The 63,448-nt window shown below is 44.1% G+C and overlaps 3 protein-coding genes across 5 annotated transcripts in view; 2 read left to right on the forward strand and 1 right to left on the reverse strand.

The window, feature by feature from the left end:
* igl (IQ calmodulin-binding domain containing protein igloo) overlaps positions 1-1,571 on the forward strand; it is a 190,448-nt gene extending 188,877 nt beyond the window's left edge. The window contains exon 5 of one of the 2 annotated variants that reach the window (XM_089549836.1): positions 1,097-1,571. The gene's annotated coding sequence lies outside the window, so the exon portion shown is untranslated. The remainder of the gene's footprint in view (positions 1-1,096) is intronic. The other variant, XM_089549837.1, reaches the window with a different exon arrangement.
* Positions 1,572-8,982: 7,411 nt separating this feature from the next.
* On the reverse strand, positions 8,983-31,066 carry LOC149340911 (uncharacterized). Of its 2 annotated transcripts, XM_089549838.1 has the most exons (10): positions 30,830-31,066; positions 30,641-30,720; positions 30,379-30,522; positions 28,477-28,671; positions 26,746-26,810; positions 19,786-20,011; positions 17,569-17,666; positions 13,730-15,377; positions 11,051-11,144; positions 8,983-9,229 (listed from the first exon to the last, which is right to left on the reverse strand). In XM_089549838.1, exons 1-10 carry the CDS (start codon positions 30,951-30,953, stop codon positions 9,066-9,068), a joined length of 2,838 nt encoding a protein of 945 aa, XP_089405964.1. In that variant the 5' UTR covers positions 30,954-31,066; the 3' UTR covers positions 8,983-9,065. The 2 variants fall into 2 exon arrangements, with proteins under 2 accessions (XP_089405964.1, XP_089405965.1); XM_089549839.1 differs by lacking the exon at positions 11,051-11,144.
* Positions 31,067-31,295: 229 nt separating this feature from the next.
* Positions 31,296-59,674, forward strand: LOC149340912 (uncharacterized). Its single transcript, XM_089549840.1, has 12 exons — positions 31,296-31,518; positions 31,841-31,883; positions 35,079-35,237; positions 37,561-37,667; positions 39,578-39,701; positions 42,467-42,581; positions 44,667-44,884; positions 45,985-46,080; positions 48,202-48,440; positions 51,821-51,931; positions 55,396-55,650; positions 58,452-59,674. Exons 1-11 carry the CDS (start codon positions 31,375-31,377, stop codon positions 55,621-55,623), a joined length of 1,584 nt encoding a protein of 527 aa, XP_089405966.1. The 5' UTR covers positions 31,296-31,374; the 3' UTR covers positions 55,624-55,650; positions 58,452-59,674.
* Positions 59,675-63,448: the final 3,774 nt, after the last annotated feature.

The raw sequence follows: 63,448 nt of genomic DNA on the forward strand, positions 1-63,448 counted from the left end.
CTCCGCGCACAGAATTCCTCCACGACGAAAAAGTAGACTACCGCTTAAACGTTTCTTGTCACCTATAAACAAGAAGCTTGTCACAAGAACCAAGTTACGAACGCTAGAATTTTGATACGAGGATTGTTTGATATAGACAGATATTAAAAGGCTGATTTATCTTGCTGTTGCGATTGGCCATCGGAGTAATACAGGACGCCGCTGACCACGGCCCAGCGTTAGCAAGCGTGTGTTTTTTTTTAAGTTGTATCCTACTATAGCTGTCTGCGCGACAGTTCGAACAGGTGACAACGGCAGCATCGTCAGATGCACATGTTTAAAAAAAATTTCACAGGGGCCCTTAATTACACTACGTGTTGGCATTGCGATATCATTGGAATATGTTGATGCCTTTCCCGGAAGTGACCTAACTTCCCTCGCCCCAATGGAGGTTATCCGGCCTGGTGATGTCACCTCCTTCCTGCTAATGGGCGAATTTTATGACCGATGGCACATTTTTTCTCAGGGAGGCTTTTAATGCTGTGGTAACGGAATCAGGGCCAGTGGGAGAGGCCAGCTGATTTTTTTTTCTTTTTTCAACAATTGTCCATGGACGTTTCGCGATGGTGTACCAAATTATTGCATCCTTCTTACCATTTTATCACTCTTCTCTCTTCTAGAATACAAAACAAAAAGAAAAAAGAATGATGCCCTGTCACACCTGTCTCTCTCCCTAGTTCCGTAAAAAACCACTTGGACCGGGTGGCAATGAAGGCAACTCCTCGGTTCTACAATTTTCTCACTCCCTTGCAGATCCCCACATAGGCAAAATGAAAAAGTTCCGTGTGACAAAAATGAATCAGGCGATTATATATATATATATATATATATATATATATATATATATATATAAACCCCCAACTGTTTCTGTATTTAAGAACTTCCGCCACAGCTCGCCCCTATTCTTTTCAATTCCAGTGGTTTCTACGCAGGAAAACCGCATGGCCAGTCTCAGTTTTCGTTCTCCTTCAGGAGCAATTTATAAACTTCAGGACCCGTTGCATATAGTGGCGCCTCTTATTTCTTCCTTCTTTTGCCTTCTTCCATTTCTTCCTAGGATGAAGACCATCATCGAGACTTCACGGGAGCCTGCCCATATATAAATATTTATGACATAGCATGCGACTCTAAACAATGTTCAACTTCATCTAACTCCGATGCACGCAACAAGTAAGGAGGGTGCGGACGAAGGCGAAGAAAACAAGACAAAAAGAAAATCCAACATTTTCCTCAACCAGTGTCTGCATAGCACTGCATACATTCTTCCCTCCATCCAGGAATACGTACTGCTTTGTGTTCACGCACTTGTCTGCGGGGCTCCCATTAACCTTGCGAATCATTCGGACGAAACAAATACGTATACACCAGACGTTTCAGCGAAGGTGAACCAAATTCTTAAAAATAGGCTTTTTGTGGCATGAAAGCGGCTTCTGCGGCACAATAACACCTCCGTTGTAGAATGCCAAAGAAACAGATGAATAATGTTATCTAGTTAGCCGCTTAACTAATTTCTGATAATTAACTTTTTAATCATTGGAGTTAAGACTCCTGGTTGCAAATAGGGATTTGTGGCCGGTCATTAGTAATCGCATATCAGTTTTTTAAAATTTCGAAAATGTGATTGCCCTTGGTGGTGTAGCTCAACAAAATTTGGGTATTTCAACTAGTTACGCGTACGGGAAGGATTGTTTTGCCCCCATGCTTCTCGAAAGCGCGTATATTTTGGTGTGATATAGCCAAAATTTGTTGGACAACAGCGCCAAGGGTAATCGCATTTCCAAAATTCTAAAACTGATATGGGCATTACTAACGACCGGCTGCAAATCTCATTGCAACCAAGTGTCTAACTGTAATAGTTGAAAAGTAAATTACCAGAAATTAGTTAACCAGATAATTAGTTAGCTTTATTAATTTGTTTTCTGATGTGCACCAACACAGGTATTATTGTGCCACAGAAGCCGCCTTCATATACCTGACAAAGCCTTTTCTTTAAATTCCAGTTCACTTTTGCTGAAACAACTGGTATATCGCAGGAGACAGAGCCCAGCGCTACTGCAGCAATGTTTCTTGCACAGCGAGAGCACTCCCTATCCCCACTGTCGCAGCCTATCTTGAAGACACAAACAGTTATTTGCTTATTTGTTTCATCGCGTAATGCAAGCACAAGCTTAGCTATCTTCCCTTGTTTGTTTATTTACTGATTTATCCTAGCGGAGCACTAATAAATGCATATGACCAAGAGCTTAAACAGAAAAAAAAATCAACTGAAGAATACATTAAAAGCGCGCACATGGCTTAATGAGAAAGAAAAAAGTTACACAAAACAAAAAATTCACTAAAAAAAGCAAGTAAGGAGCCACTGAAGGTGAGAAAACCCATGAATGCAGCTACAACTGCAGAGTTGCTGGAGAATTAACGAGTCACGTGTGGTGTGGTTGTCTAGACAACCCGCGCACGCCCACTGCTCCAGCCTGATACGACAAGAATGAGAAGCAAATTTTAAAAGAAAGTGGTGCGGGCAAATACTGAAGAAAGTTTAATAAGCAGTTAATGTGAGCGCTAACACGGTGGTTTGTACCATTATATTTCCCTGCAGGCAGAGGCAAGGCTCTAAAACACATGAATGCTGGACATACATCTAACTGAGACAAGTAAATTTCCGCTACTCGAAGCTGTGACCCTGTTTAGTGTGGGGTGAAATGTCCCTGTACTCTGTACGACACACACGCGCGCACGCACATAAATCATGGCGACGATCTAGACTCTGCAGTTAGCGGCAGGAAAAATATAAAAGTACCAAAGGGCCGAACAAGTCGTGATTAGCTCACACGAGAGCGCAGAGTACGATATCCAAGGCTACGGCCAATTGCGGACTCTTCTAACATGCGAACGAGGTGGAAGTTTACTCTCCGAAGTGTCCTACAGATCGTTGGTTACGTAGTAGAACCACATAACTGATCAAAGAGTTGCAAAAGTTGCTCATAATCAATACAATTATTAGTAAAATGGCAATTAACAGAATACTGATAGGGAACAGTAAATATTTATCACAGCCGAGTATGCTAAAAATTATTGCATCGCGCAGTGCACTAAATACATTTTACAAACATTATACATGCAGCGCACCCCGTAAAAACCAGAACACTTCGAGAGAACATCGCCATTGGTTTGTTGATCCAAGCTGCAGTAACATCGCGTTCTGTTGGCACAGGCTATAATATAATATCGGTGAGTTTTCAAACGCGTGGAAGTGTACGGAGGCTTCCAGCTGTGCGCTGAAACCAGCTAAAAGTTATCGCGACGGGTAAGAACCCCTAGTCTTCATGCTCTCTCCTTAAAGTGAATGAAAACAGCTTACGTATTCCCGCCATGGATCAGGTGACTCAAATGCAAGGTGGACAGAATTACTTGGTCGCCGTTTTCATCCTTTGAACCATATCATGCGAGCTTTTTGAAACGTAATTGAGCGTGTCGATTTCCCTACCGGTATTAGAAACCTTGCCTCAGAGACGAGATGGCAAACTAATATAAACCAATCTCTTTTTTTAAGCAGGCGTCTACCAAGTATACAACCGGACATTTTACGTCTAGGCCAGCGGTCACAAGGACGACCACGTGGGCGTCCCGTGCCTGTTTTTCGTATATGCTACACATCATGCCGAATTCCCGTGCACTCAATATCGCAGCCATATGCCCACATCCTTCACAAGCCTGCCGTGTCAAATGCGTAACACATTACGTTGCGTCGTGCTGATCACTTTTGGTGCTGAGAAGGCCAGATATGGAAAAGTGCTGAGTCGTGACTTGTAGAAGAGTATTCCTTGTCTCGAGCTTTCGAGTAGAGTAAAAACGCAATTCATGTCACTTATCATAGCACAAGAAGAAGATTGAGCGTTATAAGCCTTACTATTTCGTCAATTTGCTTTCTATCTTCAAAAATGCTTCCTTAATGCTAGCCCTGTCTCAAGATAGTTAGCACTGGAGAAAAAAAAAAGACAAATAACCTAAAAAAGAAAGAGTCGTAATCTCAGCTGATTCAATACAAATGTTTGTTACCAAGTTTAACAAGTTGTGGGCTATGTCTGAGCGTTGGCATAATATGATTGTAATTTGGACTGTAATATATAGTAAAAATAAAACTCGGATGGGCAAATTTCAAATTTGGAAAGCAGAATAAAAAATATCTGTTTCAGAGAGGTCAAATACTCGCTTGTTTAACTGTCATTTTGAAAGAGCATTAGAATTTTTTAGCTACCATTTTCGCGTTTATGTGTTGGCGCTTGAAATTTCCCGTTCAAATTTTATTTTACCTTGATAGCACAAGACAGTCAAGGTAAAGGCTTACTTGCTACATTTTCACATTTCGCGAACACTACAAAAATTGTCCCCCACAAGTTTACCAGACGGAATTAAGGTTTACAAACGACGAAGAGGAAAGAGAAATTGACGCGCACTTCAGTTTCATTGCGAGTTCGCTGTGCAGGATAAATACAAACTCAATGTCAGTCTTATGACGTCAGGTACGTCTCCGGCTTTGTAAACAAAGCGCATTCTAGCAGTGTGCAAATAATAAATGTAAGCTAAAAAACTCTACGTAGTATATGGAGCCAAAGCATGCAGTCGGCTCTTCAACTTTACTGCCTTGGCTTTCAGGTTAGCGGCTGGGAATTTGAGAAACGTTTATTTACTGCTTTTTGTCATGCTTGTTTGCACTCTTAGGAGATTCTGTAAGATTTCATCGCGGTGTTTCCAAAGAAAAACAAACAGAAAAAAAAAGAGACGCATATTAGATGAACGGGAGGACATGCAGGGTGTTGTTGACTGGATGGTTGTAGCTTTGCTGGTGAGAAGGCCTATGGCCCCAGATATTTGTTTGTTGTTTCTTCGAGTCTCGCCTTCACATATGGTTCTATCAAGTCAGCGTTGTGAAAGGACAAGCAGAGGTGACACTTGTACTACTACAAGGAACGTGAATATATGAAGATGTGCGTGGCCTATAATGAAAGAAAAAGAATATGATATATATATATATGGTACATATAATAAAGAAAAAGAACATCTTCGTTCTCTAATAAAAGTATTATTACCGACTATACCCAGAGTTGAGTTTCTTACTCCCAACGCCTGCGCCAAGTGTTCGTGCAACTTGCCACCGAAAATACACAGAAGTTCTTGGAAGATTGTTCATTGTCGCCACGAAATTCATCCCTATTAGACGAGGTAAGTCATCTGCAGGGCGGAGACGTACCGCTCCTGGTGACCTTTAGCGCCATCCACAGTCACCATGTCCCAGGAAACTTCCTAACCTAGTCATTTCGCCCCAGCCTGTGTTCACTCCAGAGGTTCCCGTTTCCAACTGGTATTCACACAGCTGCCATGGTAAAAGACGACCAGCTGTCCCACATGTCCTGTCCTTTTTCGTACCTTATTAATTTGAGATAGGGTGTCATTAATCAACATCTGGCACTTTGTAGTATGGTCTTGTAGCAGGCAAAATCTCATTATAGAGTAGCAAGTGATCATTTTGGAGCAGGTGCTAACTGCTTATCATGCTAAGTAAAATTAGAAATAAAAGTGCTTCTGTATAAAGATTCTGGTGGTAGGTTACGTGTACTCCTCAGGCATGGTGCACAATCAGAAATAAAAAGAAAACAACATATAACAGTTTAAGGAAAACCGAAGAAAAACAATAATCTATTTGAGCTTGACTGGTAGCCAGTCTCTAGAGGACACTACACTCATACCTTCACTCTAAGCAGATCTGAATGTGATCTTGCTCCTTTAGAGTCTTTTTAAACCATTACTACCTGGATCAGCGCAGCTGATGACTGTTATAAAATGTTAAGTCGGGGTCCAAAGGTCTCTGACCCCCCTCCGAGTTCCGAACTGTGTTGCACTGTATGATGGCGCTGCCTGGCGATGCAGGTGTCGAGAGCAGTGCAGCGCGCCGGCCAGTGAGGGGGGGGGGGGGGGGGTCGGTCATCGACTTTTGACCTCGACTGTCTAAAATACTTCTTCTTAAGGTCCTTCCTGACAACAAGTGAAGACAGTCTCCATTTTCATTAACGGAGTTGAGTTCTTGAACTTCAAATTTCCCTTTTTTTTGCTGCTCTAGAAAAGAGGACCCCATTATTAGAGGTTAGAGCTCCCGGTTTTTATTTTTTTTTTTAATTTGGCGGACTTTTCTCACTTTTTTGCGAATATTTTCCCACAGCAGAATTATTGGCCTTTTTCTGTGATAAATGTGGCACCCCTGTGCGCTCAAAAGACCAGTAGAACTTATCTTGGCTTGTTGGTTAGAAAGAGTTTATATGACAGTATTTAATGCATAAACAGCCGTGCTTAGAGCAGTAGTTGAAATATGCAATGCTATAAAAAAAAAGCTAAAGCAACTTACACAAGAGCAACACACACAAACTTGCCTCACTTATGCAAGTGAAACAAGGCTTTCATGTCCAGTCTCCTTCATGTTGAAGTAAGCTTATTTGCTTGTGATAAATGCAACCGCATCTTTCTTTGCAAGACATTGCTGCCTCCTCCACTCACAGAAGAAACTGAAAACAGCAAAGGCTTCACAAATACATAGTTTCGGATTCAAAATAACAAAAAAGTGACACAGCCAGAATCCAGGAGAAGTCAGCTGGGCCTTCTATCATATAGACTGCATATGATGGCGGCAGTGATGGAAGTGCCGTTAAAACGTTGCGGGAGCCAGAACAAGGGTTTGAGTTGATAGTGGCTTGCTACGGTTACAAACGTTGTCAGTGTCCTTGCATGCAATCAGACGACTGCTTAACCAAGCAACGGCTCTGATAAGGAAATGATAGTTTTGAGAACAGAAGGCGCTATGCTTGTAGACGAAGCAATGGAGTGTCTCGATTCACATTCGGCATTCGTCTAAAGTAGAGCATCAATGCCACAAAACGTACATCGTCACTGCTTAATCCAACGAACTGGCTGTCTCAGCACACTCCTGGCTTCTGCAGTTCATTATAACCATCTTGTGACAGATTGTGACGCGTACTCAATAGCCAGAAGTCTGGCGTTTATCTAAAAAATATTGACCTTTTTCGGCCAAAACTGAGTTTCAAAAATTGAATTCAGTGCATGTTTAACATTTATTTACAGATTAAGCTGAAAAACAGACAGCCAACTGCCTACTCTCCACAATGTAATCTTGTGTAAAAGTCAAGATGTCAGGAGCTAAGAAAAATAAAATATGGGAAAAAAACTGTTTTCACAAGCATCCATCAAGACTGCAGCTTATTACCTTATACTCAAAAGTATACAGCGTGTTGGGCTACATGTTGGCTACACTTGCAAGATGTATGGTGTATTGCTGAGTGTAAGTCGAGCTTTCATTATAAAAATGACCATATGAAAATGGGTGGTCAACCCATCTGCAGTGTTTCAAGTAGTTTCAGTCGCGCCGCGCATAGTATGCTCCCTTTGACGGGACCTGATCCTGCTGGGATGCATGGCGATCCACGTGTTAAAAAAAAAATTCATATTCAAATCAGTTCCCGTAAAAATTTGAACTGCGCGCAGCCGTAGCCGTTTACGCGAATCACTTGCGCTGACTGTCGCCTTCCCAGTTAAGCTGGAAATAACGCGAGATCAAGCTTCCTGTAACCTCGGGAGCGTGCGTTGTGCCAGAATCATAAACTACCAGGTCGCTGGCAGTTTGGCACTTATCAGGATAACCAGTCGGCATGCACGCAACTATGGAACACTTGGAACACATGACACCGTAACAGGTTGCAGTTCCATTAATGACTGGCCGCAAGAGGTTGCTCGGGAAGTGCAACCTCGGTCTCACAAGCCCCAACGATGGCAGCACCTGCTATCCAAGGGCACAGAGGCGCATCGCTTAACCGCTGCACCAGGAGTGATATGAGGACACCCAGTGATCTATGTACAAATCCAATTCAACAAATAACCAAGTTAAATTAAGGACAACAACTGTAGTGCTAGCGCACCTATGTCGCATTTCACCCGACCAAGTTAAATCGTCTGTTTTTTTGTTGTTTTTTTTTGTGGCAAGCGAGGGCTGCGAGATGGGAGTGGAGTTCGATTTACAGTATTTACCCGATTCTAACGCGCCCTCAAGTGTAACGCGCACCCCTTTTTTCACGGTCTGAAAAAAAAAAAAAAACGCAATGTCTTCGAATGTAACACACACCAGATTTTTATGCTTCCCACGCAAAGAGCGAGCGACACGCGACAAGCGCGCAGTTTCCGAACTGGAAGAGCCACACGAATGGAAGCGAGAGAAACTCACGACATTGGTGATCGCATCAAGGTCAGTATGTTTCCTTTGTTTAACTTCTCGAGTATAGTTTCTGTTTCAGTCTTTCTGGCACAATAAGCGTGCACTACTGGTGATGGCGCTACTTGATTTGTTTTTCTCCCACTTCTAGCTTACGAGGTCAATTCTTGGGGCCTTAGGCTAGGGTGGCTTAGGCTGTTTAAACAACTGGTGTCCAGGTTCGGTCATTGCTAGTAGGTGCAAAACATGCAGGAAGAGGAATCGTGAATGGTGCCGGTTAACCCATACTTGGCGTAATTACATGCATCCTGCAAGCCATTTTGCCCAACGGTTCCTCTTTGATGAGAACATCTCAGAACAGGCATCACTTAGGTTAGGGGATAACAGGGCCCAGCAAAAGACCCACAAGACCAGTATGGCTAGAACGAAGCATAGCATCAAATGTGTCATGAATTGCTCTCAGGGCACATGAGGAGAGCTTGCTCTAAGCAAAATTTCAAGAATGACGGTGGAAGCTGAATTCCCATTTACCAGGGGACAACAGAAGGGTGTAAGCTTCCCAGAACAACACAGCCATACAAGACCCTTCAGGCTCAAGTGTACTAATCTTCATAAGCCACCTAATGATGATAAAAAGAACTGAAACTATTAAAAAAGAAGAAAGGCAAGGGCAATTACACAATGCATTGATTTTATTCAATGCTTAGAACAACATGACATATCATGGTAATTAACTGAGCACTTGAATTTCAATACCTCAAAAGAAATCAGATGCCCTAGAACGCTTTTTGGAAAATGAACTTGCAGGCGTGCTTGACGAAAGCGACAGTCGTGCCTTGAGAACACCCTGAGCTGGCTTCTTAGAAGCATCGAATGGTATCTCAGGGCTGTTCTTCAATGTTTCGAAATACTCCCTAGGATCTGGAAAAAATGAATAGGTTGCAATGTCAGCTCAAGTTCAGGATTTCATCTGAATGATAAAGCAAACCAGACCGAAATCTCCTCTGGAAGTGTTTAACCAAAGTCAGGCCAAGCTTTAAACAGTACTCTGCACATATTCAGGATCGCATGGCAACTATTTAGCTGAGACTGGTTCTACCTGACTACTGGTGACTGAATTCTGGACCCTTGAGTTAAAAATGCATTCTGGCATTCTGTGTTGGTGTAAAGAAGGCTGAAGGAAAGAGCAAAAAGCTAGATTCACTTGAACAAGAATAATAAACGAACACAAGGGCAAACATGACCTAAAGCACTGCAAAACTATGTGCAACAATTAAGACATACACATGAAAAGTATGAAATTACTAGTAGTACAGTCGACCACTAACTCAAGTGCAAAGCACTAAGCTTAAACAAAGATGCTGAAAACCCAGACTCCTCTGATCAGATTAAAAAGCCAAGAATCATTCACTCATGAAATGCTATAAAGCCACTACCCCGAGACCAAAAAAAGAAACAGATTCCATGATGACTTCTTCAAGGGACCGTGTTAAGGTTAGTTCGAAAAATAAAACTGCAGCCCTTGTTGAACTATCAGGAAAAAAAAAGAAAGAAAGAATCGTGTTGACAGTGTGATGCTGGACATTAAAGGTGCACTGAAGAGGAATCTGAACTCGTCTTTTTGCCGCGGGAACTCAATCTACACGTTCCGAGCATTCTTAGAAACTGCGATTTATTGCCCTGTGTGGCCGATTTCCCTAATTAAATCGAATTACCGCCCGGCTCCCGCCTTTTTTTTTTAATTCTCCCTCGTACGGTGGGCGGAGTCAACCAACGCGTGGAGTGCCTTTCACCCAGTCCCATGGCGGCTTGCCGCTCTGCCATCGGCGGAGTAATACGTAGTAGTCCGTAGAAGCAAATAGTCGGCGCATATTTTTATTTCTGCGGGCTTATTTTACAGTTATATTATCTGCCAATGAAACTATTTATTCACGGAAACCTAAAACACAAAATGAACCGAAAGCAAAGCCTCCACGGAGCTGGCTGAAGGGCACTCCACGCGTTGGTCGACTCCGCCCACCGTACGAGGGAGAATTAAAAAAAAAAGGCGGGAGCCTGACATTAATTCGATTTAATTAGGGAAATCGGCCACACAGGGCAATAAGTTGAAGTTTCTAAGAATGCTAGGAACGTGTAGATCAAGTTCCCGCGGCAAAAAGACGAGTTCAGATTCCTCTTCAGTGCACCTTTAAGAACCCCAGGTAGTCGAAATTTCTGGAGCCCTTCCCTATGGCGTCTGTTATAGCCTGAGTCGCTTTGGGATGTTAAACCCCATAAACAAAACTCAAACCATTATAGCATCCCAGCTTTGTGCCACGGTGGATAAGTGGTTACGGTGCTCCCCTGCTGACCCAAAAGGCGCAGGTTCGATCTCTGTCGTGGTGGTTGCATTTCCACAAAGGTGAAATGCTCGAGGTCCATGTACTGTGCGATGTCAGTGCACGATAAGAACCCGAGGTGGTCGAAATTATTCCCGAGCCCTTCATTAAAGCGTCCCTCATAGCCCGAGCCATTTTGGGACGTTAAAAGCCATAAACAATAAACCAATAGCTTTCTGGAGTGAAACTAATCACCACCTATGCAGCAGTGCACAATAAGGTAGCAGGCAGTCGCAAGCCCAGAGCTGCCTACCAATGTTGCTAACACATCCTGGATTGCAGAGACACGCGATCTATGAAAGCGTGGAAAAGGCACAGCATAGCGACTGTTCTAAGTGCAGCTTGTAATTTAGGAGGCACTCACCCTGTGCTTTGTTTTTGGACAGTGCAAAGATGACTCTTTTTTCTTCCTGGGAAGATGGTGATGGCTTTACAGGTGGTGATGATAATTTTGGGGACTGAAAAATATATTTAGATATACTAAAGTACACACTACAGCGAGCATGCAGCAGAATTACATAATGTATACAGCAACAAACACTGTGCTTCAAAAGACAAGCAGGCACCATATATTAGCAGCGTGAAGGAGTAAGATGTGGAAATACAAGAATAACAGAAAAAATGCACCTGAAGCTCCCAAGGCAGAAGCTGATCTGCACAATTAGTAGTTATGGGACTGAGGAATACTCGTTTCACCATAAAAGAAGGAAATTTACTTGGTGGAAAGCAAATTTTGCATCTCCGACATTTTGTAATGAACTAATGCTGTATTCCCCTGCACCCTATGAGTAAAATAAATTCTGCCTAATTTGGTGTCATTCTATGAGACAGGTATAAATGCTTATTCTGATTAAAACCCTAACTTGCTTGAGCCCAAATTTCACAAGAACGTGACATAAGGTTAGTTGGGTTTGGTTCAATACCCTTAGTTTGATAACTCCTATTTTTTCCCTCCCAAATTAAGGTACGAGTCGCCTGCAGCATGCTGAAACAAAGCAACAGAATTTCATAATGGTGGAACACTGGCATAGAGTTTGATTCCAACTGAAAACCAAAGCTCTGCGTGAATATGGCGTCGTCATCTGCAGCCTCAACGTCGCTAAAGCCACCCACACAGTGCCATCGTTTCCCCATGCTTTGTACTGACGTGCATGCTGCGAACATTTGCCCTTTTCTTCCCTTTAACTACTCTTCACTGCACTTTACGGGCTTTCCTTTCTCAGCAACCCGCACCACTCTTTTTCTATGTTCATAGCCAGCTCTATTATTTTTTCCGTGCGTGCTTTGCCTCAAGATCCCAAGGTCTTCAAAAGTTTGATTCTCCTCGTAGCTTTTAAGCATAGTGGCGAAGCTATCTCAAAGAGCGACATTTCATCGTATTTGCACCCGAAAGTTGGAATCGCGATCCTAGACTTCGCATGTGCCACCATGTCATCATCTCGCTGAGAGTACATCATCACGACCAAATGCTCTTTACTATAGCCGCTTCTTAAAAAAAAAAAAAAAACAGAAAACAAAATGTTCAGCCATCTCCAAAAGGTGAAATGGGACCGCAATTTCACTTTACTAAATCTGAGTTTACTACAGCTGGGCTCTAATGTATGCAAAAAAAAAAGTCCCCTGTGTGCTGTGCGAGGTCAGTGTATGATTGAGAATCCCAGGTGGTCGGAATTAATCCTGGGCCCACCACTAAGGTCTCTTTCTCTCTTCCTTCTTTCACTCCCGCTTTCATCCCTTCCCAATGGCACTGGTGAGGTGTCCACCGAGAGTTAGACAGTTACTACACTTTTCCTTTTCCCGTAACCAATTTATTATTAAATTTAGAAAATGGCCATGAATGTAGTTCTGACAAATCTGTAATGACGTATCCATTATGCAAGCACTTACAGCACATAGAAAAAATTTATCCCCACTGCACAGCGATGTGCCACCAGCCCAAAAGGTTCAGTGTTTCCCAAGGTAGCCACAACTTTAAAAATGAACTACATGGTGTTTCATCCAAGCTGCCTACATCCACCCCAGTATTTCTCTCATGGCTTGCAGAGACCAGTGAACCAGCAGCAGATGTCTACTGCTACACAAATGCATCTTGTCTTTTTCATTTGTGCAAGCTGAATGTACAGAGATGCTCTGAATAAGACTAAACCAATACAACCTTCTCATATTCGCAAAACTTAAAATAAATGTGCCATTCTCTAGCAAGTCTAGTGCAAGAAGCAAATTGTCTTTCTACTTGTGAAAATGAGGCAGAGGACAACAACAAAACCAAATAAAATTCCAGGAGTGCTACAAAAACGAAGCATAAGTAGGCAAGTACAGTAGACTCCCGTTAAGACGAACTCGCTTAAGATGAACCCTTGGTTAAGATGAACAGTGGTGGTCATTTGTTTGGTTTCCCATAGAGTCAATGCAAAAAAAATCTGCTTAAGATGTACACTGCACACGTGCTAATTGGTTAAGATGAACTTTCATGACCAGCCACGCCCAAGCCATGCGGCTTTACTCGACCATTCGAGCAGTATTTCAGCGGAAGGAAAGAAAAAAAAGCTAAAAAATTAAAAGCTTTTTTGCACCGCCGACGATCCATGCGACGCGGGGAGGCACAGAGACCTAACCACGTCTCCGTTGAAAGGGCGATTCTGTGAAAGCAGAACTGTCGCTGCTCCTCCTCTGTGAGGGCACTGAAGGATTTCTTGGAAGGTTAAGAGTGATATGCCTACGCTTGTAGCAAGCAGACGATTTTCTCGACAGACACAAAAAAATATAACAGACTGGGCAACACTCAACAGTGCCTGATGCACTGCACTAGTAGTGCAATAAATGCTTATGTTGCAATTATTTTTTTCCTAAAAGACTATTTCATGGCTTTGTTCACATATACGAAGTATTTGGACACACACTGCATGCTCGAACATCATTTTAAGAAGCACTCCTAATTAGATGAACTCCTGATAAGATGAACAGTCTTCATGGTCACTTGGAGTTCGTCTTAAAGGGAATCTACTGTATAGCATAAAAAGGAGAGAGTGACAATGTAGAATACCTTGGATAGCTCTCCCTTTGTCGCAGAAACACACTTGCGGAGAAATGTCGCTGCTGGTTGCTTTGCCTTGGGAGTGCATGCCAACTTCACAGGTAGTGTTTTGACATTCTGTTCTCCATTTGCATGCACGGTATCTCGCAGTGGTGACTGAGGTAATTTTACACCAGCAACTTCTACAGCTTTCATCCCCTCACTCTCTTTTTTTACAGCTCCCATTTTTGGTGACCTTGCATCTCCAATCGACAGGCGCTTTTTCAGAGGTGGTGATCCTGGCTTGTTTACTGGAGAAAGCTGTAAGCCAGGAGCCTTTTCTGTCCCCTTCATAGATTCACCAGCGCAACCCACTCCACTGGCAGGTGTGGCTGGCATAGACCTTTGCTTAGTTTCTCCCAAGCCTGGCTCCAGTGGTGTGACCTGCCACCCTTTGGTCCCAGCAGAGAGTCTCCTCTGCTTCTTTTCCTTTCTTGCCTGCTTTCTCCTGAGTAACTTTTCAATCTTCCTTTGCTGTTTCTGTTCCAAGGAAACCGAAGCCTGGCCATTGGTTGGCGACTGTCTGTTTTCAGAGACTGTCTTTTTGGTGACTGGCCGTTTTTGGACAGATTTTGGGGACTGCTGCTGCACCAGGCTGCCTGTGCTGTTCTTCCGTTTCTTCTCTTCCAAGGATGTGTGGGCTTGGCCATCAATTGGTGACTTTTGGCTCCCAACTGGTTTCAGAGACTGCTGCTGCACAGGGGTGCTTGGGCTTGTCATGTTCCTTTTCACATTAAGCGACTTTTTGCGTGGTGCTTTTCCAAGTACCAGCCGGTCAGCCTTCTTGGCAAGAAAGACTGTTTTTGTCGCTTCTTTCAGGGGTGAGACTGCTTCAAGAGGACTGGCCATTTTCTGAGATCCACATTCACTGAGGCCTGTGCTTTTCTTCAATTCACTGACCTGCTTTCCACAGTTTTTCAACTTTTGCTCCGCCAGGCTCTTGGCTTCATCAACTGAGCTACTCTGAGCGGTTTTACGCTTTCGTTTTCGGGCTTTCTTTTGGGGAGGAGGCGCACATGACTCTGCAACCTCCTGAAGGGCATTATCATTGTTTTTCACTTTTTCGTCATCTTGTGCGGAAGATTTTCGCTTGCGTCTCCTGTTTGCACTCTTAGCATCAAGCATTTTGCCATCATCTTCCACACTTTTTTTATTCCACGCTTGTAGTGCAGATGAGCTTTTCTTACGATTCTTCCTTACACTTTTTACCTGAAGTATTCCTTCATCCTCTTCAGAATCTTCATCGTCTTCAGAACTACCAAATTCACTACCTGTTTCAGTCTCCTCTTGATCAGAATCCAATTCTTCCAATTGCTTTTTCAGATGCTTTTTCCTGTTATCTGCCTCGTCAGCCGATTTTTGGTCACCATCACTGTCGTCCCCATTGAAGATGAACTCGTATGCCCCACTGGTGCTATCAAAACCAAAGCTGGGCTTTGTCTTTTCCCGCTCTTTCCTAAGCCTAACCACTTCTTCCCTGTCCTCTTCAAGCTCCTCCTCAAGTTCTTCCTCGAGCTTGTTGGCAGCAGCTTCAATGTCATCTTCAGTTATGGCATCCCCAACATCAACTTCCTCCACACGGGGCCTGACCAAGCCCTCTTTGATAACAGCACGGAACCTGAGGAAACAACACAACATGTTCAGGAATGCACACCGCAGCACAATCAACATCCATCTACAGACACAAGTAAATAGAAGCACTTGACTGGCTCTAAGCTTTTCTACTTTGACAAATAAGGTGCTACTAGCGGAACAAAAGCTCGCCTGGTGCAAGTGCATGTAGGCCTGAAACCATGTGACAATGCACAGGCTCCTTTCAAGGTAGCCATTGTGAAGCCGTTTGTCTGATAAGCTGCACATTTCAGAGATCTCCATTCAGTTCACACAGATGCAATGTTAAAACAAAAGAGAAAAGGCTGGTGAACATGAACCATCAAACCTGTATACACTGGTTAATACAAAAATTATCATAGCTACTGTATTTACACAACTGTAAATTGATTTGAATTTAAGATGACCCCCCCCCCCCCCCCCAAAAAAAAAAACCGGGTGTGCCCGTGGGCACATTCCACAACAATAATGTATTAGTCATTGGACTACTTGGCCACCCCTGCGCTATCGTCCTTATTAGTGCTGCCATCGTCATCTTAAATGTAGCAGTGAACGAGCACAGAACGTTTACTGGACCCAGAGTACTAGACAGACAGACGAGTGACGAGGCAAGACAGTAAGAACTGGTAAAATGTAGCCGGCAGTCAAGTCAAATGTGTCAAACAGATCCAAACAGAAACTGCGCGTGAGCAGCGTGGCCTTTTTCCATCAGCTACTGACATTCCCCGGGAGCGCTGTCGTTCTAAGTGGAGATGCCGCAGCAATTGGAACAGCGGCCCTTCCATCAACTGTCGACACTCCCAAGATAGCCGAGTGTGCAGTTAAAAGTAAAAAAAAAAAGCTTTCGAACAAGCACGCAGAATAGCCGAATGATATTGGGTAGAACAATACAGCAAACAGGAAATTGCAACCATGCTGTAGCGTTCCTGATATCTCGTTCGCCGCACCTTTATTGATGGTGCCATAGTTTGGTTTAGATTGTAAGTCGACCCCCCAACTTCGGATTTTCAAATTTCAAAAAATAGGTCGACTTACAACCGTGTGAATACGGTTATTATACACACTAGCATTCCAGACCAACGAGTGGGCAAATGACTTTCCTGACTGTTTTACTGAGTAAAGACAATGTGGCAAAGAGAAAAAAAAACCAAACTGCACACATGCAGTGATTCATGTGTGCAAGCTTTCGAGCCTGGCAAGAGTAATGGTAAAGTATAGACTCAAAAGAAAACATTCGACAGAAGTCTGTCTGGTTGGGAAATTTAATGTTAGGAGAAGGTAAGTGACGCCAACCAAGTAAAATACAGGAAAAACACGACGTTTCGGGACCGGCTCGGCCCCTTCTTCACGGTGTGACTACGGGCGAGCGCAGCTTGGCTTTTTAAGCCCCTGTGTGGAGGACCTGCGGGTCAATGGCCGCAGCCCATGGACGTAGGATGAGGGGAGAGTCCCCAGGGAACGATTAACATTCTCTCGTGTTTGCTGTATGTGCCACGACTCGAGTAGAAGCCTCCTGCGTGGGTTAGCTTCCGTTTCTGCGCTTAGCTTCCGTTTAGCTTCCGTGCCAAGCTGCGCTCGCCCGTAGTCACACCGTGAAGAAGGGGCCGAGCCGGTCCCGAAACGTCGTGTTTTTCCTGTATTTTACTTGGTTGGCGTCACTTACCTTCTCCTAACATGGTAAAGTATGTACTGCATGCAATTTTCAATTACACACACAGTGCTCTTGGCAACATGGTAGCAGTTTTCATGTGAAAATGAGGTTATTAAGCATCTTCATGTAACATAAGACAAATTTTCCCCCGAAATGGCAGCCATTCCAGAAAAGGGCAAAACCTACAATTGAATGATGAGCTGCACATAATGTGCATGACTTCTGAAATTTCCTTTTGGAATGCTCAATAAATGCTTCCTAGCAAACTCTTCTTCATTTATGCTTGCTTCACTGCCAGCGTACTCTTGCTGCCAGTGTTCTCCTGTTCTAATTGACATTTCGGCCACTTCTTTTCAGCTGTATAGACTCACTAGGTCCCGCAAGGGGTTTACAGTATCAGTACATTGCATGGTTAAATCCAAGCTAGGCCAAAAAAAATTATTACCCTAAAGGCTGTTCCGAGCAACCTACAGGCAGACAGAACAAGTTAGCAAAACTAATGCTGCTAGGAATGTGACAAAACTACAAAAACTAAAAATGTACTCACTTCTTTACCATTCGGGTGATTACAGCGCGGTTGAGTGGCTTCAACGTGCTTGCCTTGAGTGTGTCGAAAAGCTTGTCAGAGATCATGCTGTAGTCAAACTGTAAATCAACAAAACCTACATTAGTCAGACCTTCAGTAGAAACTAATAAATCTTCTGTGGAGAAAAAAAACAATGAATGACGCATCTGATCTGCAAAGCTGGGACATTGTTTTTAACTTCACAGCCCTTCACTGCCAAGTGAATGCAGAGATGAGCTCATGCTATACAACTGCAAGCCAAAAATTTGGACTCCCAATTTTTTCGACATGCTTGATTACTCCAACTTCTTCATGACTTTGGCAACAGCCCCACAGAGTTAACTTATAACAGCAACTGAAATCGTGAATACACTATAACTGACTGCTTGTTTTTTTTTTCCAGGCCCCACCGCATCCACTGCAGGACCGCTACCAACATCTAAACTACTGTTAACCTTATTTACTCAAATGTAACGAGATTTTTTAAAGATTTTTCTCTCTTAAAGTCTACCCTCACATCATAATCGAATATCGTAATTTGACAGCCCTAACACAGTGCGGCGGTTGCCCACTTTGAAGCAAACTCTGCTGCAGCTTATGCAGTTTTGCTGTGTTATGTGTGCAACGAGAGTACCATGGAAGCCAATTCCCAATACATCCAAAGTCAGAATGTTGTTTTTGTATTCGTTGCGATCCTGTGCCTGTCGTGTGATGGTGTTGTTTGCGGTGTATTTGTTTCAACAGTCGACGCTTGCTGCAGTCCAGGGATAACATATGTGCTGCAGCCACTGGACATCTGTCTGAATAAACCGTTTAAGGACAGGGTGTGGAAAATGTACACGAAATGGATCTGGAAGGATCAGGATCCGACACCTTCGGGAAGATAGTACACCATGTTCCCATATGCTAGAAATCATGGGCTGCATCACAAGGTCTAGGTGGTGGTGTTTCTTGTGCTGGACTGCTGATGCCAGAAATCATGAAGGCGTTAGATATTGTGGGGACGCCTTCATCCCCTGCGTTCACTTTCCCACATTGCACCCCCTACTGTGGTTAGCTCCCCCACAAAGTACTCCCTTTAGTTGGGTTAACTAACAGGGGAGGGCGCTCGCGTCGCAGCAACACCAGCGCCATGGATGGCGTGTTTTGCCGCTCGCGCGCGGGTGAAGACTGGCTCTCTTCTCCTCGGGACCGGGAAGCGTGTTGGACGTTCACGCGCAAAGCTCCGCTCTTCGCCGCGGGCGACCTTGTGTGGAAACATGTTCCCCTCGGCTCGTCCCGTCTGGCCTCGGAGCTTCCCTCTTGCCCTACCGAGGGCGAACGGTCGCTCGTAACCGTGCTGGTGAGTCGGACATCCTCGATTCCTCAGTGTATTTTGTTGCTAGCTGGCGTTATTGTTGTTATAGCAATAAATGCCTTGTTTCTGTCAGCCAGTGTATCGTTCCTTTGTTCCCGCAGAGCAAGGCCCACTGTGGTCGGCGAGCGCTCGGTAGCGTACGCGACCACGGGGTGGGGTTCGAGCGGCTTTGAACTGTGTCAGCCGCGGTTAAGCGGGGAGAACGTGTTTATCTCCCCCATTTTCAAACCCCACAATATTAAGAGGACCAAAAATAAATCTTGCACCAGCATTCTCTTCACCCCACTAGCGGTAGGAAAAACCTTCTGAAAAAGCTACAAAATCACTCCAGTATCAAAATTAGCGTGCTTTTGTTTACTGCTTGAAAATCAGCACTTACTCAGTGCAAGAAAAAAATAAACTTGAAATTGTTATTCCCCCCATCCGCATCAGATTTGTTGTTTCACTCTGTACTGTCCAGTTTCTTGTTTCTTTAGTACATTAGCATCAGAGTGTGGTCACATGTGAAGCTTCAGGGAGAGGAGGAAAAGTGGAGAGGGAAGGAAAGAGGGCGAGTCAATGGGTGGCAAGAGCGAAACCGCAGTCACTAATCTTCAGTAAAACGGTGAGTTGAGCGAGTTGGTACACCTTGAGGAAAACAGCGCAGGAACAGGGACAAGAGAATGGTAAGGAAGTCTGGTGAGTGGTGGTGGATTGTTGTCGTGCAATGACTGATGAACTGCACCACTAAACACATCGCCATTAAGGGGAACATCAAAAGAAAATGAAGTCGTCCAATGAGTGTGATGCACCTGCAATTACCCTGTCCTTTAAACCGAAAGCAAGAACCAAACGCAACTCACAGGAACGGCAGGAAGATCCTGGGAAGACTCTCCTTTCTCAAGCACCCTCCCGTGCTCATCGTACATGTCTTCGTCCTCTTCTTCTTCCTCAGAACCATCACTGTCTGCCTCGCGGCAACCTTTGAGTTTCACAGTGCTGGGATCCACGCCCAGCTCGGCAGCCTCTCGATCCAAGTCCAGCAAGAGGAAGAACACATTCTTGCACACCGCATCCACAAGTGTCTGCCTGTGCAAGCAAAGCCTCTGATCAGATATTTCTGTGTGCACGGTGAGAACATTAAAAAACAAAGGGGACATATTGAGGTTAGCCTGTAGTATTGATAGATAACTGCGTTCTAAAGACAATGATTCTACTTTCACTAAAAATGGAGCTTTTATAAGCTAGAGAAGGTACAAAATGAAGTACAGGTGTCACCACCACCAGCCAATTTCGAAAGGAAACTGCGCGTCGACAAAGTTGTTTGGCTGCAGATCCCAAAGGCTAGGCTAAACGACCATTCACTAATGGTGATCAAAGTAATTTTTGGTGCAGATCCCCCAAATTTGAATCGAGTCACGGGGAAATATTGAAAAGCAATTTTCTCAACAATGTGTGTGTCCTTTAGGCCGGAAAAATATTAACACACCCAGAGCCACGGAATCGAATTTTACTAAAAACAAAGAAGTAAGTGGAGCTGTCATCAGTGTCCTTTTAAATGAATGGGAATACCGTATTTACTCGCATAATAGGCGCACTTTTTTTCCAGAAAATCCGGCTCAAAGTTCGGGGTGCGCCTATTACGCGGGGTAAAATTTCCGGAAATTTTTCGACTCGCAAAATTGAACACACCGCGTAAACGCACTCGTGTACGGGCCGCACCCCATTTTCGCGAAGAAAATGTTAAAAAAAAAAAAGTCCGTGTAAGGGCCGCACCGAAACTTTCGGAATGCACGCGCCGAGGCCTCCGCGATCGGCTCCGGCTGCGCGCAACGTGCGCTTGATCGCGGAGTCCACACACGCGCACAGGAGCTTTCAGACGCCGCCCAAGGCCAAGCTCATCATCATCATCATCGTTTTCCTCCAACGCGAGCTTTCGCTATCTATATCGCCATCAGCATCTCCAGCTCGTTTTTTTTTTTGTTGTTGTTGTTGCTGTCAAGTGCCGGGATTTGCGGTAGCGCGATAGTTATCGTGGTTTATGGCTTTGCCGCGGAGCGTTGATGTTTTAGCTCGACGGGCAAGCACCTTAACAGCTACACGGCTGGGAGTTTGCTCTCGAACGTGGCAAGCGTGCGGCAGGTCGGAAAATACGACGTGGCCGAGAAGTGCGGCAGTTGCGACTGCGGCGTCCTTAAATTTTCGTACGCGACTCCAAGGTTTTCGCGGGCCTAAGTCGGGAACATGGAGGAAAAAAAACTAAGGAGGGAGCGTGACGTCACGCGGCCAGCGTTCGCAAGCCGAGTTGTTTTGAAGTCGTTTTCTCCCTCAGTTTTTCGCTCTCCGAGGCAGTCCTTTATGTTTTGATTCTGGTATGTTTTAGTGCGCGCGTATGCGCGACCCGCGGCGCAGGCGTCTACCATAGTAAGAAACTCTATGGCGTCTACAGCAAGGAAGTTGATCTACAGTTAGTCTGCCGCGCAAATCGGCGCATGCGCGCGCTCAGCGGGGCTAGACTTTACCGCACGCTATCACGTGGTGTGATCACGGGGGGGGGGGGGGGGGGGGACACTGACACACTCTCTTTTTTTTGCTATATCTTTACTTGTTTAGACTAGGCTTCAAGGCTGTCGCCGGACGCTCCCTCCTTAGATTTTTTTCCTCCATGGTCGGGAACGTTTCCGGCTGGAGATGAAGCTTTCCAAACAGACGTTTAAAGTGAGCATCCCTGAAAACTGTGTGCGGCTGTTCTACGCGATGTCGTTGTACGTGCTGTGGGTCCGCAGCAGCTGCGACGGCAGCAGCACTAGTAGGGACTAGTAGTCAGTTCAGCAAAAACTTTGTTAAAATAAAGATTGGGAAGCGGGGGGGGGGGGGGGGGGGTGGCGAGGCGTCGGCTTGCAATCGTGTAAATACAGTATTGATCACAGTGCCAAGTTCGGGGTGCGCCTATTATGCGCGGAAATAAAAAAAATCTGATTTTTCGCGCCCTAACTAGGGGTGCGCCTATTATGCGAGTGCGCCTATTACGCGAGTAAATACGTACAAAGTTTTGAGTTCTGGTTTGGTTTGGTTTATGGGGTTTAACGTCCCAAAGCGACTGAGGCTATGAGAGACGCCGTAGGGAAGGGCTCCGGAAATTTCGACCACCTGGGGTTCTTTAACGTGCACTGACATCGCACAGTACACGGGCCTCTAGAATTTCTCCTCCAAAGAAATTCCAGCCGCCGCGGCCGGGATCGAACCCGCGTCTTTTGGGACAGCAGCCGAGCACCATAGCCACTGAGCCACCGCGGCGGCTGTTTTGAGTTCTGTTCTCTTTTGTTTTTTTCTCCTGTTACCTGTGCATAGGGCATTAACAATTCAAGGATTGTAGAAGATATGATACTGTGCACTTCAAATACAGTAGCACCTTGGTGACATGATGACAGCTGATACAAATCTCGGAATGATACGAATGTGCAAAATTCCCTGCTCAGAATGCATCATGTACAATGCGCAAAATTTCAGATGTTCCAAACATTCACATACCACTATGGATGCTACACCGCAACCTCCGGCACAGTGCAACACAGTAGCTACAGAGCCCGCTCACTCAAGCACCACTTGCACGGAGGCTTCACCCACGCACATGGATCAGACGCGTGGCCGTGCTTTGCTGTACTAACACCTAATGGCATGGGAAAAGCGTGCGGTCTCGGTGCAATGGAAGAACCGCACGAATGGAAGTGAAGAAAAGGTGCAGCAGCGCCATTCGATGTCCGAAACGGCACGCAGCTGGGTTTGGTTCTTGGTTGACTGGCTGACGTGTGGCTGACAGCTATCGTCGCCAAGAACTGGCATGAAGCTCAGGAAGGCAAAACCGAAACTACGCGGCTGGACATTTCTTGGAGACAGGGCAGTCCACGAAAAATTGCAAATTTAAGCATTCTTCGTGGAATTGAGAGTTAGTAGCCACACTTTCTTTATTGATATCATCATCGTTACACAATCATTATAGAATTATAGTATGATGGAAAAATGACTCATTTATCTTATCTGCACAACTACAATGTGAGGGGAAGTTTGAAAACTCACCAGAACTTTAAAATAAATATTACTACGACTGTAAAGCAATCTCAAGCTGTTCAGGCCAATCACAGCTGAGCACCCTCCCAGACAGCAGACGGCACACTAAAATACGGAAGCAGAGGATATGTCAACGTTATTTAAGAGACAATGCTTCAGACGTGCGTGCCATAATCGACCGAAGCCAAGCCTCCAATACTTTGATGCACGCAGACTCCCACACAGGACAAACCGCCATTACCGGGGTGCTGCTACTACTCGATGCTTCTAGCTCCCCAGTCCGAAAAAAATAAATTAGAGCTGGTCAATGGCCGTGCTGATGGATGGAGCCACAGGACTTATGTTCTAGGATTCACTCTCGTTGCGTAATGGACGGCAACTCACGCAGCGCTTTTGACTCGCTTATCAAGTACCACCAGGAATGCGCGTGCACCTCTCAGGCTGCAGGGCAGAACTTCTTTGCTGACGCGATAGCTTTGCCCTCCACTGGACCATGAAGATGCCATTGTTGATGCATGTACTGTTCCAACAGCAGCACAGCATGTAGCACTAGGGGCCCAGTGAACTGAAAGTTTCGCCAGTTTGTCCAGGTCCACTTCCGTGTTCTTCCTCAGTCTTGCGCTGCGGTCACCCACAGCGTGCCGACCATGGGAGCTAAAGCACTTCATGCTTAAAGGGACACTGAGGAGAAATTGAAGTTGACTTGCATCGACAGAATACCAGCTCCTGATTACAAAAACGCCACTCATACTGACAACAAAGCTCTTGTAACATAGAAAAGAGAAAGAACCAAAATACAGGTATCGCCGCCACAGGCCAAACTCGCAAGTACAAGCGTAATGACGTCATAGGACAAAACAGTGTTGCTAGAACCAATAGTTCTAGCAACACTAGGACACGAGAAGGCACGAATCACTGAAGTGCAGCAAATCCATGCGCAAATCTCCTTGACGCCGCCAGATGGCGCCACGTACCCGACAGCTACGCGTGCTCCTGCAGCATCAGGACCAATCAGCGCCTGCTTGCAGCGGTAGGCGAGCTCCCGGTATTCCGCTAACGGTAACAAGGTACACGGTATGCTAAAGGTGTCTATTTGCAAGAACTTCGTTGATGACTTCAAGAACGGGATCCATTGTAACGCTGGCAAAACGCCGGTGCAAACGTAAACGAAGCGACGGCCGCAACAGCCGATAGATGCCTTCAACGTGCGGCCGGCGGTAGCTTTCTTTTCGGCTGCTGCTGGGCCGCACTGCTGGCCGCTAGAAATCACGGAGTCTGCGATACGTCATGTGCACGTCATGTTTCACGTCACTAAGTCCTGTGTCGTCATAGGAGAATCCCAAGTTTGAATCAGAGCGGCGGGAAAAACTTTTTCAACTTCGAATCCAAGTTTCTTAAAAACAAATGCATCTTTCGCTGCCGGCCAAGTGGCAACAAAGCCATGAAAGGCCGAACTATCGGATTTTGCTATAAAAAAATATTAATAGAGCTCTCCTCAGTGTCCCTTTAATATGACGCGTTAACTCATGCGCGTCTGCTCTGCTGCTTCAACTAAAGCAGTGAAGACAATAAACAATGACATCGTCAATTTTGCTAGCAGATATGCCTCGCCCAAATGGACGGCTTCAGTGTTTTGCAGCGCCTGTCAAAATGGCCGTATAAAGTAAAAGTCCGACTGAACTTTCTGCATCCACACAAGCACACACATGCCTGTTCGTTGCATCTCCATGACTGCCTAGAATTGACAACATCTGATAAACCGCAAAAACTACCCGCTGCCAATGCGGCACTTATTTTTCGCTAAATCTGGCGTGACTGAAAACTTTGGCGGCTAGTCAGGGCATTTTGGAGCAGTGTTGTGCAATTCTAACTAACATCATGCTTTTGGCGCAGCTTGGAGCAGAAATACGGAATTGTATTAAGGGGGGACGAGGGTCTTAAAACAGACCTTTTTATTTGTGGCTAGAATGTCATGAAATTTTGCACACAAATGCGTTTTTCTCTTCTGATTTCAAAAATGTAGTCATAATTGAGCTTGTGGTCTTAGATCAAAAGTTATCTTAAATTCTAGGGTGTGATTAGGTAATTTCTTATGCAACTTTAATGAACTTTCTCAATGCATTTTGTTGCTTTTAATTACATGAATTGATAGCCAGCAAATTCCAATACCCGATGACATTCTTACATTTTTTGTTTAGGCCACGTATAAATAGCAATTTACAATTAGCTTAACGAGTTGCCGTGTAATATAGTGTGACCTCTTACTCTCGACATAGTATGTCAGGATGACATGCCTTTAGAGAAAAACGAAGAATGTCATCGGGTATGGAAACTCTCTGGCTATCAATTCATGTAAATAAAAGCAACAAATTGCAATGAGAAAGTTCATTAAAGCTGCGTAAGAAATTACCTAATTACATTCTGGACTTCGTAAGATCTAAGACCACCAGCTCAATTATGATTGCATATTTGGAATCAGAAGAGAAAAACGCATCTGTGTGCAAAATTTCATGAGATTCTAGCCATAAATAAAAAAGTTAGTTTTAAGACCCTCGGCCCCCCTTAAAGTGGCGCAACAAGTGACGCTGTTGCACGCCTGGTATATTCATACCTTGGTTCTGGATATAACACAAAAGTGCACTCAGAAGCATTATTCGATCTCCCCTGGGAAATTTCACAGAGCCTTCAGGTCTCTTCGATTTGGCTACAGTGCAGCGTGCGCCTGCTGCACTTCCTTCTTCCTTCTGCAAGAGTGCCAGCCTTAGTGCAGCCCTAGTTCTCGGCTGGCTTGCACTCTCGGAATTGGAAGTGCAGCTGTAGGGCAGCAACATGGCGGCCTCCATGAGTAGGTCGGAGTAGATTTGGCCGTAGTTTAAAAGAAATGATGACTGCTCATTCTTGAAAGGAGGTGGCAACTTCATGGTGTCAGAATTGCAAACCTAAGTGGTCAAGTCGAGTACCATGAACAGCATATTTCAGCGCATATTCATAAATCATCTGTGAATATTACATGCAATGACTTTTTTTGAGTAAAACGATTTTTTTCTGGGGCTGGTTCATGGCAACACTCATTGCACTTTCCAGCTTGAAAATTCCTTGTGTGGTTCGAGATTTTGGCGGCCGTTGATGTCAACAGCACGCAGCTGGCTGTTATTTGATGGCGACAACAACGCCAGCAGACGACTGCTATTCGTTTTGGAAGTATCCAGTAGCAAACTACACTTGAGCTGACACTGCATGCCGGCGGCACCACCGTGAAACCTGATGGGACTAGTGCAGACAATGCAGCCAAATCAAAAAGACTTTCACGGTTTGCAGAATTGAAAATTTTCTACCGGAGGAAGTTAGGGGCCTTAGCAATAACCTTCAGACTGGTTCCCCGTGTGTGCACCACTGTTGCTTTTCTTGGCACTGATTCTGGGCAGCGAGTCTGTGGTGCCCCTGACATGCACAGCTTCACATCACCCAGGCCATCAATAGGGCAAACATCAAACACAGTGCATGGACACACAATGTACTGTAGGCAACTTTGGTCTGGTGCCTACATACGCCTGCCATGATGCAATTTTTCCACCACCCATGTGCTCTGATTAGCTCCTGGAGCACCTGTGAGTAAAAAGCCATGCAGGATTTATGGCCAGTGCTTGAGCATGAAGATGATAGACACCCAAGAAAGAACCAGAATTTTTCTGCAGCAGCCACTGTACTAACAGCTGCATGCAATAAGGAAAACGAGCTTGTCAGCCTTGACTTACTCATTTGACTGTGTCAAAATCTCAAAGAAAGGCTGCAGAAAAAGCATGGCTTGCTCTGGTGTCAACTGGAACGAGAAAATATGAAAGCAGGCATTGCAAAAAGTAACCAGATCAGAACAACCAGTGATGGTCTACACAGCTGCATGTGGGCTACGAGGGACGCCGCAGTGAAGAGGGCTTCGCATTAATTTCAGCCACCGGGGGTTTTGACACTGCACTGACATTGCAAAGCACGTACGCATTTTTGAATTGTCAAGCTACGCTTTGTGAAAGGAGGGCATTGAGGTCAAAAAGCATTTTTAACAAAACTGGCAATTTCATGGAGGTTTCTGCCAGTTTTTTGCTGTCTATGGTCACAAAAACATTTTCTGAAAGTCCTTTCTGGGCTGCTTATGGGGGGAAAACATTTTGGGATATAATTAAAAAGGCCTTATAGATAAGAAAGCTAGTATTTTCTAGAATTAAAATTTTTAAAAAGATTTTCGCGATTTCAAAGCCACGTCCCCCTTAGCCCTTTCTACGACAGCGGGACATGTGTCCTACTTGCTTCAGGTGTCAGCAAACAGAAAATGGCGCATCCAGATGAAATATTTTCATGTGCTGAATACTACCGAACTATCAAACAAACCATTCAGTGCATTTTCATCTTTCGCTAAAAGCCCTCCTTGGTGTTCTGTATGTTCTTCAAAGCACGGGTGCACAGCTCGAAGAGACCCATCTTGGCGGAAAAAGAAATATTTTGAAAAAGTGTTCAACTTTTGAAAAAGCCTTTCCCATCAGTCAACTGCCCCGTAATATTTCTTGATGTAATTTTCAATTCCAATCCACGATGTCTTCTATGTCTAAAAGAGTGAGGTACAGATACGTACCAAATCTTAAAAAGGACTATAGACACCAAATTTTTGCTTGCGTGTTTTCTTCATCGGTATACAGTGAGCACCTGGTGGTATTCGTCTGCGACCAGCAAATAATTTATATTTGAATTCCTTTTCGACGTTGTTTCGGTTTTGGTTTCAACTGCAGAACAATGGCTGTGAGGTGTAGTTGATGTTTAGGTCATGTGAGGAATGAAAAATCAGCTCTATAATTGATGATGGGGCATTTTTTTGTCACTCCAGGTCTTGAAAGAGGCTGGCTTAAGCTTTGCAGTGATTTAAAACTATGTATCAGCAACTATATTGGAGTTTTTCTAGTGCATCGCGTGACCTAAACACCAACTACACATCACAGCTATCATTCAGTTGATGAAACCGAAACTGAAACAGCACGAGAAAAGAAACTCAATTATAAATTATTTAGCAATCATAGGCGAATACCACACAGTCATCCATGTATTCTAATGCCTAACCCATCCTTTCAAAGAGGAAAACACACAATAAAATTAGGTGTCTACAGACCTTTAAGGTATTTTTACAAAGTCATTGATGCAACTGTGTATCACCTTTTTCTACAAAACTTGTGGTTAGAACAGCTTGAAAGTGATGCCATTCAATTCTCACAGACATCCTGAGTGCAATTTTACCACTTGTATGCATGTGATACATGCACAGAGCTTGTGCCTCATAGAGGGATTAGAACGCATATATTGTGCTGCAGTGTCGTATACAAAAGTTGCAGCAGTTCCAACTAAACCGACAGGTTTATTATTTTTTTTTCTATTAATTCAGCGCTACTTTTTTCACACAAGAACATAGTCAGACATAACAGGACAGGCGCCGTTTCATTCCTCACCTTTCCACCATGTGCTCTGGCAAGCTCTTGAAGAAAGATGTCCACCACATGCAATCTAAGACCAAGGGGAATTTCCTGACTGTTTGGGCACAAAGCCATCGTCTTCAGAGTGTTGCAGAAATTAGTGATGTTTTCGTCTTTCCATCCGCCACTGTAAGCAAGGACGACACCTTGCCGGAAGCAACGTCGTACCAGCTGGAAACAAAAACAGGAAGGCATATGAAAGGTTGCCTCCTTCCAGAGAAGACAGAAGAAAGATAAATAGTGCTGTAACAATGACGAAAATCAATGTTTTGAAGAACACACGAGCCGCACACCCCGATACCCATTCATCACCCACTTTCCGTGAATGTGGACTCGCCTGCGTTCTTTTATACAAGCTGCGTCTCACTGTTGCGAGCCTGCCACTTGCTGTATAGGTTTTCGTGCACCACAGTAAAGCTTGTGTTCATGGGCAGAGCATGCGGGCCAGTCCCTTCCAGTTGCTACAGTGAATGTAAATTTACTGCAAAGACATGCATTATTTTTCCATGCATGCCAGAGTCCTGTGCCATGAGAACTTGCAAGCAATGTCTGCCAAAAAGGAAAAGTTTCAGGACGACAGATCATTAAGCTCCAGACTTTTTATATTACAAGGTATACAGCAGTCTTTCAGAACGTTTTTGAAAAGCACGTCATTATGAAGCCTAAATGAAGCTGAAAACCACAAGGCACAGACCAAGCTCTCAGACCTTTTCAAGAAGTATGTACTCAAGCTACACTAGCTGCGATTTTGGCGAACATGGAGCACTGCAGAAGGCCATGAGCACGTTTAATCGACTTATCATCACCTGCACCGCTGAAGCTGCGTGCTCTGTGTCACAAAGGCAGCCTCTCAATTCAGTCACGTGGGAAAGGAATTTAATTTAAATTAAAGAACGCCAAACAAAAAATTAAAAAAACACGCTTGGAACCTACTCAGCTGTGATAACGACACATCAGGGAGTTGCAGCTTGCCTTTTTAAGCCCCTGTTTAGTCAGCTGGATTTGAGAGGGGGAATTGCTCCTAGGGAGCTGTTAACATTCCCCTGTGTGCTGAATATGCCATGACTCAAGTTGGAGTCACCTGCTCACTCAATCTTGTGGTCACATGCCTTGCAGTAGCTCTGCTTACATGAACAGAATAACTATCAACTTTCTAGCCATAATGTGCTTGAGGGGTGTAGATCAAGACAGGCAAGTCGACTTCCGTGGTAAATGGAAACAGGTTTGGAGGTGCCCCTCCCCCCCTGTGATAACTATACATAGTTTTCACTGACGTCACAGCAGCCGCCATCTCTGGATCCCGAAAGCACACCGAAAGCCTCGGCAATTTGTTAACCCGCCCATCAACAACTGGTTCCCGGGTACACAGTGGAACCTAGCCACGGTACCCAAAGATGGTACCTGTGACGTCACGTGAGAACTATCTATACAATACCCGCTCAGCCTTACAACAAAGCAGACTGCAATGTTCGACGCTCAGCACTTCAAGCAGGGGATTTTGTGTACCGCACCTTACGCCTTGATCACCTGGGGTGGGGGGAGGCGTCCGCTGGTGTAAATGGATTTGTGTGCCGTTTTGTACCCTTTCCTTTTCGAGAATACAGGCAATGGTTTCACCGACGCCTTTCACATAAGTAATCCAAACGCCCTGTTACTGAACCCACTACTGAAGCACAACCTGCCACACAAGTAACGGTCGACTATTCAAGACTATTTCAACGGCAGTACGATACACATTCTTGACGCCAATTAAACAAAAACTGCAAGACGGATGAAGCAACGGTCTTTCTATGCAGCAGTGGATGACTGCAAGCCCAAAAAAATACTGACGGCAAACACACGCTTGCGCACACAAACGCCAATAGTACCCCGGCTTACCATCATAAACTTCTCGAGACGAAACCTATCGATGGCGAACCATTCGTGAGCCATGGTCTTGAAGAACGTGTCCAGGAAGAGCAGCGCCTGATCCTGATGGGCGAAGCAATGTACCAGGCCAGCAATGCTGTTCGCTAGTTCTTGCTGTGAATGTAGGGAAGTGAGCACAGTAAGGAAGCTATACGGGTTTACAGAGCTTTGACGAGACATCTCTATGAAACAATTAACCCAAGCAGCAGCTCGAACAAACGGATTACAACACCTGAACAAACGGCTTGTCGGACATCCACATACAGAAAAAAAGTCCTTTCCAAAGCTTCATAAGCGACTCTTCGGTGAACACTGAAAATAGCGAAAACAGGATTCTGTCACATCATGCAAAGACCGTTAATGTAGCGACCAATAAAAAAAGCAACGACAATTCAAAGAATTCACGACTGCGACCGCTTACCCGTGTCTTGACGGCCAGACTTCGCGCGTATCCATCTTGTTAGTTTTCTAAGAGCTCGATCTCTGGTAACTTTCTCGTTTGCTGCTAAATGATGAGCGAAATGAACTTCTTGAGATACTGGCATTTTAATCTACCACATTGAACACGTGCACGTCAAAACAGCGAGTCGCGGTTTCTGCGCGCTACCATGTGCGTAAAACTACCTGACCACGGGAGGAGGAAGGAAAGGAGCATGGAAAGGAGAGAGGTAATCAAATACCAAAGCACGAAAAAAGCTATCAGTAGTTTTTGTCGATGTCGCTCTGACAATTCCCGAAACTTCTTTGTACACGTATAAATAGCATTAAACTTGTCTCCAGTCTGTGACTCTTCATACGAAACTCATTAACGCTTGTCTCCAGTCTGTGACTCTTCATACGAAACTCGCAAATCGAATCCAATCCAACAGAATCCATTTTGCTTTTGTCTTTAATTTTTGTGTTTTGTGAATGCCTCGCTTTATGTCAACAGCAGCAAATGGGAAGTGATGGTATCTAAAGCCAAAGATGTTCAGCGTTTGGGGCTGGCCGTTCGCAAGCCTACTGACCCTGATTTTGTGCTGGCACCTTAATGTTGGCCATTGTGACCCTGTTAACCAGTCGTTCTGCGACAAGAGCATAGTTTCACTTGAAACCGATTGCTCGTTTATGGTAAGCATCAGCGAACTTGGCTCCTGATCTGTATTGATGCGCCGTTATGCAATCAAAGAAAGCAGCGTAAAGTCGCTAAGTTCTTTCTCATAGTCCTTCTCAACGTTCTCCGCACATTGCTCGAAACCATATTGGTCGCGCGTCTTCCGTACACAACCGTTACTACGCTTTTCGTGCTTACTGCTTATAGTCTTGGGCTAACTGCGTCAGCATCCTGTGTTCTTGTTTACTGCCGTCTTTTTTTCTATTTTCCATCAGCGTAAGGTTTGTAGATCGTTCATCATGCTTCATCCCCCCCCCCCCCCCCCCTTTTTTTTTTCAGCAACACGAGCCACCTGGGTCATGCATCATTCACCACACCAACAGTGAGTAACCTATTTCCTCAGCACGCCTTCATGACTGCTGTCTCTGCTTGTAGACGCGTTAATGAAGACGCACCTCTATAAAGCCTAGATTGACGATGTACGTACATACCAAAAGGCCGGCTCGTAAGTATTTCGCGCGGTATTTCACGCTAAGTAAAGTTTGGGAAATATTGGTAAAAAGTTCCGAAAACCGCTGTGCCGATACCAGAAAAGTGCGCCCATGCGACCAAGCACTGGCATGTAGTCCAGTCTGCATGCGTTCTGTACGAGCTGATTGCGCATTAAGCAAATGAAATGGTTTTCATGACTTTGTGGGAGTGTTGGAAATTACCAAGGCACTTTTCTCTCGCAAGCAAGAATCGGCTGTCATTGCAGGCTTTGTGTGCCACTTCCTGGTTCGTGCAGGATTGCTGATCAGCGCACACCTTTTAAATGGCACTATAGTGAATTTCCCTAGTATTTAACTTGTTTCTGCATGTTTTAAAATAACTGAGAGCTTGGTTGAACAGACACTTATTGACCGTTCACCCAAGCTCCAGAGTATTTACAGCTTAGAAATAGGGGAGAAATTTTTCAACGCTTACAGCCCAATTTGGACGTCATCTGAACTGGTCCCATGACTTGTAATGTCTTTCATGCCGTTGTTTGGTTTTTCGCTCATTGTGCCTGGCATAAGAATAGGCACATTTTGCAGTATTTTGTGCGTAAACTTTGTTGTCATACTATTTTTGCCGATATCTTGCGCCAGAAAGTTTTTATTTTTTTTGCAAGTAGTTTCAGTTTTGCATTTTGGCAAGAAGTGAAACTGTGGTGTCACAGTTGACATCAACTGCTGCTTAACGAGTATGAGAAATGTAAACGGGAGACCAGAAAACGCTTCACATCTTCGGTACTGCAATATGGTCAGTAATCTGGTCATACTTTTTGTCGGGATACAAAAGGAGCTGTCATGCTGCAGCAGAGGACTAGCGCTCACCTTCGTTAGAGGTATTTGGGCCCACGAGATGCATATTTCATTCTTGCCTGAACATCTCCAAGATCAGGGCTTTCTGATTAAATTTCTTCATGAACTCAAGGAACGTTACAGGCTGTCTTTGCTCCTTTTTTTGGGCTGGTTAAAATTCTCTTTGTTAGAGATTGGAAATGCTGCTTTTGTCTGTAGCTATGTTTTCATGGTTTGGCTTACTGGTATAAAAATGAAAATAGTAGCTGATTTTAAAGTGATCCTAGCTACAACTGGGTTAGGAATTAGTGCAGTGTTATATAAGCAAGGCAACCAACTCCTACCAATCATAAGTACGAGAAGGGCAAATGTTCGTGGTCCTGTTTAAAAGTAAAATGTTTGAAAATTGCTGCTCAAACTACCGTGTTTTCCGGTGTGTAAGACGCGGGTTTTTTTCAAAAGTCTTGCTGGTGCGTCCTATACAAAGGTGTGTCTTATATGCGAATTCTCCGTTTGTTTTTTTTTTGAGAGAGTTCAGAAATTACTCAGGTTCATGTTCAAGCTTTTTTCACCGAAAAAATATTACTACCAATAACACGGTTGGTTGTAACACACTTAATACTTCACTACGGGGACCGCCGTGCGCAACTTTTTTAGGTGAACTTTATCATGAAACGGTGGGGTTGACGACTTCCGGAATCTTAAACACGCGGACGTTTCGGAGGCCCCAAGCAAAAGCAATATGAAATGTCAAAAGATGGCGACAGTTGCGCTTCTCGCCAATGTCAAGACAAGCTAAAAGAAGCCAACGTTTTTTTTAGTCACCTTTTGCAGCTTTGTTTGCTCTGTATACGCAGTACGTACATAGTGCAAAGAGAATGCTTCAGCCGCGTTGCCTTTTCGATAGCGCATCCGAAGATGAAGACTTCGAAGGTTTTCTGTAAAAATAAAATGTTATGGACATAAGGAGAGTTCCTTCGCTTTTTTTTCTTTCGTGCTAAAATGTGGGCGGGTATGGCTTGCGTGTTGCCTTTTTCGATCACTTAGCGTTGCTTAAGAACTTCACACACGTACGGTGCATTTCGCGATGGTTGCATAAGCATGTTTAATTAAGCCTCACTAGCCTAACTTGGTAAATTGGGGTGCGTCTTATACACGGGTGCATCTTATATACCAACTTTTTCAATGACAGCTTGCATATATGGCAGGTGCGTCTTATACAAGGGTGCGTCTTATACACCGGAAAATACGGTAGTTGTGCACTCATTTGGTTGAGCATATCTCTCACTATCCTTGTCAGTTTCACATGGTACAAGTTAAAGCTCCAGGTTTTAAGCTGTGCAGATTTCAGATAAAGGGGCACAGTTGTCGGTAAATTTACTAAGCTTAGGTAGTACCCTTTCATCGTGCTGTTTGAAAGATTGTTCTGATTTGCACTGAAAAGGTATGTTAGTAAATTGATTTTAATGACGCTGTTGCATTCAGTTTATGACTGTCACCTTTCGGCCATGGCAATTGGTTCCTTATTACCACTTTACAGTAAAGATTGAGCAGTGAAATACGTACGCTCTTTCCTTGCCATGACTACTAGTGTGCAGGGATCATTTTCAAACAGGAGCACTCCTTGTCATTGCTGAAAGTGGTGGAAACACCTCTGATTTTCATTTTGTAAAGGGGGAAGAGAGAATTGATCCTCAAAACATTATTAAAAAATGACTACCACATGGAATTTGCCTGTGGCTAGTAAATGATAGTATTGATCAGCCACAGGCAAATTCCACACGGTAACTGAATTTGTTCTCTTCTGTAGCTTCAGCTTTGATTCAGGTGACAGCGAAGTCACAAGTAGCATTGTTATATGTGAGGTGTACGAAAACTGCAATATATTCACAGCTTCGCTCCAACTATTATGCTAGCCTGCCCCATGAGTGGCAATGACAGCGAGTGAGCGTAAAGCTTATTTATGGCAGTTTTTGTACGCCTCACACAATCTCAATCATACTTGTGGTGTCTCAGCCACCTTTCATCTGCTGAAAACGAACTTGAGAGTATGTGTCATAAGAAGTTCAGTTGTAAATTATTAACTGAGCGTTGGTGAGCTCCAACATAGTGATCCATGTCAGTATTTTATAAGTCGTTCTAAAAAAAAAAACAAAAAACATGCGACAAAAGTTATATGTCACTATCTCTTTAACACTTCGGTGCGTCCTACCCGTTTCCAACAATTTGTAATTTTGGCATTGGTTTTTTAGGTTGTCGTACATACGACCTGTCCTCCTGGAGCATGGAAGATGGCATGAAGCAGGAGCAGGTTGTCACTTCTCTGGAAGATTTGGATTACAATGTCTTCCTTTCAACTTACAAAAACGGCAAACTTGCATTAAATGTTTCTTTCAACAGCACTTCTGAAGGTATGCTGAATTTTTGCCACTCAGAGTCTCTGTCTTTCAGCTCTTGCTGCAGAGGATCAGTTCTGAAGAGTTGGCTACTGAAACATTGAAATGATAAAATTATAATTTTCTTGCAAGATCAGTACCCTAGGTGTAGTTGTACTGTAGCCATTGAAGCTGGTTGGTTGGTTACCGTGGTTTAGCATCCCAAAGCAACTTAGGCTATGAGAGATACCATAGCGGAGGGCTCCGGATAATTTTGACCACCTGGATTTCTTTAATGTGCACTGACATCGCATAGTACGCGGGCCTGTAGCATTTTGAATACTTCGAGATTTCGAATAGCAAACATTTGAATTCGATCGGATCGGATCGAATATCAAATGCTTTACTATCCGACCAAATATTCGAAATTATCAGATATTTGCACATGGTTATGCACAAGACACCAGTAAATAACTTGCCTTGTGGAATTGACCTGTGCTGGCAAGTAATTAATAATTAAATTTCTTCTCCTGCTGTTTGTTTCGATTTCAGCGCCCGAATGATGGCTGAGATGTGTTAAATTAAATTGAGCTCGCATGAGGCATAAAAAAAAATTGATGTTATTAATACTTTTTTATTCATTCTTATTCTGGCTTTTAGGGTTGGCTGGCATAAGTGTAAGAGTTGGAGTGAACTAAAGTGAAGAAGCAGGAATTATATCACAGTGTTCTTATGCCTCATTTGGTCTGAAGTCTACTGATGTGTCGTAGTGAACAGATACTGTTTGACTGCTCAAATCCAAGCCAGAACAGTTGGAGAGAAAAAATCTATTAAGAATCATTTAGCCTTGCGGAAATGTGTCGCTCATGTCAGCAGTGAGGATTGCAATCCACATTTGATAATGTGCTTTGGCCCAAATGGGAGTGGATGGGAAGAAGGAATAACTGAAGGGGAAGTAAAATGCTCTTGGGGAAAACGGTGAAATGTATGGAGTTTCTTTTTCTTTGTAGAACTCTACGCCAAGAGCCCTAAGGACAAACTCATTTTCTTTAGCTTCACCATGAAACTTGTTGCGCTTTCAGTAAATCCTCTTTGAAGCCTGTGAAATAAGGCATAATCTAGAAAAGCAAAGCTGGCAATGAAATTTGAATTAAAAGGCATTGAAACACAAGCCCGTAGATGGGCTTAAAGGAAGAGCCTACTGTAAGAGACTAGTATAAAATATTGACATGTTCCAATATCACCACATTGTGTCAGTAACGCGTGCAGAACTCTTAGTTTTGGCAGAAATTTGTTTTAAATTGGTGAGGAAAGTCAGGTGTGAGCAGATGGTAGCATCACGCTATATTCTCTTGTTACAGCTAACATGGCAGTCACCTGGAGTGAATGTACTGTATTTCATTACTATGTCCCAGCGCCTTACGGACAGTTATTTTGTTCATATCAGCTTAATCCAGCCCAGTTTTCGCTCTTTCAGTAAATTACAGCTGCTCTTATTGTTCAACCTTCCTTGATTCCTTTAAAAATTTTTAGAAGAGGAATCGAACAACCAACACCACTATACTTGCAGCAGCACCAGCGTCGGCAGGGCTGTTGATAGCAAAAACGGTTGCTGGTGTCTGTGATAGATATCGGCAGTTTTATTTTATTGATAAGTTTTTTTAAAACCATCTTAGCATTCTTATTTGTACTTTTAAAAAAAAAGCTGTGCATCGTGGTTAATGTTGGCTCATTACTGCCACTGCACTTCACCTAGATGGCACAGTAGTTGTGTCTATATAGTTGCATTGAGTTATTGTGCCGACTGTATATCGTGTTCTCGATGTCAGGGTTTACAGACGCCGTCTGCCATTAAGAAAGTGAGAATACCAAATAGAAGAATTAGGTTTGTTCTGCTGAGTCTCGGCTGGGTATTCATTTATTTGAGCAAATAGCTTTCGATTTGTGCTAAAAAAAATTTCGTCTGTAAAGCTGGTAGACTGCCTCTTATGGAGAGGTCAAGGAGCAAAAACATTTGCATAAATGACACCATTTGGTACCCGCCTTGTTCTTCCTAAAGCCTGCTTCCGAGCTAGTATGTATTTTAGAACACGCCTTTTGCAAGGATTGCTGGCAGACATGACACAGAGGAGCCATTAGCCAGGCTATGAGTGTGGCTTTCTGATCGAGCAAGATCAGGAGAAAATGGTGGGACTTGTCACTGCTTCACGACAACCATGATGGTGTGACAGCGGTCATAGTTTGGGTGATGTTGCACAAATTACTATGTTGGCTGCATTAAGACCTCCCTGAATTTTCTGCATATTCTGAATATGTGGCTGTGTTCTCATCTCTGACGCTTAAAATGTTGGTATTACAGCTGTGCGTGGCTTTTACTTTAATCTTTTTGAGCACAACTATCCTGGTGCAAGTGAGAAGTACAATACTTGCCGCTTGTTTGACCTCAGGAAGTCTAAGGTCGAGTTGGTAAGTGTGCCTTTACAGTTTCTTCTGAAGCTCTTGGAGAGGGTGTTTACATTTAAACTTTGTTATGGCGATTACGAATATTACGAGTTATTGGCTGTGTCGAACTTTTCCTGGCAATATGTCCAAGTGGCTGTTGTTGGTCCTGCTATTTTTGTCACCTCTGATGGTGTCAGGTGCACCATTTTTAGCCTAGAAATCAAAACTGCTTGAATGACCTCTGAAAGCTATGCACATCAATTTGGTTTTTGATAGTGTCAGGGCAGCTTCGCCAAAGAGGGTCGTGGCTAATAAGGTTGGGTATTTCCGAAGTGTATCACACCAAAGAAACTGAGCATCAGGCCAGGCGAAAGCTTGTAGCTATTCGAAAACCCATTGGTACCTGGCAACACAGGGGATCAAACCCTGCACCTCCCATATAAGCAGCGGATGATCAAACTACTGCTGAGACGCTGAAAAGCTAAAACCTGGCGGTTTTATATTTGTCTCATCGCATTGTATCAGTGTGTGTCAATTTTGTTTTCTTCAACTGTGTGCACGAAAATAAACAAGCAGTTTTTGTTGCAAGCAGTCATGCTTTTCGCCAAGCGTGCGTCCCACATCACTCTTACACACTTATTGCAAAGGTCTCGTTTATGTAATATATTTAACTATAATAGCAAATGCCCTCATAGAATAAATACATCCCCATGTTAATATAAAATTTAGAAATAATTTATTGTGTAAAATAATTTAATATATTGTAAGTAATTTAATTGAATGCAGGGTAAATTTTTCAGTGTAAATATGCCCTGCAAAGTAGCACCGTAACTTCGTAGTGCAATTAACGCTTTCTAGTGCACTTAGTGCAAGTAACGTAATGACCACAAAAAAGCGTGGTCATTATGCGAGTAACTGTGGTACATTCTGTTTTCTCACGTATTCAATTCTTTAGAAAGCATATCAATAAATGCAGAGCCATTCTCACATCCTTTATCCCTTACAAGCGCCCACTGCTGGCTGGCAGCAGCCACGGCCTCTAGCTCTTTGCGCACTGGCACCTAGTGCTTTCAGCAGCCTGCATGTATTCACCGTGTTGCGAGGTAACAAAGCTGTTGTAGTGCATATGCTTTGGATAGTGAGTACCTATATGTCCATTGTGCGTGTAGGTTCTCAACCAGTGCTCTGTGCTTGGCATTCAACACGTTTCAATGGGTGAGGGCCAGGTTTTGTTGTTGGCTGCAGCACTGGTATTGCTCTACAGATGTACTGTCATGTAGTTCTTGAGAACATGATCAGGCCTTTTCACAAGGCTGCGCTCTGCACGTACATGCCTGTCCTACTCTCCCGACTTTCATTGATCGTAAACAAACAGTCAGCTAGTACTGTGCAGCAGGTGCAGGCAACATCTGACGCCTGCACCTAAGCCTCCACATGCGCAGGTAAATCTGTTGCAGCAGATAATACCCTATTGCAAGACATTTTCAAAGCTCCGGCTGTGAAGAAGTAGATGTATGGACAGATTGTGCCCGCAACACCTGTATACTTTTCTTTAAATCAGTTTTCTGTGTAGCAGACGAATTTTTGTGCACTCCCCAGAGGGCACTGTATGTTGTAAAAAAAAAAAAACTCCTAGTCAATTCACCGAGAAGAGGTTATAGATACCGGCCATTGCTGTTTCTTTATCCAAGCTTTTATCATCCAGAAGTCTTCCAGGTTTTAAATGCAAAAGCACCGTTTGAGACCCCTCCCCTTGCTTTCATCATTTTTTTTTTCATCATCGTTTGTGCAGTGCAGTTTGCGAATGCACAAGTAGTTGGTTTTTTTATGTGGTTTGAATAGGGTCCAGGAAATATTTCGCGGCCTGCTTTGCTGAACAGGTCGCACAAGGGCATTATTATTTTTGTTCTATTTTTTCATTGAACACTTTTCAGGTGAATGTCTTTTATGACTGCTACTTCAATATCAAAGGAGACAATGCCGACACCAAATATTTTTTGATGACATCACGGGGGCTGCCTACAAACCGCGTGGCAAAGTTCTTTGTAGGACTTGGGAGTGAGTGTTCTGATTACACTGTCTTTTGTCAACATGTCATTTGGACTTGCATGCTCTTGACCCACGTAGTGGAGTCTGTTGTCATTTTATGCCTTTTAAAGTAGTACTATTAATGACATTTGTAGTAGTACTATAAATAGCATTTAAAAGTTAGTAGTAGTAGTAGTAGTAGTACGTGCGTCATGGTGCATGGTCTGTCCAGATGTCGTTCGTACACTATGCTGTCTGCTATCGGTGGCTGTGAAAAGGTTCACACGAACAGTTCTTTGTTTCCCAGACATGGGTGCAGCAAATTGTATGCTTCATGACCTTGTCACGGAATTCTCTCCTCCTTGTGCAAAGTATCAAACAAATTTGCTTGCCGAGTTTGGTTATTACTTTGCTTGCTTTTTTTTTTCCGCCTTCTGAGCTCTACCTATAATGTGCTCTCTGTAATTGCTGCTCTCCTGTCCTTCTCTCTCTCTGCAACTCTTCTTGATACAAATCCCAATTATAGGACATTGGTGGCCTGGGATCTTCTCGTAACCGTCACTGTCTGTGAGTTTGCTTCTTCTATGCTTCACGTCTTTTCTTTGCATACCTTCCTTTCGTGCTATATGTGCCATGTATACAAGTGCACTATATATGGATGTCTGTACTAAATCTGCAGAATGCTTATAATCTGTCTTGCTCACTTTTGTGCTAGTGGCAGCTGCTGATGCCAGAGCAGTTTATATCTTGTACATAGCTGACAATTTTGTTGTATAAATAAATATGGAGCAATGCCTTCTGTGCATAGTATTATTTTTGAAAGTCCCTTGAATGTGCACATTTATTATGGAATTTTGTCCTCCTTTGTGATCTGAGCTGCAGCAAAGATGGCAGCTGCCATCATCACATGATCAACGCCACTGCATGCTTTTTGTAGGCCCCGCTTTTTTGTTTGCTGTGCCATTAGACAGGACTCCTTCAATCATGATTAAATGCTAGATTTGTGTAGTGGAGTTTCCATCCCAGAATAAATCTAGAGAGAAGGCTTAAATTTTTACTGTGCATAATCAGTGTTTCTGTAAAATTTTCAGTAGTTTGCTTAACTTGAACTTCCGTCTATTGCAGAACTTAGTTCTGGTTTTGCTAGTTTGAGTTAACCTTGGTTTTAAGTATGTGAGAAACAACTGAATCACTCATTGAATCGGAATAGTAATAGACGGACAGCCAGTCACCACTTTAGACTAATTATTAAACATTCCGTTTCTGCCAGCAGTTAATACGTAAGCTCTAGAAAGTTTCAGATGGTGGTGGTGTGTGAAATGTCTTATATCAAGGGCAAATTATGTGTCAAAACTAGAATGTAGCTGCATGTGTGTGTGTGAAACAAAGGGCAAACATGACAGTTATAAATGCGGCTGTTCTAGGCCTTTCTTTGAAGTGCTGTTGATGTCAATCAAGGCATTCATTGATTGTAGATAAGGGCTTCCCATCACGTCAAAAGAAGTTATATTCCTTTGCCAGCAGCCCTTTCCTCAAGTTTCAGCTTGCAATAGTACTTACCAAGGCACCATTCGTAACTCGTCTTTGTCAATGCCTGTCACTGCAAGCCACGGCAAGCTTCCACCAGTAGGCTGTTGTGGGCAGCAGAGCCTATTGTAAATTTACCTGCCACCACGCTTTCGGTGACACTTGACAGCAGCAAGGCTAGTAAACTTAAGCCTACACCAAGTTATCTTTAGCAAATGCATTAGGTGATGCATTGGGAAACGCTCAAGAATAGCATTTAACTCCTGCGAGGCACTGTGTGCCACCGTTATATGGCCACCATGGAATGAACTACCCTCAAGGCCGCAACGGTTCATGCAATGAGCCCTTACCGCAAGTACTGATCGAAGTCAATATTTTTAGTAGGCCTTCATAGCAGTAGTCATGCAGAATCGGCTCAAACTGCCAGTGTGGCCCTTTAAAATAAGACACTTTGAGTCACCATTATGGTCTCTCCCTAGGCCCCAAGGTAATGCAGTGCGTTATTTGTTCAGACTGGCCTCAGACTGGCTTTCTTTGATGGACTGGGACATATGGTGACACCACGTTCTACTGTCTTAGAAGAAGGACACTAGTGCCCAGACAAGGGCACAGGAGGTTGTTGGTTCCTCACAGTTATTCACAATGGCCGCCTCGATTCCATGACTGGAAACACAGCGCTGCCTGAGCGGAGGTCTGTCTGCGACGGCTTTTGTGAAACGTGCCCACGCGTTACCAGCATGCTGCCTCCTGTGACCCCCTGATTAGCGAGGCAGTCGAGCCACGCTCCACTTTGTTTGCCGCATCTGCTGTGAGATGCGCCGCACGAGACAGAACGTCAGCTCCAGCCATGCTACTCGCAGCATTCCCTACCTAATATATCAACCGTCTACCTATCTAATCACAATAAAAAACAGTCTCCTGAGAGACGCTATCGGTGGAAGTGCTTCATGCTAAATCAGCTGCCCGAGCAAAGAAGCGACCATTTGTGGGTTGAGTGGCACCCCTCGCCGCCACCGTAGCTGTGCTCAAATTTCACAATGGGGAGTACTGTAATCATCTGTGAATTCTTTAGCTGCATTTAAATGTGGACGCAGTGTAAATATGCTACATTGCACCTCTTCCACTCCACTATCCCCCCCCCTGCTATAACGCCTTTGGGCCATGCGAGGTAACTCTTGAATAAAGAATAGAGACAACCCTTGGGCTGGCACTTTTTGTAAGGCTAACATCCTACCCTCCCTCCTCTTTCCCCACATTTGTATGTGCAGAAGGAGAGACTGTGTGTGACTGGGAGAGCACAGTCATGGTCCTGGAACCAGCTCTGTCCAAGAAGTCTGTGATTGCTCAGTTTAGTCTCGCCAGCAGCGCACTTAACATCAGCAGGTGAGTACCTCTTTTCCTTAGAAACTGCCTCCCTCCTTTTCACTTGTTGCAGTATTTAACCAAGAATCGTATCTAAATTTATTATGCGATATATTTTACCTGCCTTTATAGTCTGTTATTTTGGTGCGCGCAGTGACCAGCCATAGGCTTAATGGCACACGACTTTTAACTAGTTCTCTTAATCCTTCAAAAGATATGCACACAAGTGTACTCATAACAAACTTGCAGCGCTTGCTGCACACTGCTGTAATTTCTCTGTTTTAGACTAATTCAGCACCTTTGTTATTGGAGCTGAAGTTTTTTTTATTGTTAGGGCAGGTAGTAAATACCACATTTACTGGCATAATTTGCGCACCCCCATCTTTTTACCCGGATTTAAAAAAAAATTACTTGCATATTTCGCACTCCCAGCTGTGCAAGCACACCAGCATGCTTCCGGTAAGAAAGAGTCGCAACCTGGCTCTCTCATGCCGGTGGTCGCTTTCCCGCACGACCGGCGTAAGCTCCAAAGCATGCGTCGCACCGGGATCCGAAACTGCCGAATCGTTGTCTATTCCGTCTGCCACTATTCAGCTAGGCCACATGCGAGGGCACCAGTTGATCGCCTTGTATCTCCGTTTGCCTCTGACTGCCGGCTTTGCGATTGTATCATTCCGCGTTTATTGCTTTGAGCTACGCACGTGCGAGTTTTGGGGTCGACTTATTATCTGCCACTGTACCTATATGCATTGCGCGTTATGACATTTGTAGTTTTTTAGGACATGCTTGCAAAATCTCCACATAATTTGCGCACCACCTTTTTGAAGTCTTAATTTTGGAAAAAAAGTGCGCGAATTACGCTAGTAATATGGTAGTATTTTTCAAACGCATACTTGAATATATTCGCGTGGCCAAATTTATCGCATTATTTTATTCCAAGTTTCTCGTGTTGTCTGCTGCCAGGAACAAACTTAGGTGATTACATGATGCCCTAAATGCCTTTCTTTTTTTTCTTTTTGACTCTTCAGAGGAATGTTGCAAATTCTGCAGCTATAATGAAGCTTTTTTACACAGATCTGTGGACCTCTGAAACATTAATACTTGGAATTTCACGTTTCCAGCTAATGTAACTGGTGTTCTTTGGACTTGCACACTTGCAACTTGCACACTTGCAACTTGCACACTTGCAACTTGCACAAAAAACTTTTTGAACAGAAGTGGTGAGCAGTGTTTGATAAGCTTAATCCCCGCTTCGTCACGCATCAGTGCAGTAAGGTTACATCTTGTTTTGTTAAATTCTGACACTTTTGTTTTCAACTATTGTTTTGTATATCAGGCTGGCTGATAGAATCACTTATTCTGGGTACTAAGATGCCGTGAAATTCTATATCGTTTAGCACTGGACAATAGCTGTTGCCAAATGCTTTCAGCCGATGTCTTTTATTTATTATTATTACTAGTACATACTGCGGACCATGGTTAGGTCCAGGCAAGAAAAGTATATAAATGCAATGTAAAATCACAGCAACAAAAATTACATTATTTGCGAAAAATAACATAGCGGGAAAATATATCAATACATTAATACATGAGCAACATAATATACTAACATGGAACATGGTTAACGTACAAAGGTTAGTTTTCCAAGGGTTGATGAGGTTTGATTAATGAGTTCCGGTCATTTGTGGCACTCAGAATGAAGGAAAACTTAAAGAAATTGGTCCGTGAAAAATACGGAGATAGTAAATCTTTGTGGTAGTGTCGTGTGCTTCTTGTTGGCATTGGGGAAAGAAAGGGTGAAGAGGCAGCAGCAGAGGTAAGGAGGTAACCGGAATGTGGCAGGTGGAATTCTTGAAGGTTTTTGCGTTTTCCTCCTTTTTTTCTTCTTCTTCTTGTTGGGGTTTTGACTGTTCAAAGCATTTAATGCCTACGCTGACTCTTTCAGGCATGAGGAGAGCCAAAAAGCGAAAGAGAGCATTTTTCAAACGTCGTCGTTGCTAATTTATTGTCAGGAGCTTCACTGTGCAGAGCATTTCATGGGTCACACCACCTCTGGGCTCCAAGGTCATGTGTCGTTGGTCTTTGCTTGTTCCCACACTCAACCAGATACAACGTCACGCTTGTAAAGGAAGGGTCCACAATGGTGGAAAACAGCGTGGCTGATAAGCAGACCATTGAGACCAAGCCTGGCGAGAGCCCAGCGGCCACTGTGTCCTTCAAGAATGTGTCCCCCGGCAGGTATTACCTTCTCATCCACCCCGATCACCTGGAGTGGATTCCCAATTGCTCTGTGACCAGGACAGACACTTTCGCGATTCCACCAAGTGAGTGCACCCTGCAAAATGCATTGCAGTCATTTATTTCACTGCTTGTGAATCCTCATTACAGTACTGAGAACTTAAAAAAGGAAATTAAAAAAATGTTTGATGAATCCTGTAATTGTAAAACTATATTTAGGAAGGAAGGTCAGTTTCTAGAAAAATTGGGAACTTTGCAAAAATTTTCGTGCAGCATAGTGACTCATTTCCCCTCTTTCTGTTCTCATATTTTCTATACTGTTACGCTCTAAACAGTAAGAAGCAAAAAGGGAGTAAACTGTCCTCTAGCGCACACCCCTTTTATAAAAAGGTGTGTGCTAGAGGACAGCTTGCCCCCTTTTTACTCTCACATAGGCGTATTTGTGTTTAGAGTGCGTGTCCTTTTAGAGCGTAGATTGACTATGCTCCAGTAATTGTGCAAGTTGGAGGACACCTGTGGCTGGCATATTAACTTTGTGATGTCTTGTTTATCTTTCTTTTTTTCACGTGCTAATGAATCATGACTGCCACTCTCATGTGTCCGTGATGCATCATTTGTTTTTCGGTCTGAAGTGATGCGCTTAAATTATTTCTTCATACTGTGCCCTCCCATTTCATCTTTCAGTGACTGGATCTATCGCGATGCTGCACTCAGCGTCATGCACTCATAATGATGTAACCAAATGAGGAACTCATTCTTTACTCTTTTGTCTTGTAAAAAAAAAAAAATCTGACTCATGCTCTAAAAGAATATGGGGGTGGTTTGTAGCATCCTATTTAGTTTATTAAAGGTGTAAAACCTTGTGTGCTGTAGTGTAATTTGCAGTCACCTGTAACCCTTTCAGTGCCGGGTTTTTGCGGGATCCCAGTGTCGGGTTGCTGTTTTCTAGAAGATGAGGGAATATAAACACAGCCGTCTACTTTTGGTTATACTCATTTTATATTCTCCTTGGTGTTGCTGATAAACGAATACTAATCAAGACAGCAACCCACGCAAGAATACCACTGTTCTCCGTATCTTTGTAGTGTTTAATCTGGCATGTTGTGCTGTTTCGGCTTTAGCTGTCTGTCATGCAATCACAGGAACACTACGTTCATTTCAGTGCTGTTATTCTGTTTTGTTCCAGATGCCCACAGAGCTGCTCTTGCCATCTCCTTGATGTGTGGGCTGGTCCTGCTTATTGTCATAGTAACAGCATCGATCATCTACGTATACCTCAAGAGTGAGTCCCCACGTTATTTGAGCCTACTGTAGCGGAGCAATATTGAGAAAAACCCAGCTGCTTTAATGCTGCGGGTCTGAATTAAAAAAATATGTTCTGTTGGCGCTACACTTTAAGGTTGGAGCCAACAACAAGATCACACTCCACACAGCCTCTGCATTAGTGTTATATCAGTTGCTGTCTTTTGCTTGCTTTTTACCGGCAATAAATTTTGCTGACTAAGTTATGTGCTTAAACGCTGCATCCACATGTTTTACTCATGGTTGAATTGTGCATAGGAGGCTGGGAATTAATGTCCTAAAGTTCCATTTTTGCCATTGATGTAAAAACTGTGTTTGCACATAATCTGTATTTCTTAATGGGCACATTCGTGTATGTGCTATGTAGCGAACTGATTTCGTGAGCACCCTGTACTTGTTACCTTCTGAAAAACTTGGTTTGTCATGAGTTATGTAAACGCTTCTTTATAACTGCCGCATCTTAACATCAAGTGTTGTTTACTGTTGTTCGTGATAGTTTTGGTAAATTTTCCAATTTGCACTCTGCGTTAACTTACAAATGGCCAGACTTGTTCAGTACCGCCTTTGCCCAAGGGCAACACCTAGTGTCAGAAGTGCAGCAGGTCAGAACACGCGAACAGCGGATTCAGCACAACAAGAAAGGAGATCACACCATCAAACAGCGGATCAACACAATGGCGCAAGTAACAAGAACCATCACTAGAATATCTGAGAGATAAAGAGCAATGAAAGAAGAAGACGTAAAGAGATTAGTACAGGCCCTCATCTTAAATTGTCACTGGTGTGAATGCATTCAGTTCGTCTCGACAAAACACTTGTAGAATCGGAGCCCGCACGCTAACGCATTCCCCTCCGCATCAGTTGCATTGATTTGTCGTAATTGTTTTTTTTGTTTTTGTTTTTTGAGGAACGGGCCAAGAGCAATGTTCTGAAGGCAGGAGCACGTGGTGCCAGAGGCATCGCATTGCTTGTGCATGCCGCTTTTCCCTTGTCCCCTGTCGCCCGACACCACTTCTGCGCGGTTCCTGCTCTTTCCTAAGTTGTGATAGCCCCAAAGCTGCCGGCACGTAGTACGTCACAAGGAGGGGGGAGCTGACAAAAAGGAGGAGGATGAATTCAAGACGCGGCAACGGCGCAGAGTCCAAAGAAGGCTCCCTTCCCCCATTTGGCCCTCATGGCATGACCCCTCATAGCTGCCAGGATCCAGAGCCACTGGCGTGGCCTGCGCATCGTCGCACATAGGTTTGGATCGATTTTACGCGCTCAGAGTCCAATATATGCAATGTGCAGTTCGTTGTAGAAGGTATATTTCTGTGACGAAATGACGAAACAGCTTTGGGAGTTCGATGTAAACCATAATTCATTCTACCTGGGTTTGTTATAATCGGGTTTGACTGTATGGTTGGTTTGGCAAAAGGCCATGAATTTTGGACACTGCAACATAAGACCACACTTTGTCTCTCCTTGCTGACTGTTGTGTTAGCAATAGTATTTATTGTATTATGGCTGTAGCAATTTATGCTAGTTTGGTTGCAGCAGCTTTCCCATTTTGGCCAGAGCGAATAGGAAGTCCATATCGCCTGTGCCCATGCTAGATCCCAGGCATAAATTTTCGGAGTTGCTGTTGCAGTCAGTGAAAGGATTAAATTTCTCTTGCCGCATACGCACTACAGGAGTTGGCGCAGAGAGTTTTACCTTGAGAGTGGCAGTTCGCGCCGCCAGCCTTATACCAGTGATAAGAAAATATGCTGTTTTTAGCTAGGCATTGCCACATCCAAGTAATACTGAGGTGTCCCAACAAAGCATTAAAAATCAGTCGCCTCAGCCCGCGTCAAACATTGCGACACACAGTGAGCACTTCCAATTCATTCTGCGAGAACCGCAGTAAGTACTGCAACCATGGCAGTGTTAAACAAAACCCACTGCTACATGCAGCCACTGCGTAATGTTGAGAAATAAACTGGCCAGCGGTTTAGTTGGCAGAAGCACTGATACCCTTGTTAGTGATGGCACTCTGACCTAGCTAACCTCGCCAAATCAAACCACCGAGAAAAAAATATACAAATTCTAAATTTGTGTTCTTGTTGTCCGCACCTCACAGGAAGGGCACTACCACCATGTGGATCTGCCACTGTGTTCCTGCTGTACTCCTATGACTCGGCTATGCACTTTGAGGCAGTGAAGGCACTGCAGCAGTTTCTCTCCAAAGTTCCTGGCCTGCGCGTAATATTCGATGTGGCTGAAGCCAATGAAATGGGAGCTCCTCACCACTGGCTGCCCACTCAGCTTCGTCACGCTGACTACATTCTGCTCGTGATATCAGCTGGCGTCTATGACAAGGTGCGTGCGTATGCAGACACTTTGAGCTGATGTTTTATAACAGTAGTATTGCTTGTTATTTATCCATATCATGTTGTATTCGTATTGTGTGCCTGTATTATTCCATGACATTTTTGGTTTGCATATATTTTACCTTTGTGTTTTGGGTGTCGAATTTCATGCAGTGACTGTGTGCATTTATGAAGTGTGCATTTTATTAGGGATGCGCAAATGTTAAAATTTTTGAATATGAAGAAAATAGTCTGAAAAAATAAGTCGGCAAATGTGCTTATTATTATTATTATTATTATTATTATTATTATTATTATTATTATTATTATTATTATTATTATTATTATTATTATTATTACCAAAATAATAAACCTAGACTGATTAAACAAAACAATCATACGAAAGCATCGTACAAAAGAAAATCTGACATGCACAGAAATGTATATATTGTGATTAAACAGCTTAACAGTATGCAGCTGCACTGTGGCCATGCAAGACGGGTAACAAAATGAAATGCATGAAAGACACAGGACTGGCAACTAAACATAACATAGTGGGCAGTAAAACCTCATTAATTCTGACTTCAAGGACTGGAAGAAATAACCCAATTATCCAAACATAAAGTTTTTAAATGCCTTCACACTATGAAAATAAAAAATGTGCCGAAAATGTGGTGAAGCATTGTGAGGATGCTCCATCACACAAACAGTGAAAACCCTGTGACGAGCACGTCGTTTTGGTGTGCTGGAAGAACAACGTGGGTGAAAGCGAGGGGAAAGCACACTGGCGTCGCATGATAAGCCTGCTTCTAAAAAAATGCCAGTGACACGCTAGTTGGTGTCTCAAAGTGGTGCACAGGTGGCTTTGGACAGCTGACGAGCGCAGTGCCCATGAACACCGTCACCACGGGCTGGTGGCAAAGCTCAGAAACAAAACTACCGTAAAAACCCGCGTATAATACGAACCCGAATATAATACGGGGCTAAGTTTTAGAGACGCGAAATGGGAAAAAAAGTTTCACCCGTGTATAATACGAGTAACACAAGCTCATAGAAGACATTTATTCAAATCGTATCCCGCACTTCACTTCAATTACTTTGTTCTTCAGTAGCGCTTTCTTCGGACATTTCTTTGTCCGACAAATCATCCCAAATGTACTCATCTTCCGTGCCATCGAGGGCGTTTGAGATGCCGCACTTCTTAAGCCCGCTTCAGCCGCCCGGTTGGCGTCACTGCAGGCTCACCTGAGCGCATCCACTCTGCGTAGCACCGCCTGACTGCGTCCTTGAACGGTTTGTTTACACAACCATCAAATGGCCGCGAAAGCTTTGTCGCGTTCCGCTGCACGCGAAAAGGGCTTCTTTCTGTTGTGGCCATCCACGAATGCTTCCTTCGACGACACCAAACTGCCTCCCGGCCGCACCGTTGCCGATGTTCTCCGCAGCCAAAATCGCTTGAAAGTAGCCGAGTACTGTTTTCAAGACCGTGACATTGTGCTCTCTAAAACAATATCCACTTCACGAAGTGTGCCTTACATGCGAGCACGTGCGTTGTCAACAGGCGCACCCAACGGATCAACAAAGAAACGACGTCGTGATGTCGTTTGTCGAGAGTAACGAATCCAAGCCGTAGCCACGCCGCGAAAACGAAACCAAAACTTCGAGCAACTTCGAAAATTTTTGTTCGGATCCGTAAATAGTACGAGGCGGAAATTTAGGACGCTAATTATGGGAAAAAAACCTCGTATTATATGCGGGTTTTTACGGTATATGCCCAGGCTATTTTTGACCTAGCTACCAGGGCCCTCCTCTCGTCATCACATCTGCCGTTAAGCGCAAGTCAGAGGTATGCGGGTTACAAGGCACTATTCAATGGTTGGTATTTTTACTCAACCACTTGCTCAGCCAGTAACACCTTGACTCGGCCGGCTTTCGGGAGTATCACAAGTGGGCTTTCCCATATATCATAGTTGATGAAAACAAAGTTGCAAAGCTCACGCAAGAAGAGTCGCGAAGGCAACAGGATGAGTGCCATGAGTGTGGGCATTAAGTATGTAACGCATTATAGAAGAATGAAACAAAAAGTCCTTCGCATTCATATTATTATTTCTTAGATCACGTGTGATACGTGGCACAGCCCACTGCTGTGATTTCGCACGAGGACCAAGCCAGTCAGAATCTGACCGTACGACCGAAAGTATGACCTCCCTACACAATAAACCATGGCGAAGGGGACGTCTTTGTCCCATTTTCCTAACATTTTATAGTCAATCTTGGGATAAATTGCCCAGATATTGTGGTTTTGCCACAGTCACGTACATGAAAGTCGGAACGATATTCAATCGTCCTGATTGTTTGGAAATTCTATTAATATCACTGTATCAAGTTTAATATGTACTGAATAACAAACATAATCATATTTGAAATTTTGAACATGGCGGCTAACGAAAAGAGTTCAGCTTAAATTGAGGGCAATGTGGCAAGCTAGGAAACAGAAAATGATAGGTGTAACTTCAAGAGACAGGAAGAGAGCAGAGTGGGTCAGGGAACAAATGCGAGTTAGTAATGTCCCAGCTGAAATCGAGAAGAAGTGGGCAGGACATGTAATGGAAATGAAGGGTAACCAATGGTCATTAAGGGTAACCGACAAGGTTCCAAGAGAAGGCAAGCGTATCAGCTGAGGCAGCAGAGGTTCAGGCGGGCAGATGAGATTAGGAAATTTGGAGGCATGAAGTGACTGCAGCTGGTTTAGGACAGGGTTAAATGGAAAGATATGGGAGAGGCCTTTGTCCTGCAGTGGCAGTGTTAGGCTGATGATGATGTGTGGGGAGTAACACCAGGAAACGGCATGAGGTCTGTGAGGGACGCAGTAGTGAAGGGTTTCTGGATTGATTTCGACCACTTGGGGTCTTTAATGTGCGCTGATATAGTGCAGCATGCAGGGTTTTTTGCATTTTGCCTCCCTCAAAATGCAGCTGCCGTCTGTGTGAGTTGATCCTGCAACGTTAGGCTTAGCAGGCAAAGCCATTGGCACTAAGCCACTGTATTGTGGGACTATTTAGTGGGCCGCAGGCAGTCATATTACGAGATGTGTCATTTCACAGTGCATTTGCTTTATGCTAACAGATGCATGGTTGAAATTAACTTGGCAACGTCAAGATATTTGCATGTTCACTTGATTACAGGTGGCACCACTGTTGTGCAGCTGGTCTGTCAACAATGAATTTCAGTTAGTGTTAACTTTGTGTCACTCAGAGCAATCAACTACGACATTTATTTAAGACAACATTACCCGAACTCATGCCTCTGGTGGAGCTGGAAAAGTGGCAGAATCACTTGATGCGTGTACTTGGTTTCACTTGGTGATCTTGGTATAATCCCTTGTTACAGGTGGAGAAATACCGGAGGCCCACCCACGAGCACCACCCATGGGGTGATCTTGTCACACCTGCTGTCTACGACATTGTGCGTCTCGATGCGCTCCAGAAGAAACTAGTCAAGGTGGGATGTTGTGGCTTGGTGTCTGCGCCATTTCGGTGCAGCCTCACTGCCAGATGTCGAGACACTGAACTGAATACACATCATCCACTGGACATATTAACAGAGCCCTTCAGTGCTTTTTCTGGGGACAAAACTCTTGCCGGAATTTCATAGCACAGGCCGCTAGAGGTGCCAGTGCTTACAAGAGTGCATCAAGCCACCGTAGAACTCACCAGCCGCTGTTATATTTCAGGCAGTATTTGCATCGTAGTAAAACGGAAAGGTGAGCTGGTTGGTGCTGGTTCTGCATGGTTCTAGCACAGGCAGACAACCGAGAAAGGAGGACTACACATGCGCTTCTACTGACAGCTGAAAATTTTATTGCAGGAACACATGACATGAATTTGTGCGAAAATATGAGGTAAAACGATGAAGTTAAGAGAGCTCCCCACCCCACAGAAGGGCACAACTACGCTGATGCCAGCAGTGCGCCAACGTCGACCTACAGCGGTGACGGCGGCATGTCACCAGAGAACAGACCAGTCGGGTCGCAGTCAGCCAGCACAAGTCAGCCGCACCAACCGTTAGCCATCGCCATCTTCACTTCGCACCGCCCACTGGCACACTGCGCGACGGCGTTGTTTTCGATATCTGCTGCCTTCTTTTACCTGCTGGTTGTTTAGTAAATATCTCGTATGTTTGCTAAATCAATGCTTCGAGATACAGTGAAAGCTCGTTAATTCGACCCCCGTTAATTCGACAAATCGGATAATTCGACGCGCGCGCGAGGTCCCTACAATTATACATAGGAGTCTATGGGGCTAAACTCTCGTTAATTCGAACAAATTCTGCCGTGCGTCGGTTAATTCGACTTCACTCCGCAGCCCGCCAAGCCGGTGTGCCGAGAGCAAAAAGAAAAAAACACTGCCATGAGCGGCGCTACTGTACGGCTGATAGGCCATCCCTATGGTCATATCATCCATCCAATCCGTCCATCCATCCGAGGAAGCGAGTTAGCGGCGGCCGAAGCGGCTGGCGTCTTTTTTTTTTGTGCTTTGTTGTGTCGCAGCAGTCGCTATCACGGTTATTTACGGCGCCTTTTTTGGTAAATGCGCACTTTGTCAGCGTGTTTACTGCGCTACTTGTTGTTGCTGTTTTGTTGCGACTGAGAGAAGGGTGAAAGGAAATCGCAAGGGATTGCCTACTGGCTCAGCCACCACTGCTGCCATGTGCAGATAGAGGAGAGTTAAAAGATCAGAGAAAAAGATAGAGGAAAGATAAGACACCGGTCCACAGTCCCCGTGCAGATAAGAGGAGAGTTAAAAGATCAGAGGAAAGATAAGACGCGCGTCCCAGCAACAACGCCGTCCCCGCGGACGCTGGTTGAAAAAACAGATAAGTGGGGCGGGGAGCGGCGCTCCTTCACCTCCTCCCCGCGCTGCTTTCCGGTGGGTAGCGCGCAGGGCCTGCGCGCCGCCTCGCCTTCGTGTCCTGTCAGCTGACCGAGGATGAAATAATTGAAGTGACAGGCGCTGACAACGACGACGATTTACGATTGTGAGCAGTTGCACCAAATGCCGAAGTGCACGGTGAAAGAAGCCGCAGAAGCCTTGTCCGTGCGGGAGGACTTCTGTGAACAAATCCCTAACGGTGGGTGTGCCGCGGAGCACCTGGCAGCTGTTAGAGCTATCGTAGTCGCTCAAATTCGCTCGAAAAAGCGGACGGTGATTACAGATTTCCTTGCCAACTAAAGGTATACGTCCTGTTGCGGCAAACATTGTTTTTTGTTGTTCATTCGATAATTCGACATTCGGATAATTCGACAATTTTTCGCGGTCCCGTCAGTGTCGAATTAACGAGCTTTTACTGTAGTAGTACACCATTCCGCATTTGCTGAGTGCGCACAATATTCCCCTAGGAATGCGCCAATGACGGCAGTACCTGAATGCTGCTGTTACTTACATAGCTGTGTGTGCACAGATATTGCTCATCTGTATGGCATAAAACGGAAGCTGAGGTCTCCTTATGTTAACATGCATTTATTTTCTTCTCTGGTTGTAGCTTTACTTGTTTTGCCTAGTACAGTAAACCTGCAAGCAGTGCCGATGGATGCTAATGCACATCTGAGAAATGCTTGATAGCCAGGTTTTTGACGACGCAGCGCTCCCCGCTAATTGTATCTGCTTTCTCCAATGTGACCAATGCTTGGTTTTAAATCTATTTATGCAAAAGTGTGTTCAGCAGCCATTAGTATTAATTAAAACATCCTAATTTACAGTCCACAAGTGACGGCAACGACAGCTGCCAACTGCTTTCAGTCATTTCAGTATTGCTCGCCAGACTATGCCGCACCTGCACTTCCTGCTAATTGTACGCATGTCCGATGATGTAAGCAATCATTGATTTCAGATCACTGTCTTCAGAACTACACCAGGTAGCAATTTTCATCTGCTAAAATTTGTGAATTCGCTCTCCACAATTGTCAAATCACTTATGAATCCAGAGGACTCACTAGGTCTTGTTGTAACGGAAGAGGGCCAGCGTCGATTTCAGGTTGCTGTTGCCGGAACTACTAAGATGGCCTATTGCATTTGCTAAAAATTTTGAATTCGCTCTCAACAATCACCCAAATCTCTCACAAATCCTGCGGACTTGCTAGGTCTACTTGTTGCAGAAGGGGGCCAGCGTCGACTATTTAAAAGTATGAAAATATGAAATGCTTTTCACAAGCATGCACATATTTTGATGCAGAGGTGAAGCCACCTGTTCCTTGCTATGCTACTGCCCACTTGGTTTTCCTCAGCAGCTCCCTGTCAGGGAACCAACAAGACTCTCTGACATGCCTCTGTAGCCGGAACGCATGCCAGCATGTAACAAGTGCTTGGCATGGTCCCACACTTACGAATTGCTTTACCTGAGTGCACAGAAGCACATCAAAAACATCGAATTTTACCGTTAAACCAACAGTGGAGGGGATTTCTTCTCGGGTCACGACAGCACCCAGTTCCTCATATGATGCACTTTTGCAGACGGTGGCACCACAGTGTAGCAACCTTGAGCGGCATGTAAAGCTTGCCATAGCATTAAGAAGTTTTGTGACCAGAAAGCATTGAAGGACCCTGCTGTTAGCTAATATTTTTTCAGTGGGGCAGTGAAGGCACATGCACTGATAACATGTCAAATTCAAGCTTCCCCTGCTGAACTGTACAAGTATACAGGTGGCACCAGAAGGCATCAGGTGCAGTTAAGAGTGTCCGCATATCCTTGAAGAGATTAGCAAAAACATCACTTGTTATAAGGAGCAGCCAGTGAGTTCTCTTTTTGCCCACTAGATGTCAGTGCAGCTTGCAACTGTCTTCAAGTTGCTGTGACACTGCGGTTATAGTCGCCATGTCGCTTCAGTATTTTCCTGTCATGTGGTTACAAGCTACAACTAATACCCAGTGCTTCAATACACAATGTGTGGCTTGGCACCATTGACACAGGTGGTGATGCGTGGGACTTCCGAGACAAGGGTGCCGACATCTCTGTTCACTCGGGGAGTGACCTTCAAGCTTCCCAAGCACACGAGCCGACTCCTGCACCACCTGTTTGGGCAACAGTGCCACTCAGCCTTGCATTGCAAAGTGCGGCACCCACAGTGGCCTGACCCTGACAGCGAGCGGGCCTTCCAGAAGGCACTGGAGAAGCTTGAGCTTGCAAGCACCATCTAAGCCGGCTTCTTTTTCTGCCCTCGTGAGGCAAGCGGATGTATTTTTCTTCAGGGCAGCTGGCACAGTTTTGATAACGGTTGTGCCTTTAGTGAGCTCAGAAATCTGAGAAGCTGTGTTTAGCATGCTTTGAAGGCCCAGTGCAGTCTCTGCAAATATCTGCTGCCATGGCGGCACTTTGTTGGACGTGAAATGCAAGAATTCTCTTGTGCTGTGCAGTGCCAGTACATGTTAAAGAACCCTGGGTGGTAGAAGTTAATTCAGAGCACTCCAGACTAGGTAGTGATGGTTGAAATCCATGGCTTTGGTAACTAAACCTGCGAGTAGCGCCACTGAACCAGCTGCTCATAAAACAAACGCTCGGAGAGCTTTCTATGGGCATACAGTTATGAAGCCACGGGGCTAAATAGGCATGTGTGTGGGTTATGGCAACAACCTCTCAGGTTAACTCACTGGTTTTGCTGCATTGTGTGGGGAATACAACTTTTAATGAGACACTTTAAGAGTAGTGAGCAATTGCGCATCTGCTGTGTGTTTCTTTAAATTTTTATTCTTTTTTTTTCTAATTTAAAATTGTAACAATTTTAACACAGCTTGCACCAAAGACAAAATAATTTCCTTTAGGCTGTGTGAAAAACCATCATCTGTGAACCTGCTGTTGTGTCATTGATAAAGTGTGCGCTGCAGGCGAGGGCAATGCATCGCAGTGATGCATTGCCTGCCCAGCGCTTTCAAAGCGCTGACCGCGTCGGTGGCATAGTCGTTTGAGCACCTGCCTTGCCTGTGAGAGGTGCGGAATATGATCCGCAGTGCCGCCGGGTACCCACCTGTGAGACAGTGGGTACGAGGTTTCCCCTAGCGTGGTTCTTGGCCTCTTTGATGAGAAATGTTTTGGAAGTGGGTCTTTGTCCCCACCCTGAGTAGACAAAAGAAACCTTGTCTCATGGCAGTCTTTGGCCACAGGTGCTCTTGTGCAATGCTTTCAAAGCGCAAGCCTTGTGTTGCTGCAGTGGAACAGTTTTTAGTTTGCTCACCAGCCTATTTATTAGCACAAGCTTTGTGAACAATGAAAAATGGGTTCACAGATGCAGAGGTTTGTTCTGCTTCCTGTGTAGGGAAGCAACGGTGGTTGATGCTTTGCAGTGCAGGCATGCAAAGTGACCGCCAGCATTCATTTGCTTTTGTGGCTATCAGGTGCAGATGTGATTGCCTCTTATGAGCAATACACTTGTCAGTGCGATGTGCATCAACTACAACATTGATGGCAGCAGTTCATGTGGGGGTAAAAAGTTATGGCATGCAAAACAATGTTTGCTGCACGTTTTGCACCTTTTAAGCGGCCTGCTGCCCCAGAGAAATAAAGGTAAAGGTGCAGCATAGGAGACTTACACTACTGAGGCCCACTGCAACTGTGCTTGGCCAAATTGACCTAAAAATGTAAAACATGTTATGTTCTGTTATGTTATGCTGTGTCGTGCTGTGTTGTGTTATGTTGGGTTTACACATGGACTATAAGAAATGCCTTGATGGTGGGCTGCAGATTAATTTATATAATCAGCATCTTTTTGATTGTCACATTATGTAGGGCTTAACATCCTATAGCTTCTCGTGGCCTGTGAGAGACGCGTAGTGGAGGGCTCCCGATGAATTTGAACCATCTGAGGTTTTTATAATGTGCGCTTACACAACACACTGGCATCTTTTGCATTTTGGCTTTATTGAAATGTGGCCCCCACGACCTTGATTCGATCCAGTGTCTTTCGACCAAGCAGCTGATCTTTCTGTCAGTGTTTGTGAGTATGAGTATAGGACGTGGTTAAACTGTTTCTTAGAGGGTTAGGCACACCAAATTCTTAGGTTCTCTTTTTATTCCACTAACAGTGGGCAGGACCTCAGAAATGATAGAACTGCAGAGACATGCCAAAGTGTGGCTTAAGTAAATTTTAACGGCACTGCTTTGTGCTTAAATTTTCAGCTTCGGTTTCCACGGGCTGCGATGTAGAAAGATGGTACACAGAACCACCAAAAACCACGTGGTCTCTGAGAACGAAATTTTGTCCTGTGAGTGTACGTTGCATCTGGGGGCTCTGTGTGCTTATTCTGAAACTGAAACCTCAGGCAAAAAGCAGCGTGTTAAATATTTTTTGAGGCACACTGGCCTTTTTTTTTTCTTTATCATTTCTGAGACCCTGCAAACCATTTTCAGGAATTGAAACACAACCTAAAAAATTTGATGTATGCACTTCCTTTAAGGTTTCGATTAAGCAGAGCATTTTAGCATAAAGTGCACCTACCGAAACTGATAGGGTTGTGGCAGGGCTGACATAATACTGCTATCTTTCCACAGAGCCACATGGCCTTGGGCTACCAGCTCCAGGCATTTCATACTTACGCATACTCTCAGTGGCAGTATAAGAGAGTTGTTTTTTTCATAGCGCATAGAATTTTTTATAGTGTGCGTGGAAAAGCATGCCTAAAATCTTCAATCTAGAGCAGTATTTCGAGGACAAACAATGTTAGTTCCAGCGGGGTTCTGCAGACTTGCATTGACACACACACTCTTCTATTGTGGAGGATGAATTTTCTTCTCGGTATACTTTTATTCAGCTATGTCCAAAGAACAAGGAGTCCAAAAAAAGTTCCTTTATTATGGAAATACATGAAAGTAAGTGAGCTCCCTTGTTTGTTTTTGTGGGTAGGATGTTGTAAGCATGCTGTTTCATTCATTCAGAGATGCTAATATCACAAAATAAACAGATGCATCATTGGCATCATGTAAAGACAGCTTTTTAGTTTTTGAGACATCCTCTCTATTGCTTTCTTCCTTTCAGAGATGTAACTTCAAGAAAAGGCCCACCTTCTCGACAGTTTTGCCTGCCAAATGGTTTTGAGCTGCAGGTATCGGTCATATCCAGCCAGGTACGGCGGTTGAACGGAGTGGGTCTTTTGCTTGGCAACACATGGTCAACTCCACGGACACCCTTCTCCTGTGGAACTGGATTCCACTTGCAAAGCATACATTACATTCCCTGCCATTGCAGTATTTCTGGCCCGGACATCAAAAAGACACCAAGTCCTCGTAGTTGAAAGATTAGAGTAAACTGTGTTGTCATGAGTTCAGCAAAGGCAACCAGAAAATGGAGGACCTACACATTTCAGGTTCTCAGCTGATTTATTCCCGGAATCCCTTGAACTCTGGCCACATATTACATATATGCTGCTTGCGGGTAATTTTTGTTTTCGGAAAACAAGGAGGTGCTGGCTGAAATATGCATGTTTCAACAGACGTCACAGCAGCCTAGTACCATGAATACATCCACGTGCTCCTACAGAATGCTTATCTTGTGTGTTTTTACATTTTTGTGTAAAGTGCCATGAACGTTGAACGAAGTTTATAAATTTTTTAATCAGTAGCTGTAGCATGTTTTCATCAGTGGGTGCCTTAAGGCCTTCACATACAAGTGCAAGATACCATACCAGCTCAGGAGAAGTATATTTATTATACATTTCTCTTGCTCTAACGAAGTCCAACTAAAAGAACACATCCTTGCTCACTGCATCCACAAGTGTCTTCCCATGCAAAATAGCCCGGTCATGCAGTTTCACTTTCTGAGCTTCGACATCAGTATGGGCCTTGTGCATAGGGATAAAGGCGCCACTGATACAGAACAAGTGGCACCACCTTGCATGTGGCACGCATGAAAAGCTGTTGTGCACGTGTCAGTGTGAGGTGGGGGAAGGAGACATGAAATGTCTGCTTCATGAAAGTGTCGATGCATTCGAACAGAGCTGCTTTCAACTGCTTTTGTGCCTTGTGCCACACACACGCATACACAGTGTGTTTTACAAAATAAACTGAAAGCAAAGCAAAGAATGCCATTACCCATTCTTGACCGAGCGACCTTTTTGTCCATTGAAACCTTGGACACGTCCAAGCCTTCATGTGTGAGCGCTTCTGCTGATAAGTGCTTCGTTTTAGGAGTTGAGCTCGAAACCTGGGCAATATGCCACTTTGAGTGACGGCGATAAATAAAGCACATAACAAGCAAGTCTGCACTGTTGTACTGGGCTTTGCTTTGAGTAGCAGTGTGTCGATGGTAAGCTAGACTTCCCCTCACAAGTGAGTGCAAAGGGAAACTGGGAGGCGTTTGAAAAAAATCTCTTCTATGTGGCGGGCAGACTACGCGCTCTATCAGAAACGTGGGTCGTATTTGTAGATCTGCCCTGAGGCACCCAGCCAGGCATGTATGCAATAGAGAGCTCTGTCCAGATCCACCAGCAGGGTCAGCCACCACCCTTTTCTTTCTTTCTTTCTTTTTCTTTCCCACGCACTTGTTCCAAACACACCATGCTTGAGAGACATCTACAAATGTGCAGTCTCTGAACAGCAGGCATGGCAGAGTAAGCTCTTTTCATTGCGTGCTGTTGTGTAGGTTTCAAACCATTGAAAATGTCGCGTATTTTAAAAACAACAGTGTGGTGTACAGTCACAAATTGTACAAGGCAAGAATGTGCACGATGTGCGCGAAGACGTTTTCATGCAGCAGAATCGGACAGCTTCAGGAATTGTGCAGCTCTAATGAAAGGCGTTGTGAATGACATGAGGTTGGAGGCGAGTTTCTTCACAGTGTGTGTGTGCAATTTGGTTTCAAACACTGCATATGTGTGTTTCATGCACTGGTTGCCATAGGGTCTGGCCAGGACTGAACCAGATCAGATGTGAACACAAATTTAATCACATGCTCTAGAAGATGTCAAATGCTGGCCTGCTTGCATTGTGTGCCACACTGCTCTGGGCTTGCGCTGCCTCGTTTCACTCGTATGAGTTCCATGGAAATGGAGAACACTTGATCTTCAGCGGCTTTCCGGCGTAATTCTTTTAGCAGTTCTGACAACCAGAAATGGAAGAGCAGGTAGAGCTCCGTGTTTTACTACGCGTTTTCTATTTCTTCCTGCGGAAAACCATGATGTAATCATAGCACAGCGTTGGTGGTATCATCGGGAGTATTGACTTACCACCTTTTGCCATGTCTTCTCAGAGTCCTTTTCAAAATGCAAATGGGCGGCGCGCGTGTCCGTAGTGATGCTTGCAGCTGTCTGCCGGCTTAGTGCTCAAGCTTCCTGCTTGTGTACGTGCACTTGACCTTCAATGTAATTAGCTACATCCATCTCGACTACCTGATACTGTTTTGTATTTCCGCCTCCCAGATTGTGACACATTTTCTTCGAAGCAGAAGAACATGTCAAGGATGAAGTTATACGGGACACCAAAACCAAACGGTGGGCCCGCATACTATATCAGGCCAAAATGAACCGCACAAACAGTGCCTATGAACAAAGCTCAATATTTTATCTTTCTACTTTCAGCTATAGGATACAGCCAGTGTGACTCATGTTTGTTTATAATGGAGCTAGCGGAGTATAATTTGTTAACTGGTTCTAATTAGAGGATTGTACCACTATCACTGCACAGTAGATGTGGTTAACGAGAACAGAAAACTGGGCAAGTTAGAACGGATTCATCTTAAAGCAGCGCAAAACACAGGACATAGTGGAAGAAACAAAAGACAACACCAGTGCTCGTGTTGTCTTTTGTTTCTTCCACTACGTCTTTTGTTTCGCGCTGCTTTAAGATGACCAGTAGATGTCATGGCAGATGGCAGTGTGGATGTCATGAGTTTTAATCGAGTGGCGGGAAAACCTTTAATGCAATGTCCTCAGCAAAAAAATGCGTTTTTTCTTTTTGCTGCCATACAAGCATCGAAATAACCAGAAAGAGCCACAAAATCAATTTTTAAGAACAAAAATAGGATGAAGTTACCCTCAGCATCCCTTTGAAAGAAATGGCACACATTACAAAACTTTCCAGCGGTACTAAACTGACTACAGAAATATCGGGGAATAAACTGCATGCTACTAGAAAAGCTCCAAATTGTTTCACAGTTACGGCACATGTTGCCGCAGCTGGATCATAAGGAACATTGCATCTGAAAAATGCTTCCAACTCGCGACATGTAAAACAAAAATTAAAATATTGGCAAGGATTAGAACTGAAAAAACTGTAGCCAACTGCTTAAAAGAAACTACAAGGTAAACTGGCCTACCAACACATCCCAAGACATACCTTTTTCTGCATGTTTGCACATGGCCATTTTGTTTGTTTTTTTTTCTTTATCTTGAAGCTTCTTATCAGAAACATGTTTCTATATGTGGGCAGACTATGTTTTTCTTGCTCAGTGTATGCATCTATTTTACATGGCACCTTTGTGACACATGAGAAATGCAAGAGATAAACGCACCTGAAGCTTTGTTGTATATAACATTTACATCAATCCAGTGTGCGTGTGCTTGTGTCGGGCTGGTTAACACAAAGTGAACAAGGGAGGGGGAAGCCTCAGGGTGCTTTCCAGCGTTTCAACGAGAGGACTCGCATTTATCTAGAAGGACAAGTCCCACAGCCACAAGTACTCTCGGACTTGTCTTTGTTGAAACGCTGGCAAGCACCCTAAGGCTTCCCCCTCCCTTGTTCACTTTGTTCTGTCAAAAAGCCCATCTACCTGCCCTCTCTCTACCATGCACTCTAGTCAAGCTGGTTGTTATACTAAACGGCAGTGCTATTTAGTTTGCACATGCTTTGCGAGTACTGAATTTTTTGCATACGTGAAGTTGGTTGCCTGACAGTGCCTCTTTTTATTGTTAAGAAATAATGCTACAAACTCTGTTACCAAGTAATGGGAAGCTTATTGGCACAACTGTGTATTTTCAACATATTTTTATGTCTGACTGTATAGTTTTATCTGATCCTGGCCAATGTTTCTTGATGATAGGTCTCGCATATTGGTATTGATTAATACTTAAAAAGCTCCAAGCTTCAGTTCTCCAGTTATCAGGTTCTTTGTAGAGAATATCACAGGAACATGGGCTGTCGTCGTGCTTTTTCTTCAGCAAAATTGTTCGCTCGACGTTCAGCTTCGTCAGGTATCATGATGTTCCCATGGTCATTCAGTGAAGCATTAGGCCCATCAGGGCATCATTTCTGCAGGATTGTAATTTTCATGCATAAAGCAAGATTGCAGAGCCCTTAGGCAGTTGTGCAAGAGAGGGTTTCAATTGCATCTTTTCTATCCTTATTTTGTATTCTTTAGGGCTGTTGTTCAGAGTCAGATATGTTATGATGTTCTAAATAGTAGTGTTGACATTGTGAGCTTTACTCGTTTGATATGAATGTTTGTGGGAGGTTGCTGAAAACAGTGGTTTTTGCTGGTACTGCTTACCATGGTTCTAATAAAGTTTGCTTGTTTGTTTCCACGACAAGAAGTTATTATGCTAAACCAATGCAATACCCTAATGAAATTGCTTTTAATTCCACGTTCGTTTAAACACCTCGGTTTGCTAATGTAGCAGGTCAGTTATTTGCATCGTTATAACTGTATGTAGGACATTTCTTGCATTGACATCTGTTGCTGAATTGCACTTGAAGATAGAGTCACTTTGAAAACAGAGTCAAAAGCAGTAAACGTTGCAGCAGGGGCACTTGGGAGCATTCTCGCAGCTAGATAATGATGTTGAAGTGCTCTCTAATGTTGCATTTTTTTTTTTTCATTCATTGTTTGACAGTGCGATTTGTGTTGGATGTAATATTGTAAGCCTCCCAAGCTATTTTTATGGTTTTTCTGTCCGACCACTTCAGAATCTTCTATCTGAGCGCAAACCAAGAAAGTAAGAGATCTTCAGTACAGCAGTCATGCAAGATGGACAGTAAGGTCCTTGTCCCATGGGCACTCTTAACCTCAGTTAAGGTAACCATAGTTTTTGCTAAGTGTGGTTG

The sequence above is a fragment of the Amblyomma mixtum genome, chromosome 6 (assembly GCF_055824585.1).
Source record: "Amblyomma mixtum isolate Tamu chromosome 6, ASM5582458v1, whole genome shotgun sequence".
Lineage (NCBI taxonomy): Eukaryota > Metazoa > Arthropoda > Arachnida > Ixodida > Ixodidae > Amblyomma > Amblyomma mixtum.

Excerpts from the sequence above, each read along its gene's own strand:
- LOC149340911 (XM_089549838.1), bottom strand. The coding sequence starts at position 30,953 with ATGCCAGTATCTCAAGAAGTTCATTTCGCTCATCATTTAGCAGCAAAC. Across the intron at positions 30,523-30,640 it reads CCGACAAGCCGTTTGTTCAG|CAAGAACTAGCGAACAGCAT; the intron begins GTGTTGTAATCC and ends CTACATTCACAG. Across the intron at positions 15,378-17,568 it reads ATCACCCGAATGGTAAAGAA|GTTCCGTGCTGTTATCAAAG; the intron begins GTGAGTACATTT and ends TTGTTTCCTCAG.
- LOC149340912 (XM_089549840.1), top strand. The coding sequence starts at position 31,375 with ATGTTCAGCGTTTGGGGCTGGCCGTTCGCAAGCCTACTGACCCTGATT. Across the intron at positions 42,582-44,666 it reads AGCGCACTTAACATCAGCAG|ATACAACGTCACGCTTGTAA; the intron begins GTGAGTACCTCT and ends ACACTCAACCAG. Across the intron at positions 51,932-55,395 it reads TCCAGAAGAAACTAGTCAAG|GTGGTGATGCGTGGGACTTC; the intron begins GTGGGATGTTGT and ends CCATTGACACAG.